At 42.3% G+C, this 72,089-nt stretch overlaps 2 protein-coding genes and 1 long non-coding RNA gene across 6 annotated transcripts; all 3 read right to left on the bottom strand.

The window, feature by feature from the left end:
- Positions 1-1,633: 1,633 nt before the first annotated feature.
- On the bottom strand, positions 1,634-3,244 carry LOC122083085. Its single transcript, XR_006141564.1, has 2 exons — positions 2,385-3,244; positions 1,634-2,026 (listed from the first exon to the last, which is right to left on the bottom strand). It is a non-coding gene; the product is annotated as an uncharacterized LOC122083085 (long non-coding RNA).
- Positions 3,245-15,927: 12,683 nt separating this feature from the next.
- Positions 15,928-49,677, bottom strand: LOC122084708 (callose synthase 7-like). 4 transcript variants are annotated; one of them, XM_042653149.1, is made up of 15 exons: positions 49,326-49,676; positions 48,945-49,054; positions 48,718-48,837; positions 48,569-48,637; positions 48,275-48,464; positions 48,067-48,178; positions 40,074-40,196; positions 39,668-39,786; positions 39,432-39,515; positions 19,499-19,611; positions 19,195-19,424; positions 17,292-18,089; positions 17,132-17,182; positions 16,699-16,884; positions 15,928-16,376 (listed from the first exon to the last, which is right to left on the bottom strand). In XM_042653149.1, the coding sequence occupies exons 3-15, from the start codon at positions 48,770-48,772 to the stop codon at positions 16,146-16,148; spliced, it is 2,361 nt and encodes a 786-aa protein (XP_042509083.1). In that variant the 5' UTR covers positions 48,773-48,837; positions 48,945-49,054; positions 49,326-49,676; the 3' UTR covers positions 15,928-16,145. The 4 variants fall into 4 exon arrangements, with proteins under 4 accessions (XP_042509083.1, XP_042509085.1, XP_042509082.1 ...); XM_042653151.1 differs by having other exon boundaries at positions 15,928-16,234; positions 48,945-49,677; XM_042653148.1 differs by having other exon boundaries at positions 48,945-49,676.
- Positions 49,678-59,509: 9,832 nt separating this feature from the next.
- Positions 59,510-65,059, bottom strand: LOC122083405 (probable anion transporter 6). Its single transcript, XM_042651204.1, has 2 exons — positions 64,770-65,059; positions 59,510-61,220 (listed from the first exon to the last, which is right to left on the bottom strand). The coding sequence occupies exon 2, from the start codon at positions 61,056-61,058 to the stop codon at positions 59,727-59,729; it is 1,332 nt and encodes a 443-aa protein (XP_042507138.1). The 5' UTR covers positions 61,059-61,220; positions 64,770-65,059; the 3' UTR covers positions 59,510-59,726.
- Between the last annotated feature and the right edge of the window lie 7,030 nt (positions 65,060-72,089).

The raw sequence follows: 72,089 nt of genomic DNA, 5'->3' as shown, positions 1-72,089 counted from the left end.
GTTTCTCCTACCAAAACCGTAGCCTTCTTTCACTCAAAACCCAATTTTCTTGCTTCCATGGTGTAGGGCTTAAAAAAACGAAGAAACTGCAACTTGGTTCACCCAAATCCGACTTAAAATGAGGGAGATATGACCTTTTGAAGTTGGAGCAATGAGATAGCCTGAAATGGAATCTTCGTAGGGGTGGCGTAGGCTACACCGGCGGTGCGCGCAACAGGGGCGAAATCTGACTGTAGATCTCTTGTAATATAAGCTGTCGGATTAAACCAACGGACAATAGATCCAAACCATTAAATTTGAATCTCGATGGCGTCATCATGACGTAGGCGCTGACATCGTCAGAAGTGTTGTCGATCTATGATTGGTTGCTTTCCCGGATTTTAAGGGAGCTTGTCTCCCACTCACAAAAGAGAAATGCATATCGACCGTTAGATCCGAATCCTCCATGATGCTTTAATCATATTTTATGAGATCATTAAGATCGGAATCTTTTTATACCTTCTATACATGCGCGAAACACCACAACATACCTTGATAATGTGTAACACCAGTGCATCAAGAATTATGCACCTAACCAATCAAATTCTACGCGCAAGCATCTATCTCGTCCATGTCAGCGCAAAATCTCAGCAGCCTTTGAATGGGCATCAAGCCTACGTGGTCGAATCTTGGCCATCCATTTCACTTCCCTTTACTCCTCTTTATTACAATCAAGCCCCTGCCTCCATATGTTTCAGTGCTTAAAGACCCCTTGCAACTCAGACCTTCAAAATATTTAAATTACACAAAAGCCCTTCGAATTTCAAAAATAAATTCCGAAAAATCCACCCAACACCGAGAGCAACTGATGGATTTTCGGTTTGGATTTTCGAACCAACTTTACGGAAACACTTATAACTTTTTAATATCCGATCGAGATGAAACGAAGTGCGTTGGAATCATAACTGGATGCTCTACGACTTTTCAGAAGACTCAATCATCTGAATCATCCATGTAAAAAGACCAAAATGCCCCTACACCTTTCCAATGACGTATCTTTCTCATAAGGAATCAGAACGTGATGAAATCAGAACCGTTGGAAAGATTGTATTTTTGTCGTATTGTTACATGTAGAACATTTCCTTTAAAAAATTCATCTTCAATGCCGAAACTGCCCTCGACTGCCACAAATGCCGTAACTTCTTCATACGGTATCGAAATGTGACGAAATCAAATGCACTGGACTAGGTAATTTACAATCTATTTTTTTCATGAAGAACCGATCTTCCAAAAATGTCATTTTCACTGTCGAAAATACCCTCAATCATAAATAGGCCAATTTTGCCAATTTTGACCTAAAAACCCGCACCACCTATTAATGATGTATTAACCACTCCATGCATACCAAGCTGCTCTGTTATCTCATCGGTGACATTGGACACTGCCATGTCATCATTTTCATATACGTCACCCAAACTGGCCACGTCATCACCGCCACGTGGCCGAGTTGCCAACAAGGACAATCATAAAACAACAAAAGGCTGGTTAGGGTGTTGATGCTTAAAAGGGTTCCAGCTCAGCCCATCTTAGAAATAACCAGGTCGGCCCAGCTGACTTGGTTTGGCCTGGTAATGAACCAAATCGAAATGGAGAGTTGGAAATATTTATTTAAGGCCCACTTCATCCATTGCTTCTTTTGGGGAAGAATGATCACAAAAGACTGCAGACATGGAATGTTGGAAACCTTCTGTTAAGCCCCACCTCATGTCTTACTATTCTAATGGGGAGAAATGCCTACTAGTTTCATGCACATGCATATTGTTTCTGCAACCTATTCATCAACTTGCATTTCATAATCTTCATAATAAATGCTCTCTGTCATCTGCCAGATCTGGAGGAAATTGTTCTCAGCCACACTTTAGATTGACCCATGGTTCATTTTCATTCCATGAAAAATCTGATTACCTTGGCAGTTTGGCCCCCATGAGAGAGGAGAAGTTCAGAAGGCACATCCTCTGCTGCTGCTTCCGTCTGCTCAGCAACAATCCTGTAAGGTACAACCCATCAAACAAGACTACTAATAGATTGAGAAGAAAAAATATGAAAACTAGAGAGAATTGGAAATGTTGTAATGTTTAGGGAAAATGAGGCTTCAAAAGCATATGCACGTAAGAAACCAGACTTGAAAGCAGGGATTTAGTTCACGATGACATCGATACTGATATAGATCAGACCGTTTTGGTCCTTGAAATACCTGAAACCATGCTTGAAAGAAAATGCTAATGTACCAGAGAAATGGTAAAAGTGAGGTTAATAAGAGAGAACCATTCAATGGAGCCGGCGGGACCCCAAAGATGATAAAAGTTTAGTTACATTTCTAACAGTTACTTGCTAGGGTGACATACCTGCCAAGGTCCCAGACCATTATCTTTCTGTCACTAGCATATGATACCAATACATTTTCATGGTTAGGGCTCCACTCTACTTGGAATACCTCCTCACCTTCTGCACAAAACACAGCATATTGAGAACTTAACTCCAAAAAGAGATGAGGAGAGCATCATTACTTGAACATCAGAAAAGGAAATAGTGAATTGAACAAAACAAAATTTAGGGAAAAAAAGAGGACTTTTTAACATATTTGAATGACCTAACCTTCCAATAGCTTAAACTGATTTTACCAATTTCCCAAACATTGACAGTCTCTGTTTAGTAGATTCTCTATCCAACAGTAGGAATAATGTTTAGGAAAGGTAGTTTGTTTCTACTCTAATTCCTCAACTACTGCAGAGTCACCATAGAACATACTTAATACAAAGATGACGCAAAATCAACCCAATAGGCCAACAAGGAAGGAATAGAAAACTGAAAAGAAAACCAAATCCAAATCCCAGTTGGAAACAGAAATGAGGCTAGAAACCAGTGATTTCTGAAGCTTGGTTGTTCCAGACAAACTATTGTGGAGAAGAGAGAGAGAGAGAGAGAGAGAGAGAGAGTACAGAGCCAAAAATGAAGACCTTGGGTTTGTCTTTCGCATTGGAGGCTTTCAAAAGGAGCTTTCCTTTGTTTAATATTGATGGAATTACAATGAAATGAAAGGGGAAGTAAAGGAAAACACATCCTAAGAAATTAACCTTCTATTCCATATAACTCAAGCATGAAAAGAAAGAAAGAAAAAGAAAAGTGGAAATAAATGTAGCAAATTCTGTAACGTTAAGTGAGATCTTCCCCCCTCTTTTTCCCTTCTCTTTAACAGATTGGTGTCAAAGATTAATAGCCCATGGCAAAGATGGGCTCCAGTTTCCACAATGTCAATTGCCTGGTGCCTTATGGTCGAAGCTGCTTCTTGAAAGGGAAGTTCTGTATTTCCCACCTGTTGCTGCCAAAAACCCCGCTAGTCCAACCTACACAAACACAGACGACGGAGGCCCGGAACTTTGTCCGGGGTTAGTCCTCCGACGCTCAAGTCAGGGTCGGCCGCACAGTTCAATAAGGGAGTAATGGTGAGGGTCTCAGAGCTTACCTTCCCCTTTCTTCCGTGCCTTCTTATATAGCTCTTTGGCCTTAGGGTTTTTCCCCCTTCGGCCTTCTTAGAGTCCTACTCGAATACGTCCAACCTTCTGGGGGGAATATTCCCCTCATGCAGACGACGTGATCCCGCATGATTCTGCGGGCGTGCCTCGGTGATTGCGCGTGCTCGAGTGTGAGTGGTCTCTTGGAACCTTCGTCTGGCGGTGGACACGTGTCTCAGAGGCGACACGTGTCATGGCCCCCACCGAGGGGTTATTTTGGCTATATCAGGAGCCCCCTTACTTCCACTAGGAGCTTCTTCCTGTGGGAGTAACCGTCTTCTTTGGTTGACTTGTTCCTTCGGCCTTGGCATTACCAGTGTCCAAGGTTTGGGGTCGATCGAGAGAGACCTTTGACCGCTTCGGATCGACTTTGCTGAGCCCCCTGCCGATCGGTCAGCACCATTCGGCTCTACCGAGCCCCCTGCCGAGGGAGGGACCTTTGGCCAGGTCCGTTCGGCTTTGGCCGAACTCCCAACCGAAGGAGGGACCCTCGGTCAGGTCCGTTCGGCTTTGGCCGAACTCCCAACCGAAGGAGGGACCCTCGGTCAGGTCCGTTCGGCTTTGGCCGAACTCCCTACCGAAGGAGGGACCTTCGGTCAGGTCCGTTCGGCTTTGGCTGAACTCCCTACCGAAGGAGGGACCCTCGGTCAGGTCCGTTCGGCTTTGGCCGAACTCCCAACCGAAGGAGGGACCCTCGGTCAGGTCCGTTCGGCTTTGGCCGAACTCCCAACCGAAGGAGAGACCCTCGGTCAGGTCTGTTCGGCTTTGGCCGAACACCCTACCGAAGGAGGGACCCTCGGTCAGGTCCGTTCGGCTTTGGCCGAACTCCCAACCGAAAGGGAGGACCCTCGGTCAGGTCCGTTCGGTTTTGGCCGAACTCCCAACCGAAGGAGGGACCCTCGGTCAGGTCCGTTCGGCTTTGGCCGAACTCCCAACCGAAGGTGAGATCGTCTGCTAGGCCTGCTAGGTCCGCTCGGGCGCAAACCTCGAGGCTTCGTACCCTGACGTGGCGGTGCCATTAATGCTCGGAAGTCGTACCGCCATTCTTCCATCTATATAATGTGGGGGGCCATTTGTGGGGCAACCTTTCTTTTTTCCCTTCGGAGAGCTCACCTTCGGCCTCGGATCCCCTTCTAGCCTCGTCCTCTTCTTCCTTAGCTTAGCAACAAGTAAGTGATGTCTTCCTCGTCGGGCTACAGCCCATCGTCCCGCGAGAGGTCAAGACCAAGACGTAGGTATAGGAGTCCTGGGGAAGTCCGAGGGATGTCCTCGGATTCCACCGACTCTCCCTCCTCCCGCGACTCATCGTCAGCGGCCACACCGTCGGGGTCCAAGGGTGGCTCCAACGGTGAGGAGTTTAGGGAGAGGGTGCTCGACGCCCGAGCCCAGACACAGGAGCCCTTAGAAGTTGAGGCCCTTAAGATCGTCTCCACGATGGACGAACCAGAACTGGAGGAGCTAAGGGCCTCCTTCGGCGTTTCGGATGCTTTCGAGCTCCGTCTGCCCAGACCCTCTGACCGAGCCAGCTATCGGAACCCCGAGGAGCTGTGCCTGTACAAGGAGGCCTTCAAGGCAGGCCTTCGGCTGCCCCTCCACCCCTTCTTCACCAAAGTGTTTCGGCACTATGGGGTAAGCCCGACCCAGCTAACGCCGAACGGGTGGCGACAAGCATTAAGCTTCGTCATCTTCTTCGTTCGGCACAAGAGGCCTCTCTCCCTTCGACTCTTCATAAACTGTTTTCTTCTTCAGGCCTGTAAGGGACTTACGGGCTGGTACTACTTTTGCCCCCGAAAGGACCTTCGGCTCTTGAAGGGTTACCCGAGTTCCATCCATGGGTGGAAGGATAAGTACTTCTTTGTGAAGTCGACCGAGGGGGTGCCCTTCGGCACGGTCTGGGACATCCCGGACCTTAGGGATGTGAACTCCGCCCCTACCCTATTCGGGGCAGATGCGGAGTCGTTGGCGATGGCGAGGCGGCAGGAAGGCTGTTCTCCAGTCGAGGCCGACTGCCTCAAGTCCGACGCCATCCTCTTCAAGTTCGGGCTTAGCCCGGGTGAGTTAGGCTAGACTCCGTCTTCTTCCTTCGAGTGTCGGTCTTTCGTACTGATACCTCTTGTTTCTTCTTGCAGTGCAAGTTACCAGAGCCGAGGCTAAGGCCGCCGCCGCCGCAAGACAGGCAAAGATAAAGGAAGCCAAGGCCCGCGACGCCACCCAGCAGCCAAAACCCAAGAGGAAGGAAAAGGCGGGTCCGTCTTCCGAGACCCCGAAGAAGAGGCCCAGGGTGGAGGGGTCGACTGCCGAGGCTGTCCAAGCCCTTGCTGCTCCCAGAGACGGTCTGGCTCAAGACCCTTCGTCCGCCACTGCCTCCCGAGGCCTGAAGGTCCCGTCGTCGAGGGCCGAGGTGGGGTTCATCCCACAATGGTCGGTGAAGGAAGACGACTCTCTGACCGTCGGACGGGTTGCCAGAGAGTTGGTGACGAAGGGGAGTCTCCCCCGAGACGCCACCGAAGCCCAGAAGCAAGGGACGGCGGCACTGCTCACCTCGGCGTGCATCTTCATGGCGGGGGTAAGCTTCGGTCCCCTTCTCCTTCGGCCTTCCTACCTCTTTCTTACTCGTACTATATATGTATATATATATATATATATATAATTTTTTTTTTCATTCTGACCTTCGGTGCTCTGCGCAGGCTCAGAACCAGATGGGTCAGCTGGTCCTCCGAGCCGAGGCCATGTGTCGGGAGCTTGAAGCCAGCGAGAGGGAGAAGGTCTCCCTAGACAACGAGCGCTCCCTCCTCCTCGAGAAGGTGGAGCACCTGGAGTGCGACCTAGCCCTCGAGCGCCGAGAGTGCGAACGGAAGCTCTCGGAATTGAAGTCGCAAGTGAGGGCCCGCCTTCTGGAAGCCGAAGCCCGAGGGGTCGAGAAGTATCGGTCCTCCGAGGCCTTCAAGGAGGAGATCAAGAACGCCATTGCCCCAGGGTACACGATGGGTGCTACCGAGGTCCGAGATTGGGTCCTCGGGCACTACCCTGGGGTTTCCTTTGCAGACAGCGGCCTCATCTTTGAGGACGATGATGTGGAGGCGGTGCCATCGGGCACCGAGGTTGCCGACGCCGACGGTGGAGGCGGCAGCGAGGAAGGCGAGATCCAGCTGCAAAGGGAAGTCCCTCCGACCCCTGGTCGTGGGGGTTCGGACCAGGAGGCACTCCCCGCCGAAGACGAGGCCGTGAACCCGACGGACGCTCCTTAAGGTCGCCTCGGCTCGCAGCGCAGGCTACCCCCCCGTCATGTAACTAGCCTTCGGGCTTTTTTTTGTAGTCTTTTGCCTTCGGGCTTCGTATGTAACTAGCCTTCGGGCCTTTTTGTAGTCTTTTGCCTTCGGGCTTCGTATGTAACTAGCCTTCGGGCCTTAGTGTAGTCTTTTGCCTTCGGGCTTCATATGAATGCAATCGTTCTTTTTCCAACTGTCGTTTAATGATCTTTGGTTCGTAAGTAGTTGCAGAGGGCCGAAACCCTAGCTGTCTTTAAGCTTATTTCCCCGAGACTTGGCCGAGGGTCGACCTGTTAGTATGTCCGACGAAGGCCGACCCTATTATCACTTGCAATATTTTACCAAGTGTTTTCCCTCTCGGCTCGAGCCGAAGGGTTCACCGAAGGTCGAGGGGTTCACCGAAGGTCGACCCTTCATTGGTCAATCTCCAAGCAATCCACCGTGTGTACCCTCGGCTCCAGCCGAAGGGTCTATTATGTTGCTAGGTCTTCACCGAGGGTCGACCCGTCGGTAAATCAGACGGAGGCCGCCCCTGTTATTACTAGCAATATTTTACCAAGTGTTTTCCCTCTCGGCTCGAGCCGAAGGGTTCACCGGAGGTCGACCGTCCGATAGTCCGAATCACCGAAAGTACCGTCGGCTTCAGCCGAAGGGTCTGTTCGATGCTACCCCTTCGGTCAGGTCTGTCGGCTATGGCCGAACTTCGAGCCGAAGGGGTGATTGAGCCTCCAAGGTGTGGACCTTCAGTTATCCGTTCCTCAGGGTTAGAGGTAATCATCCTGGAGGATCCTCAGTTGCCGTAAACCAGCTCTCATCTTATTCATGAATTAAATCTTGCGGGTTTCAAGATGAATTACAATTTAAAAGGTTCAGAAGACCAATAATTGCAAAGAACTACAGACGGAAAAAATTAACAGAGCCACTTTACTACTGGTGGAATTTTCTTAGATTATCTGAGTTCCACGATCGGGGTACCCTTACTCCCCCCGTAGTCTCTAGGTGGTAGGACCCTGGTCGTATTACCCTCGAGACTCTGTAGGGACCTTCCCAGCTTGGGTCTAGCTTCCCTTGATGCCTTGGGTCCGACACTTCCGCCCTTCTGAGGACAAGGTCGCCCTGCCTAAACTCGTTCTTCCGGACTTTGGTGTTGTAGTGCCTGGCGACCCTCCGTTGGTAGGCGGCTATCCTTTCCTGTGAAGCTTCTCTGGTTTCTGCCAAGAGGTCCAAATTTGCTCGGAGTCCTTCGTCATTTTCGTCTTCGTTGTAGTACCGAATCCGATGGGTAATAGCCCCTATCTCCACTGGGAGTACAGCTTCAGTGCCGTATGTTAACATGAAGGGTGTTTCTCCGGTAGCTAACCTCTCAGTGGTGCGGTAGGCCCAGAGAATGTGGTACAACTCGTCTGCCCATAGCCCTTTGGCATCATCTAGCCTCTTTTTTATCCCTTGGAGTAACGTCCTGTTGGTTACTTCTGTTTGCCTATTGGTCGAGGGATACCCGACGGAGGTTTTCCTGTGGTTGATGCCGAGGGCTTCACAGAACGCGTCGAAAGTTGGATTGGCGAACTGAGTGCCATTATCCGTAACCACGATCTGGGGGATTCCGAATCTGTATACCACCGCCCTCTGGAAGAAGTCCCTTATGTTCTTTTCTGTTATCGTTGCTAGGGCTTCGGCTTCCGCCCACTTCGTGAAATAGTCGACTGCCACCACCACAAACTTCCTTTGCCTCGTGGCCAAGGGGAACGGGCCTAAGATGTCCATCCCCCACATGGCGAACGGTACTGGGCTGGATAAGGACGACAGCTCGGTGGAATGTAGCCTAGGCACGGGGGCGAACATCTGGCACTTGACGCATTTCCTGACCAGTGCTTCCGCGTCCTTCCTCATTGTCGGCCAGTACAGGCCCTGCCTTAGTACTTTGTGAGCCAGGGCCCGGGCTCCAAGGTGCTGGCCACATATCCCTTCATGCACTTCTCGGAGCGCGTACTCGCCGTCGGACGAATCCAGGCACTTGAGGTACGGTGAGGTAAATCCTATCTTGTACAGCGTGTCATCCTTCAGGAAAAAGCGTGCTGACCTCATTCTTACTTTTCTTGCTTCGTCCTTGTTCTCTGGGAGCTTCCCCTCCTTGAGGTATTCTATTATGGCATCCATCCAGCCTCGGCCGTTTTCCCCTACGGGTAACACCTCGTGGGGTTTCTCGATGCTTGGCTGTGGTAGTACTTCGAAATACACCGCTCGTCCAAGTTCCGCGAAGTCGGAAGTGGCCAGCTGCGACAGTGCGTCTGCGCTAGCATTCTCTTCTCGTGACACCTGCTTTACCTCAAATTCCTTGAAAGCTGCTGACCTTTCTCGCACCGTGTTCAAGTATTCGGCCATCCTCTGCTCTTTGGCCTCGTACTCGCCATTCACTTGCCTTCACCATTAAAGCCCGAGCCAGATTAATTCCGGCTATTATCGCTTCGTACTCTGCTTCGTTGTTGGAGGCGTCGAAGTCGAATCGTAGGGCGCACTCTACTTTGAAGCCTTCGGGGCTTATCAACACAATTCCAGCGCCACTTCCATCGCTGTTGGAAGCCCCATCCACATACAGTGTCCAAGCCTCATCTGCTCGTCCCTCGACAGATTCCTGCGGGTCATCGGGGATCGTCGTCTCCGCTATGAAGTCTGCAAGGGCCTGTGCTTTAATTGCGGTTCTCGGCTTGTACTGGATGTCGAACTCTCCTAGCTCTATGGCCCAATTTACTAGACGACCGGACACATCTGGCCGTTGCAGTATTTTCTTCAGAGGCTGGTCGGTGAGTACGCATACCGTATGTGACTGAAAATATGGCCTCAGCTTTCTTGCCGCCGTCACGAGGGCGTACGCCACTTTCTCCGCCTTTCGGTATCTTGTCTCGGCATCTAAAAGGGTTCGGCTGACGTAGTATATTGGCCGTTGTTGCTTTCCTTCCTCCTTCGTCAGTACGGCGCTTACAGCCACCGCCGATACAGCAAGGTACAGCTGTAGGACATCTCCGGTGTTCGGCTTTGTCAGCAGTGGGGGTGCGGCCAAGTACTCCTTCAATTGCTCGAAAGATCTTTCGCACTCCTCCGTCCACTCGAACATTTTAGCCCCTTTCAGCGCCTTGAAGAAAGGAAGGCATCTATCGACAGACCGAGACATGAATCTTCCGAGGGCGGCTACCCGACCCGTCAGCTCCTGGACTTGCTTTACGTTCTGGGGCGACCTCATGTCCCGAATGGCTTGTATTTTGACTGGGTTGGCTTCGATTCCTCTTTGTGAAACGATGAAGCCGAGGAACTTCCCCGAGGCTACTCCGAAGGCACATTTTGCTGGGTTCAGCTTCATGCTGTACCGTCGTAGTACTTGGAACGCCTCCTCCAAGTCTTGGATGTGTCTTTCCGCCTTTAGGCTTTCCACGAGCATGTCGTCCACGTACACTTCCATGGTCTTGCCGATCAGCCCTTTGAAAACTTTATTTACCAACCTTTGATAGGTGGCCCCCGCGTTCTTTAGTCCGAAAGGCATGACCTCATAGCAGTACAACCCTCCTTCAGTTATGAAGGAGGTTTTCGGGACATCAGCCTCGGCCATTTTGATTTGGTTGTACCCCGAGTATGCATCCATGAAACTCAGCGCCTCGTATCCCGCCGTGGCGTCGATGAGCAGGTCTATCTTTGGCAGGGGGTATGCGTCCTTGGGGCAGGCCTTATTCAGGTCGGTGAAGTCGATGCAGATCCTCCACTTCCCGTTGGCCTTCGGGACCATCACCACGTTAGATATCCACTCCGGGTAATGAATCTCGCGGATGAACCGGGCCTTCAGTAACTTTTCTACTTCCTCATCTATCTTCTTCTGCCTTTCTGGGGCGAACGTTCTCTTCCTCTGCTGGACCGGCTTCTTCATTGGGCTAGCGTTCAGGTGATGTTCTATTACCTCTCGGTCGATCCCGGGCATGTCCGACGCCGACCAGGCGAATACGTCAGCGTTGCTCCGTAGGAATGAGATGAGTCTTTCTTGTTGCGGCCTTGGCATGGTAGCCCCAATCTGGAATTGCCGGGTGTCGTCTCCTTCTTCAGCTTCAACTTGCACCAAATCTTCGGCCGGCTCTCCCCGTTGATAACTGACATCATCACGTAGATCCTCTATTGGGAGCGTCTCACCCGCCTTTTCTTTTCCCCAGAGGGTAGTGGCGTAACATCTTCGGGACGTCTCCTGATCACCCCGACACTCCCCGACGCCATTCTTAGTTGGGAATTTCATTTTGAGATGGGGGGTGGAGACGACGGCCTTTAACAGATTCAACCCGACTCTTCCTAGTATGGCATTATACGCTGATGTAATGCTCACTACCAGGAAGTTGATCATCACCGTCGCCTGGCGATCTCCGGTGCCAGCTCGAACCGGCAGCTCTATCGACCCTTCCACCTTCACCGGGGTGCCAGAGAATCCTTGCAGCGGGTGTTCGACCTTTTTTAACTTTCCTTCGTCGAGGCCCATCTTCCGGAAAGCTTCGAGGAATAGGATATCAGCTGAGCTGCCGTTATCCACTAAGATCCTCTTTACTTTGCAATCTCCTATAGTCATGGCGATGACCAAGGCATCGTCATGCGGGGTCTGTACCCCTTCCAGATCATCGTCTGAGAAGGAGATGACCGTCCCCGTCTTTGCCTTCTTGTTCGACCATTCTGCCACATGTACGCTCCTCGCGTAGGCCTTCGCCTTCCTGGCAGAGACCGAACTCTCTCCTGCGGCCGGGCCTCCACAGATGGTTGCTATAACTCTTGTTGGGCTCTTGTTCTCCTCTTGAGGCCGGCGTCCATCTTCCTCTGGTGTCTGGTTCCTCCGCGGTTCTTGATTTCTTCTGCGGGCGAGCCCCCCTCTTTCATACCGACCTCCACCATCTCTCCGACGGTTATCTCTCCGGCCATTGCCTTCTGGAGCCAGCTCTTTCTCCCGGTCTACAAATCTGCCTAAGTATCCCCTTCTGATCATTCCTTCTATCTCCCCCTTGAGATGCCAACAGTCCTCGGTGTCATGGCCGTGGTCTCTGTGGAAGTGGCAGTATCTATCCGCATTGCGTCTTTCGGGATGTCGCCCCATCTTTCCTGGCCACTTCATGGCCCTGGCATCTGGAGAATCTTTTATCTGCATTAACACCTCTGTTCGTCTTCGGTTCAGGGGTGCATACCTCTCAAACTTCCTCGGTGGGCTGGGGGCCCGACTGCGCTCGGACTTTCGTCTTTTTCCTTCTTCGATGGGTTTATCATCAACCCTTAAGGGCCTCTTCTTCGCCGCCTTCCTTTCGACTTCTTCATCTGCCTGGAGGGTTTCCTCCATCTGGATATACTTATCGCATCGCGCCCTCAGCTCGGTCAGATCTCTAGGCGTATGCTTCGCCAGGGACCTCTTCAATTCCTTGTCCTTGACGCCACCTAGCAGGGCCGTGAACTCCTCCTTCGGGTCTAGGCCCCTGATCGTGATCTTTTCTTGTTGGAATCGCTTCATGTAATTCCGCAGCGATTCCCCTTCTTGCTGTTTGACGTTGGTTAGGTTCAACGTAGTCTTCTGGAGGGGCTGGCTACTAGAGAACCCCTTCACGAAGAAGTAACTCAGGTCGCTGAAGCTGTGGATCGACTTCGTCGGTAGTCGGTTATACCACAGCCTCGCCGCCCCCCTGAACGTCAATGGGAGGGCCCGACACATAATATTTTCCGAGACGCGATGGAATTGCATGGCAACCTTAAAGCCTTCCAAGTGATCGACGGGGTCCCCCGACCCGTCATAGGTGTCGTACTTGGGCAGGCGGAAACCGAGCGGGAGCGGGTCCCTCATGACCTCGTCAGCTAAGGCCGTATCATTGGTGAGGTCGGGCTCGCGGTTCCCTGTCTGGTTTTCTGCCACCTTTCTGATCTCGTCCTTCAGGTCTAAGATCATCCTCTTTAATCCCGAGTCCTCGGACCTCTGTTTGTCCCCTTGGTGCTGATCCCCATGCGGGTCTCTGGCGGCGCGTCGCGTCCTACTTCGGGGCGCGGGACTCTCCCTTGCTCGGCTTCGAGGATCACGGCCGGCCCTCGTCGATCCCGTACTGCTTCGGTCTTCTTCTCGAGCCCTCTCAAACTGGACGTGGGTATCTGGGGGTGCTCCCCCGGTCTTATGGGAGACAGCTTTGGAAACCTCCCTTATAGTCTCGGCCATTCGGTTATATTTGTTCTGGAGGTCTTCAAACTGCTGCCTCGTCACGTACTCCTGGGCCGCGGGAGGCTGATGGTCGCTGCCTTCCCGTACTGAATATCCAGCCGACCGCTGGTATCTGATGGACACTTCCCGGTCATCATGACCCCTTTCTCGTCCAGTCTCGGCCGAGGGAGGAAGCTCCCCTGAAGGTTCTTCCCCCATGTCTACGTTGGACGTCGCTCTCGTCCTTCTTCGGTTGTAGGTTCTCCCCACCATTACCGTCGTTCCCACGGACGGCGCCAATCTGTTGCTGCCAAAAACCCCGCTAGTCCAACCTACACAAACACAGACGACGGAGGCCCGGAACTCAGTCCGGGGTTAATCCTCCGACGCTCAAGTCAGGGTCGGCCGCACAGTTCAATAAGGGAGTAATGGTGAGGGTCTCAGAACTTACCTTCCCCTTTCTTCCGTGCCTTCTTATATAGCTCTTCGGCCTTAGGGTTTTTTCCCCCTTCTTCCCTCTTAGAGTCCTACTAGAATACGTCCAACCCTCTGGGGGAATATTCCCCTCATGCAGACGACGTGATCCCGCGTGATTCTGCGGGCGTGCCTCGGTGATTGAGCGTGCTCGAGTGTGAGTGGTTTCTTGGAACCTTCGTCTGGCGGAGGACACGTGTCCCCGCAGTGACACGTGTCATTGCCCCCACCGAGAGGTTATTTTGGCTGTATCACTTTCTATCTTTAAGTGCAGGTATTGGTTGATACATGAGGGTGCAAATCCTCTTCCGTTGGGGATTACTCTTGAGCAAATCCGCAGGTCGCCCAAGAGTGGTTCGATGAAATGCTGAAATGTGTTATAAAATCAAGAATGCACTAGCCAATATGTGTTCAAATAATGTTCTCATTCTTAGTCAAGAATGTATTCTGCAATCTAAGAATGAGAATGTGTGTTTCCATTCCAAGAATGCAAACCAAACACAGCCTAAGTTTAGGAGTTTTACTTCCAAACTTCTCTTGGGAGTATAAGATTTGGTTGAATTCTCCTATGATCAATACTGAGATGGATAAAGAACCAACAAAGCTAGATAGCTCATGCCAAAAAAAGTAATTTTCTTAGACAAAGGAGGCGCATAAATTTCAATAAGACACATAATTTATCAGATTGGGGATCAATAAAAAACACTGCAGAGAGCCATTATGTACAGATTTTACAATAAAATTTGAGCCGGCTAAGCACCAAATATCTCCACCGAAACCCATAAAGCTAATGCTTAGACTAATCAATTTTGAAATAATTATTTTGACAATGACATGTTTCTCTTATATATTCCAATATTTCATGGAAATGGTTTGTAACCCTGCCCATGATTACCCAATTATTAGTTGGACATGTTCTTCATAATGTCAATGGTTGGAAATATTTTTCAAGCATTTAGTGTCAGAATGAATTAAACTATTTTCCTGGTGTATGAATATCCACCCAATAGCAAGGACTATGATATCCTGTCACTTTTGTAGGAAATTGCATGCTTGAATGACAAACCCCCTTTTATTGAACCTGGCAATGGCTTGAGTTCGAATTAATTTACTAGTTATCTTATAAATGAATCAGTTTTACAGTTTTTTTTCCCATTAGCTCCTGTCCCTGGCTTAGAATCTCTTGGCAAGCCCTGCCCATCTATGGATTGGCTTGGAGTTGTTCAGGTCAAGGTTGGGTTTGCCAAAACCCAAACCATTTCCACCTTGTTTCCATCAGGATCATGATGCATTGCCTAAATCAATATGCGTCTTGAGTTCAACTTGTCTTACCCCTTGGAGCCAGCTCCATGATTTCTATGGTACATGTGTGTCCGGGGGATTAGTCAGGCTAAGGGTCTGAACACCCTTGTCAGAAAAAAAAAAAATGACACATTGCTTTACCACAGTATGCACTTATTAAAATATCGGTGTGTTACATTGCTTTATCTAAGATATCCCAAATCTCTACCACATCTTTCAGCGTATTGAGACAATCTACCTAATTGAGGTCACTTTTTTTTTTTTAATTGTTTTCCAAGTCCCGTATACCAATAACTCTAAACATGTTTTTTTTTTTTTTTTAATTCATTTTAATCTCTCAACTATTAAAATTGTGGACCATCTACTGATAATAACACCCTGTGCATTTGGTGTAGCATGAGAGATTCTTCCTACACCAGCAGCTTGGAAATCCTTCCCCATCCCACAAAAGGTCTCACTGTGGTGTGGGATCTTAGCCGTTGTAATACACAAATATTCAATTTTCCTTAGATATGCCATGCAGCGGTGTACTAAACTGTTGCCTGTTGGTATTGTGCCCCTGCACACTATTTTAATTAGTTATGTCATAGTTTGGAACAAAGTGGATATTAAAACTACTATGATAAACCAAGATGAATCCAAGCCTTGGAGAATGATATGGCATCTAGCCATTTTACCTTTTTGGGGAAGCAGGTGTGGTTTAGAATTGCCCGTCTTTTGTGTTGCAGGAAAGTGCAACCCCCTATCATTACAATTAATTTCCCAAAATGTCTTTTCCTAAAGGCCTCGTCTGGTTGCAAGGGAGATAAAAGGAAAGGAAGTGATTGAATCAAAATTAAAATGGAACTTTGGTTAACATGAGGTAGTGATTAAAAAAGTTTCCAATTTAAAAATTGGGTTGGGGATCATTACCTAGTTGTGTGGCCACTGCATCAGTGTGGGGACCAACTGGGGCCAGGGTGGTCTTTTTGCCACCCCTATGTCTGGGCGTATGGGCGCACAACCAGGTAGCGACTTTCCCTTAAAAATATTTTTCTTTTTAAAACTGATTCCACTTTCCTTCACTTCCCTTTACTTGCAACCTGACAGAGCCCAAAGAAATTCAAAATTTCATATTGGCATCCACAGGTATACAGCCTCCACATCCTGTATATAGCTGCACTTGCATTCATTTGTGAATCAATAATTATCAGAACAAAAAGGCTGAAAGATTCTCAGAAACAATAAATATATCAAGGCTTTTATAGTTCTGTTGTTCTGCAACAAGGACAGTTGCGATACTGAACCTACAAAAAAAAAAATTAATCACTCCAAGATGACAGATCAATGTGTGATGCCAGATTTGAAGTCTAAACTAGGTGATCATGGACCATCTCTTCTTCCTTCTAGAATCCTTGAGATCTGTAGACCTCTACTGAATGCTTGGTTGAAGAGCATCTGGGTCTGGAACTCTGAAACAAATGGGAAATAAGACAAAATGACAATGGGCATAAAAATTATCATTCCCATCACATACTCATATCCTCTTGCTAGCTTCTTTATGGTGTCCCAGAACCCTATACCCTTCATAATGGATCCGCAAGCTTGGCCAATCTTGATCATGGAAAAGATAAGATCATGTTAGAGGGTACTTTGATTTTAGGTACAACGTAAATAGTCATAGAAAAATATATTTTCTTAAAATTTTATCTCATAGCTCATGAGTTACCACATTAAATGGACATATTTAGTGAAAAAATATTTTCTGCCATCCAATACTTTTGCCGTGTCTAGAAAATCTTGTCATCCTTCTATCAACATGGTTCAGTGAGGCTTAACTAAACACTAGGAATCTGCAAGACCATTTTATGCGATAATTCCCGAGCCATTCGCGTTTTTCCTTCTAGAATAAATATAAGCTTGGAATGGTACTTACAAGAAGTAGTGCCCATCCAGTTGGCATGAAGCCAAGAGCACCAGCAAACAAGTCCCCAGTGGTCAGGCCACGGACTACAAATAAGACGGCCACGACAGACAAGAAGCCAAGGAACAGATGCAACTTGAGGATTCTGAACCAGAGCTGAAAGTTGGTGTCAAATTTCCTTCTCCTCATTGATATCATCTGGAAAAATTGAAACAGGGATACAACATCACACTAATATACGGACACTCGCACATGTGTGAGTGTGAGAGTGAGTGTGCATGCCCGGGTGTGCAAGCACTCGTGAGCCAGTTCATCGGTATGGGGTTAGAAGTATATCTTCCCAATCTTAGATTATTTCAAATGGATTCCTTCTGAACCAAGATAAACTGTGCAATCAAAGATTATTTCACATATTACTTCATATTTGTGAGTGCAATGTGCATACCTTTAAGAAAAACAGAACAGTAACCATGACCAACCATGAAAGCCCGTACACCTAAAAATAAAGAGAGAGAAAATGTGATAAAAGTTGTAATTGGTGATACATCAGTGTCTCACTGATAGGATTACGAGAGAACAAGCATTATGCTAAGGCAGAAATATACCCGTAAACTCTGCTTATGGTGTGCTATGTTTAGGTGGTAGACAATGCCATATTGGTAGATAAAGAAGCGACATGCCAGAATTATCTCCAGTACTTGACCCCGGATGTCTGTGTGCTTTAAATGCTCCAGTTCAGATTCCCACCAGGATTCCCAGCTTCTATCTTGTGGGATACCGATACCACCACGATTGCCCATCCACCTTTTCCAGTCTGTCCAGTCATCCACTGTCTTCTGCCACTCAAACCCAGAAGGATTGAACACAAAAGGAGCAAACAACCATGAGGCAACCAAGAACCACATGGAGGCTGTGATAAACCGATATATACTCGAACTACGGTATGACTTCCCATAGACTTCATACACAATTAACAACATCAACAGTTCCAAACCCTTCACAAAGTGACTTCGGGAATATAACCTGTAATTAGCAGCAAATTTTACATGAAACAAAACAAATCCTCGACCAGTAGCTCTGTATTTAGCACCACCATGCAATATTGTCCTCCCATAATAATGAGCTTTTGTTCCAAGCTGAAAGGTAAAGAATACAGAGGCCAGTTGCAGCTGCATGACAACGAAATCACCCAGTGCAGTGAGAAACCCTTTTTCAAGGCCAATTTCCATCACCATGGGCAGCACCATCAACAAGCCCAGCTGATAGACAGACTGGGTAGCCAGCGCCATTTCAAAAGACTTACTTTGCTGAACACTTGGATCCAAAAGAATAGACCTTTCCAAACCACTCAGCACCATATACAGCTGCCCATAAAGGAACACATACACAGTAATAACAGTTACCTGGAAACAGAACCATTTAACATCACAAGAAGCAGGTATATTCCAAAAAGCAAATTATGGTCTAGGCAAATGGAATGATTATGCACAGTTTTATTTCATTCATCTTATTGTGTTAGCTAGTATAAATCCCAAACGACATGTTGTGAGACATACAACCTCTATAAAGTTAATTTTGTGATTTCACATAAAGCTGAGGTGCATCCATGTTTAACCAGTTTAAAAACAAGAGTTGCAGAGGTCTTGGTTCATTTCTCCACTTCGAAACCAAACAAAAGGCGAGAACAAAGATAAAAGAACTGTTTTAACTTTAAAATCTTGATATATATATATATATATATATATACATATATACACTATAATCAAACAAATATTAGGTTTCAAAAGAAAATAACTCATATTAAATAAACAAGGTCTAGTTAATCAGCATCTATGACCAAAAGAAATCTTGATGAAGGATAATTAGATATCTGTGGGTATTTTGCCCAATTAGAACTGTTAACTGATTTCCAAGGAAACGAAGAAGTAAGAGAATTGCTTCATAACGGAGATTGCAGAAAATAAACTAAGGAGATGAAAGACTGTTCACCAAGAACAGCATCCAGCTTCCTACCAAAGAAAAAGTATAGCATCTAGGTTTCACATCTGACCTAGGAAGAGAATAGTTCCAGTGATCTATTGGCCAATTCCAAATCTAATTGAAATCCTATTCCTACGAGGAACACCTCTCTGGGTAAATAAAACGAAAGCAGACCTATTTAGACCTTAAACCAAAGCCTACTTGGACTCGGTAAATCAAATTTAGTGAGAAATGAAATCAAGCTCCAAACCAACTCAAATAAAAATCCTAATCTAACCAGGATTCAAAGTCTAATATTCAACTAAAATTAAGCACTGATATGATTCAAAACAGGAATTTGTAAAAAGAGCAAAAATCTTATATACTAAGTAGAAAATGGGTATACTAAATAATAGTAAAAGTCATAATCGATAAAATCCTAAAAAACAAATTGACATCTAAAAATGAGAGAACGTCCAAGATAGTGTCCTCTAATGTTCTAATTAGTCATAGTGATAAAACTACTGAGGCTTTATGAAATTAGCATACCATGCTGCTGAAGTAGAAACCAACAGTGGTAAAGTAGAATGACAGCATTCTATAGAAGTCAAAATGATGCCCCAGCCGATAAACATCACGGCTCAGTGTCTGCTCTCCATTTCCATTTGCTACCTTAGCCTCAAAAAGTACGATTTGATTCATTCCTACATCATATCCCTTTCCAACTTGGATATATTCATGATGAGTTACAGAGCCCCCACGTAGAGTTGAATTAAATCCTGCAGAAATTTACACATATTAATTATCTGATGACACCAGTATATCTGTACTCATTTAACATACAAATGTTTACCCGAAAATATATCTCCACTTAAGTTAATTGTTTTTGAAGCTTTGCTTATGCCACCCCTTGTCAAGTGAAAGATTCTGTCAAATATATCAGGATGACCATAATGGAACCGGACCCTGAATAGCAGGAAACAAAGATTAATCTGCAACTTCATAAGAAGATAAGAAGAATTCCAGGGGGGGGGGGAACCCAACAAAAGTTAAGCACAAATATTAGGTTTCAAGGCATGCATCAGAAATGTTTTATATGGTGTTCCAATTTTGGTTTCTTGGACAACCTCACTTCTCCAGCCCCTCCCTCATAATGAATTTTATTTCTACAGTATGAAACAATCAATGACATATAATTTCACTAAAACTTCATGGGACTAATAAGAAATTCATTCCCATTTATTTTAGTTTCAAGTTTTTAACCTTTTTGTAACCTATGTGATTGAGTAACAATGGTGCAACAATTAAGTAGACTACTCCACTTTTGTTATTTCATTTAGCAAACTGTTGTAATATGGGTATGAGGGTAAATCTGTCCATAGGGGCATAATAGTACTTGTACCAGTCCATCAGTCATTATAAATAAAGAGGGCCTCTGACATTGACAGGTCAAGCATTCCTCTTAAACAAACATGGTATCAGAGCAAAGATCCACCTTGGGATCCCAGCCCTAGCTGCGGCCTCCCTCTCGTTTCATCCTTCCGCCTCCATTAGTTCTTCTCTCTCTCGCCTCTTATTCTGATCTCGATGAGCTTCCTTAGGCCACCAAGGGCTCTGTCCCAGCTCTCTGGTCTCTAGTAAGATGATCTGAGAGACCCCTTTCTCTTTTTCTATTGATTTCTTGGAGTTTTCCCAAAATCGATTTTTGTCAAGGTTTTAGCCCCACAAATCGATTTCGTTGACAGAGTTTTGTGCCCCATCGATCCTCTTGTTAGTTTTTTTGGAAACCTATCAATCACTTCAAGGTTTCAATCCCTCCTTGGGCTTCATTGATTTCTACCTATGAGGGTTTGGAACCCATCAACTTCTACCTATCAGGGTTTTTGGAACCCCATCGATTTCTACCTTGGCCTATACAGATGGTTATGATTAAGATCACATGTGTTTTTTCATCAATCTATGGTATGTTTAAAGTTCCTGGTATCAACCGGAGTGATCTTCCCGAGTGGTAATGATGTCGGAGGGTTCTAGTACATCAACTGGAGCTAAAAGGGATGTGTCATACTCATAATGATTTTCCTTTATTCCCTGTTAGCTTTGTTCGACTGGATGGGAGCAATTGTCTAATGTGGTCACGTTCCTGTTACCTTTATTAATTCACGGGGTTATGCTGGTCCACCTTATAAGCGACAATGTGGAGCCTACCACTGGTGATGATTCACAAAAGAAGAAGTGGAGATTTGGTAACTCCTTGGTGATAGCCTTTCTCATCAACTCTATGCAACCCCAGATTGCTAAGGGTTTCCTTCTCTTGGATACTGCTACCAAGATTTGGAAAGCGGCCTAGGACACATACTCTTAGGCAAGGTTCGAAATCTCGTTTTGTTTCGGTGGGTTCATAAACTGAAGTTTCGTTTTGTTTCGACGAAATTTTGGCCAAAATGGTGTATTTTTTTTGTTTATTTCGGTGGTCAAACGGTCATATTTTGACCTAAAACTTAGTGGGTAACTTATTTTAAGGTTAATAAACATGCTTAAAACATAAAAATGCAAATATATTAGGACATGACATAATTTTAGAGTTGCACCTTTGTTTGGCAGCAACTGTCGAACTATTCTGAAAATTTTACTTGGTTTTGGAGAAAGAACTTTACCTTTCTTAAGTTTTGAATGTGTAAATCTTGTAGGAATCCAATAGAAGTCAAAATGTGTGATGATGTGGCTAATTAGAGGTTTGTTGGAGACTTTGAGTGTTTTTCCTTCAAAATATGCAAATGGAACAGAAACCACCAAGACAGGCGAGACAGAGTTGAAATTTCGACCAAAATACCAAAATTTTGACCGAGATATGGTATTTATAACACATGAAATATACCAAAATGACCAAGATACTGAAACGATACCGAAATTTTGTACAAATGTTATTTCGTATGTAATTTTGTTTTGGCAAAAAAAAAAAAAAAAACTGAGATTCTGAAAATTTCAGCGAGATTTCGAACCATGCTCTTAGGTTGGGAATGATGCCCAAGTTTATGTACTGCGTAAAAGGCTTCATATAACCAAGCAAAAGGACCTGACCCTATCGCAATATTATTCTGAGTTGCGCAACCTATGGCAAGAGCGTAACTTTTATGACACGTTTTAGGCCACCACATCTATTGTTGCTGCCAACTTCAAGAAGTGGGAAGATAAGTTTCGTGATTATGACTTCTTAGCAGGACTGCATGTGGAGTATAATCAGAGTCATGCTCAGGTCTGGAGTCGGGATCCTTTCCCTACCTTGGAGCAGGCTTATTACTTAATTTAGTTAGAGGATAGCCGTCATAATGCTATGCTACAATGAACTCAGCTTGCCATTTAGAAATTTTCAGCTTTACTCTTTGGGCCCAAAACTGAACCTAAAGGTAGTACCACTTGTTCTAGTCACCGTACCTCCTTTGATAGGTAACCAGTCAAATGTGACTATTGTGGTAAAGAATGTCATACCAGAGAATTTTGCTGGTAGCTACATGACCGCCAAACCAACTCCTCAAAGGGATGTGGTTGTGGTTGATCTTCTTAGGCTGCCAATCATATTGAAGCATCTGATTCTACTCCTAATAGTATCGGTTCCTCACTTTCCCAAGATGAGCTTGCTATGCTTTGGCGTTTGATGACAAAATTGGATTAGCATTCCATCGTACCTGCCTCTGCCTCTACTACTACATCACTTGGGTTTCCTTTGAATCCAATCTTGCTTACCCAGGTATTTCTTTTGATGGTCATTGTGTATCAATTGTCTCTCGTCCTTGGATCATTGACTCTGGTGCCACTAATCACATGATTGGCTCCCTTAGCCTATTTTTTCAATATTCCCTTTGTGAAAGTAGAGATAAGGTTTGCATAGCATATGGTTCCCTTGATTCTGAAAAAGGGTCTATCATTTGCTCTCCTACTTTATCATTAGCTTTAGTTCTTTATGTTCCTGATTTTTCTACTAACCTTCTTTTTATTAGCCGTCTTACTACAGACCTGAACAGTAAAATGAACTTTCCTTCTCATTGTGTGTTTTAGGATTTGGTAACAGATAAAATGATTGGCTATGGTAGGCTGGATGATGGTCTCTATTTGCTCGACGATGATGTCGCTTTAGTTGGTTAGGCACATTAGACCAGCTCTTCAACATCTTTCTTCGAGTTGTCTCTTTGGCGTAGGTGTTTAGACCACCCCCTGTTGGCACCTTAGTTAAAGTTTTTTCTAGTTTATTTCAGCATTGTATTTCGAGAGATTTTTTGGTGATGCTTGTGTTTTAGCTAAAAAAATTCATTCACTTTATTCTAGGACAAATAATAGATCTTTTCCATTTATGTTCGGGGCCCTACTTGTTGCACTTCTATTTTTGGTTATTGTTGGTTTGATACGTTTATTGCCTTTCACTCATGGGTTACTTGGGTTTATTTGATGCGTCATAAGAGTGAGGTGTTCCACTGTTCTCCACTTTTTTTCACTGTATGGTCCGCTCCTAGTTTAACTCCTGCATCAAATTCCTTCATTGTGATAATGATAAAGAAATTTGGAGGTCTTTGGTTGCATTTGCTTTGTCCACAATCATCATCTTAATGGCAAGTTGGACTCACATGGTATCACGTGCGTGTTCATCGGCTACTCTGCCACCTAAAAATGTTATCTTCCATAAGTCTATCACCTACTACTCTCTGGCACCTCTTCATTGGGGGGGGGGGAGTCCTCTTTTTGGTGAAGATGTGCCTTCTCTTGTTATAGTTCCTCCTCTTGTTGATACCGCCTCTCTCACTCCTTTATTTCAGGGGGCGAAAATAGTTTCTTCAGTATAAAGGGAGACACAAGTTCATCCTTCGAAAGTTTACGTTCGTCGTAATCATGAGAAGAAAATAGACACCACCACAACGGAGCATACTGCACCACTGCCATCTCTTGATCTAGATCCTACCTATTTTTGTTTGGTAAATATCATCCTGATCCTCTTGTTATTTCTGTTTTTGACCCATCTCTTGACTTTCCTATTGTTATTTGAAAGGGAACAAGATCTTGTACTCAACATCCCATTGCTCAGTTTGTTCTATACAATCTCTTTCCCCTTCATACCGTACATTTGTGTCTTCCTTGTCCTTTGTTTCTATTCCCCAGAATTGGCAGGAAGCAATCACAGAGCTGCGGAGGAAGGTAGCCATGGTCAAAGAAATAAAAGCTTTGAAAAAGAATAATACTTGGGACTTGGTACTCGTTCCTCCACAGAAAAAGATAGTGAGCTGCAAATATGTTTTAACTATGAAGCAAAAATATGGATGAGACTATTGACCGATACAAGGCTAGGACGGTTGCTGAAGGTTTTGCTCAAACCTGTGGCCTTGATTTCAAGAGACGTTCGCTCCCAAGGCAAATATAAACACCATCAGTGTAATACTCTCCTGTGCAGTGAATCTTGGATGGGAATTACAACAACTGGACATTAAGAATGCATTTTTTATGGTGAGCTGGTAGAAGTGTATATGGATATTCCACCTGGTTTCTTATGTCCTACAACGAAAGGAAAATTCTGCAATCTCAAGAGAGAATTATATGGGCTAAAACAATCTCCTCATACCAGGCTTGGGAGATTCCATAAAGCTATGGTGTCTGTAGGGTAAACTCAAAGCAATGCTGATCACACTCTCTCTGTTTATTAAACGATCTGATTCCAAGATAGCTGGTCCTCATTGTGTATGTTGATGACATTGTTGTAACTAAGAACAACATTGAGGAAATTTCTTGCCTAAAGACTTATCTGGAAAACCCTCAGGAGCCTAACAAGAAGACTGTCTGACCGTTCTTCCTGAGCTCTACCTGTTAACCTCCATGGCTGACCTCTAGGCCAAGGGCCCCTCCCCCTCCGAATCTCCCTAGATCCCCACCGACTGACGCTGTTGCTTCTCCTTCTCCTTTGTCTGCCGCAAATCAACCTGTTGGCATTCCTCGGAATTTACACTTCAAGCACTCCATCCCCCCTCTTACGGAGGGCCTCACCCTTCATTTTGTCCCTCCCCTTAAGCTAGGTGAATCTCTTATTGCCAATTGCCCTAAAGGTCTGCTGGACTCCGAGGTCTCCCGCTGGAATAACTCCCTTATTGGCCATTTTCTTGGCAAGAGACCACCTTTTCACCTCGTAAAACTCTCCCTCCTCAAATCTACAGTACTTGCTAGATCATGGGTTCTTCATGTTCCTCTTCTCTAAGGAAAGCGACAAGATCCGTAGCTTGGAAGGGGGTCCATGGCTTGTTGGAAGGTCGCCAATCTTTCTTCGACCTGGCACCGTCATTTGCTCCTTAATCTAGTAACCTTCTCAACCATCCCTCTTTGGATCACGCTACCTGGTCTTCTTCTCCACTCTTGGTGCTCAGAAGGTCTAGTGTTGTCGGCTCGGTCTTTGGCACCCTCTCTGCTCAGAACCAACTGCAAGGATCAACTTGCCTTTGCCAGGATTTGTGTAGAGGTCTCTTCCTCTGTCGCTCTCCCCTCCTCCATTTCGGTTGAAGATGACAAAGATTTCAGTTTCTAACAACCTGTCCATTATGGTTGGAAACCCCCTCAATGCCTTTCCTGTAATGTTTTTGGAAATGAATCTGGTCATTGCTCTTTGAAGACTGCTCTAGTCGCTTGCCAGGGGGACTTGCATGTCAACCCGATAGGCCCCATTCACCAAAGGGAGAGGTTGATCATAGCTGAGAATGACGACAGGCAATTTTTTCGTCCTCAGACGAGAGGCAGAGGGAGAACTAGTCGGAGACTTTTGCAGCGATCTCCACATGCAAATGCATCCTCAAACCCTGCGGTCCTTAGAAGCTCTTTATCTAATAGACATAACAAGTTTTCCATCTTGGAAAACTCTGTTGAAGGAATCAAAGAAATCCCACTGCCTGTCAGGTCTGGAGAAGGAGATGTTGATGTGCAAGGCTCTTCCTTTTTTGACCATCCATTAAAAGAGGTGGCATATTGCTCTGATTCTTCTTCCTCTTCTGGAGATGATTCCTCTTATTCCTCTACCTCTGCATCTGGAGATGCCTCTTCTGATATCTTTGCATCTACATTTGAAGACGATACCTCAAACTCTGATGACAATCATCCCCTCTCTGGGGCTAGATCCTTGTGATCTCTTTCTCCGCTAAAGTCACAAGCGTCAAACAGCCCCCTGGTTTCAAGTCTATGTCGGTTGATCCTTCTGGTCTTATCATTATCTCTCTTGTTGTCCCTCTCTAAACTGACGGTACTCCCACTTACCCTACTGAGCTGGATGACCTCTTTACTGGGCCAAACCACCCCATTTCCCCTAGCCTAAACCAGCCCATCTCTCCTTTGGCTACTACGGCCCAGTCCACCTTAGCTTCTCTTGCTAGGCCTACCAGTGCTTTAGAGGCCCATAACAATCTGTTATGTCTGGACCCATGCTCAACCCACCATTTGGATCTGGGCAAGGGCACAGACATGACCCTATTAGACCTCCCTTCTTCTCTGCTTGATATTGTTCCTTTGTCTGCAAAGGCCACGGGAGCTGCCACCAAAGCCAAGAAAGATCTAGCATGTTCTTCTCGCCCCTGACAGCCTGCCAACCAACGTGCCCAACCTCCATTATCTCCCAACCAACATTCATACCAGCGCAGAAGCAGGTCTCGGCATGCCACTAGAATTCTTGGCTCCCCCCTGTGGAGCAATTGTTGCCTTTTTCTTGCCTTACCTAATGTCTCAAGGCATAATCTGGAATACTAGGGGTCTTAACTTGCTCCAGAAGCATGCAGAAGTTTGCTAGCTCATCAAAGAGCTCTGGTCCTCTTTTTGCTGTCTCCTTGAAACCCATGTCAAAGAGTCCTCCATTTCCCAAGTTGCTTCCATTATTGCTCCTAGTTGGTCTTTTTTTTCCCCAACACTCCAATCACCAAAATGGCCGCATTTGCTTCCTATGGGGAAAATCTAAACTCAATGTTTCCCTCTTATCATCCTCCCCCAGTTTCTTTATCTCTCCATTTCTGATATTTCCTGTAGCTCCACCTTCTTCCTCACCTCTATTTATGCCTCCAATTGCTTGGCTGACATGGATGTCCTAAGGCATGATCTTAAACATATTGCAAACCAGATTTGCACTAACCCTTGGGGAATCTATAGGGGCTTTGATGTGGTCAAATTCAATCATGAGAAACAAGGGGGGGGGCACCCTCGACATGGTGAGTGTTGAGCCACTAAACACTTGTATTGATGATATTGCTATTGATGACCTGAGATGGTCCAGAATCAAATTCTCATGGAATAATAAATGACCAGGTGATGCTCGCATTGCCTGTAAGCTTAATAGAGTGTCATTGAATGGGGCTTGGCTCTCAACCTTCCTCCTCCTCCTATGCCTCCTTTGAAGCTCCTAACATCTCTGACCGTAGCCCTATCTCCCTTTTAGTCCATCCTTACACCTCTTTTGGCCCCAAACCCTTCAAAATTTTGATATGTGGTCCTTGCACCTTAACTACCCCTCTATTGTCAAGTAAGCTTGGCTTAAGCCAGTCTCTTAATAGCTTGGGTATTAAGAGACTTTTTCTTTTAGCATTACATTGCTTGATGGAGTGTCCAATTTGAAATAACCTAAAGGGGGGTGAATTGGTTATGCTAATGGAAATTTAAATCTTTTTCAAATGATATCCCAAGTGTGATTGCGAAACAAAATATGCCGAATAAAATAAAATTCACAACCACATAAGACTAAGATTTATAGTGGTTTGACTCAACCTGAGTCTAATCCACTCCTTACAAGATCCTCTTGTAAGGTATTCCACTAGCTTTCTCTTTTAATATAGTAAATAAGGAAGAAACATTTACACTCTTTTTATGAATAAGAGAATCCTTACAAAATCTCCTTTGCGGGTAGAGAGACACCTTTCTCTTTTAAGGATAAGAGGATCGTTACACAAATCCTAAGTATGGTCTAGGAAATAATGTAAAAATAGTAAAGAAGATTGTGGAATAAGAGGGTTACCTCTAGTGTGGTGCAAATGATGAATATAAGATTAAATGATGAACCTTATAAGTCTTCTCTGTAGCTTTGACTTGCACAGTGAGAATGTGGAAGACTTTGATGGATACTTGAGCTTTTCTATGTAGTGTGGAAGACCAAATCGCACAAGTAAAATATGATGACTTTTTTACTTTGAATGCTCACAATAATGCACTTAATGCTCAGACTTAATTGTTATTTAATTAAGAGCATATTAGGTATTTATAGGTGAGATTAGGAGAGCATTTTAGGCAGTAAATCAGGCTCTAACGGTCATATTCTGGGTCCACCGGTCGACCACCATTAGTAGCTGGTCGACCGGAAAGAGTCATCAGAGATCAAAACTAGCCGTTGGAGGTGTTCTAGGCATGTACCGGTCGATTGGGACTTTCAGCCGGTCAACTGGTTATGGCCTCGGATAGTTCCGGTTGACCGGGGCTTTCAGCCAGTCGACCGCCTACAGTTCTGTCCTAATTTTGACAGACAATTATCATACTGATCAGTCGCCAGTATTTTAGCCATAACTTTTCGATCTCACGTCAGATTGACCCAATTCAAGTTGTGTTGGAATCGTAACTCAATTTTCTACAACTTTCATGAAGGGTCCATTTCTTGATACTAATTCTAAGGTTGCCCAAAATGCCCTTGAGTCTGCTTAAAGTGTTTTTCACAGAATAACACATAGAACATATATTTCTAATTCTGTTCTACACCACCTATGGACTTCCATGCTTGGTCAAGGGATGTCCTAAAGTCATTCTAGTATGATGATATGCCATGCATGAAGTGCGTGCACACACACACACATATATATATATATATATATAGAAAGGGTACAGGATACAATATGAAGAGCAATTCTATCCTAGAAGTCTTCATCTTGTCTTGAAGCTTGGAATCATTACTTGATGCTTTGGAGTCTTCATCTTCACTTGGCACTCCATTCTCAGGATTCCATCTTTTTAAGCCTCATGGTAGTATCTCCATGTCTTGTTCCTTGAGTTCTTGACTTGAGGTCTCCAAGTATGCGTAGCTTGAGATATCTTCTTATGCTATTCAACAGTTATCAATTAAGTTAATGCTGCATGTTTGTTTCTTATTACCAAAACACATATAGGAGTGTGGGCATATTGCCAACAATCTCCCCCTTTTTGGTGATGACAAACAAACACTAGAAATGACAATAAAAATTTAAAATTTAAAAGCAGGCAGGCAATCATGTCATTTACAAAAAGTCAAGACAGATAAGTACCAATATTTCTCCCCCTTTTGTCAACAGCAAAAAGGAGATGCTTAAGCTAAAGCATGTGCAGTTATAATACGATAAGATACTCCCTGAACATGTGCCAGGGATAAAAGGAATAAAGTAGCATAAAGCAACAGACGAGAATATTAAAGTGAACATTAATAGCAGAAAGTCAGATCAAAGATAGGATTCCACACAGAATGACAACAATGAGTTCCAGCTCATCATAGAGAATTTAACACTCAAAACAGAAACTATATATAAAGACTAGGGGTTCGTCTACGCTTCTTCATCCTCATCTTCAGCTTCATCACCGCCCTCTTCTTGGAGCAACTTCAGAATGGCATCTTGCTTTTTCTCAAGCTTCTCCAGGTAGGTAAAGATCTGTGTTCCGAGCTTTTCAAGGTCAGCAACAGTTGCAAAGGCCTGCGAGGACTCACTTCCTTGCTCTTCTTTTGGGTGACGCTCAACTGCAGTGTTCCTTGATGCAGTGGTCTTTCTAGGCAGTGGTCTTTCTTGGGAAAGAGGCTCAAAAATTTCATCCGAGAGGTCCACATGAAAGTAATCCAGCACTGGACAGATCATCCTTCCCTAGGGAAGATTTCCCTTCTGAAGCTTGTCCCTATGGGCAATCATGGTCATGAGGAGGATGTAAGGAAGGTTGACACTCACAGACTCACATACACAGTAGGTGAGGTAGGCATGGAAAGATGAGACCTCATCTCTGTGACCACCCTTGGGTAGGATATTGTAGGAGAAGATGAGGTTTACGATTCTCCCCAAATCAGTAAGTTTTGTGGCTTTGATTTTGTGGGTGTTAGCATAATTCTTTATAATGCTTCAATATATCGTATCAATGTCCATGAACTTCTCATTGTAGGTCTTAGGATGGTAGAATCTAAGGTCACCTTCTACAAACACATCAAGGATTTCTCCCAACATTTGAATGTCTAGGTCAATATGAACTCCTTTCACATAGGAGTGAATCTGAAGATTTTCTTCTTCACCAGTCACAGTAAGGTTGCAGTAGAACATTTTGACTAAATGGGGGTAGCATTTGGTCTCTAGTTTGAGGATATTCCCCCCAACCCAAGGCATCAAAGTGATCTTTGATTACATACTTGATGACAGAATCAGTGTTGATGGTTCTACCTTGCTCCACCTGCCAAGGGATGAACATCTCCCAAGATTCACGAGCAATAGATGAAGAAAACCATTTGTCTCCACTTGTTCCCTTTCGTTTCCCTTTGTGTGCAACGTGCTTCCTTGCCTTGGTAGGGCTTTGAGACTCCATCAAGAGAAAGTGAGGAGAGGTCGAAGAAAACTAAGGATTTTGGGGAAGAAGGTGATAGATCTTGTAGATCTAGGTTTTGGGAAGGGTTTAGGCTAGGGTTTTGGGAGAGGAAGAGTCGAAATAGGGTTCAAGGGCTTTTGGGTTTCTTAAAATAAGGAAAGAGACTTAAAAAATCGAGTTTCAAAGAGCCCAAGACGTGATTTTCCAGCGGCGGCGGTCGACTGGTAGACCATTCGGTCAGTGGCTATCGACTAGTTAATTCTTGGCGGTTGACCGGCTAATTGTTCTGTGACTGGCGGTCGAATGGCGGTTCAGGGGTGATCGATCGGACTCTACAGGAACTGTTAGAAAACCCAGAAAATGTGATTTTTGAAGGGTTTTTAAGATCCGGTTACTCAGGGGTTTGATTATGAATGAGAATGGATTTCCTCTTCACCCAAATGGGTTGCAAATTCTAAGCTCTTCCTTAAGAAGAAAAACCTTTCTTCACTTAGAGGTTTAGTGAAGATGTCTGCAAGTTGTTTCTCTAGGGCAATGCACATATGCTGTATATGATGTCCGGTCTACTTGGTGTTAGATAGAGAAGGCTCCCAATCATATCTCTATATCTAGTAACATCCACAGAAATACCATCTTCATCCTTGGTGAACTTTAAGGATGAACTCATCGGAGTGTCAGAAGATTTTTTACTGTTAATGTCAAATTTCTTTAGAAGCTCCTTGATGTACTTACTTTGGTTTGTAAAAATACCATTATTAGTTTGTTTAATCGGAAGTCCTAATAAGAAATTCAGTTCTCCCATCATACTCATTTCAAATTCATAGCTCATCTTCTTACTAAAATCAGTACACATGTTCTCATTGGTTGAGCCAAAGATGATATCATCTATATAAATCTGAACAATGAGCATGTCTTCTTTCTTGTTCTTCACAGATAGGATAGCGTCAATCCTCCCCTTTGAGAACCCACTTTCAATTAAAAAAGTACTCAATCTTTCATACCAAGCTCTAGGAGCTTGTTTGAGTCCATAGAGGGCTTTCTCAAGTCTAAAGACATGGTTTGGAAACTTTGGGTTTTCAAAACTAGGGGGTTGAGCGACATACACCTGTGCACTTTTTACATCCATTTGATACAGTTTAAAATTTTTATGGCATGCAAAAACGAGTAGCATTCTTATAGATTAATTCTTGCTACTAGTGCATAGGTTTCATCATAATTTATTCCTTTTTACTGATTGTACCCCTTGTCTACTAATCTGGCTTTGTTCCTTACTATGTTCCCATCTTCATCCAGTTTATTACGAAAGACCCACTTGGCACCAATGATGGTGTGGTGGTTAGGTTTTGGGACAAATTCCCAAACCTTGCTTCTTTCGAACTGGTGAAGCTCTTCTTGCACAACAACAATCCAGTCACTGTCCTTCAGTTCTTAGGTTCAATCTTTGAGATAAATGCAGTATGGTTGCATATCTCACGAGATCTATATCTAGTTTGGATTTCTCCATCTAGATCTCTTATTATATTTTGTAAGGGATGAATCCTATGGGGAATTACTTCCTTAGGTAGTGTTTCTACTTTTTCAACAGTATTTTCTTTTGCTTCTTCCTTAGGTTCTTCAAGGGAGATATCATTCACTTTGCTCTTTATCACATCAATCATAGCATCATCGTCATCAACAAGAGAGTTTTTCAAGTCATTAGGCAATGATTCATCAAATCTAACATTCATGGATTCTTTAACTATTAATGACTTTTTATTAAAGACCCTATATGCTCTACTGTTGAGAGAATATTCCTTCATCAGATTTAGCATCAAACTTTTCAAGATGGTTTTTAATGTTTAGGATGAAACACTTACAACCAAATACCCTAAAGTAGTCCACCTTTTGGTAGTTTACCAAAGTACTGCTCATATTGGGTCTTGGAAAGCAAGGGTCGGAGGATAATTCTATTCACATAGCAAGCTATATTCACAACTTCAGCCTAAAAATATTTAGGCAAGGAATACTCATTGAGCATTGTCCTAGCTGTCTCTTGTAGTGACCTTTTATTCCTTTCAACAACCCCATTAGATTGAGGTTTTCTAAGAGTGGAGAAGTTATGGTCAATTCCATACTTGTTGTCAAATTCTCCTCTATGGTCACTCCTCATAGAGGTTACTGTATACCCTTTTTGGTTTTGAAATCTTTTCCACAAAGTTACAAACTCATCAAAGGCGTCATTTTTATTTTTAAGAAAGCCCGTCCAAGTGTATCTAGAGTAGTCATCCACAATTACAAATGTATAATATTTTCCATTCATACTAGATACATTGATAGTCCAAGTGTCGGAGTTCCAAAGGTCTTGATGAAGAAACAATGTTCTTCGACTTATGGGAAACCTTGGTTTGTTTGCCTTTTTGACAAGCATCACAAAAATTGTTTTTCTCATATTTGATCTTAGGAAGGTTCCTAACAAGATACTTGGATGCAATGGTTTGGATTAACTTGACATTTACATGTCCAAGCCTTCTATGCCATAATGAGGATTCACTATGGTTAGAAACCAAACACGCATTTAAAGAACTTGTTTCCTCAAGCATGCAAACATAAATATTATTCTTCTTAGAACCTTTTAAAATAAGATCATTATTTGCATTCTTAATGTAACAGTGAGAAACATCAAAATCTAGTTTATAACCTATTACACATAACTAACACACACTAGGCAGGTTTTAATTCAAATTTTTGACGTTATATACATTTGTAATAGAAATACCTAACTTTATCTTCCCAATTCCAGCAATCTTTCCTCTGCTATCATCTCCAAATGATACCCATCCTCCGTCGTAGTCCTGTAAGCTTGAGAACAAGTTCTTGTTGGATGTCATGTGCTTGGAACATCCACTATCTATCACCCATTCAGCTTCTATTTTGTTCTTCAAGCATACCTACAACAGAAGTTTAGTCGTACATTGGTCCCCATAATCTCATGGGTCCGTCACTGTTAGTGTTAAATGTCCCTATTAGGACCTAAGTGGGCTTGTACCCTTTAGGTCTTTGATTTTTTCTTTGGGATGACCTTGGGTTTCTTTGAGTCTTTTGAGGTTCATATGACCCGTGTGGTCTTTGAGGTGCATAGGACCTTTGAGATCTGTAGGGTTGAGATTGGTATTTCTCATGAGGTCTATAGGACTCTTGGGGGTAGTTCCTGTAGGCTTGGAAATGCATTTGGGTCCTTTCAATAGAGTATCCCCTTTGAGGTTGGGGTCTTCTATATCTAGGCATAGAGGTCTAGAGTCCTCTTGAGGACTATATTGCCTTCTTTGAGGTGTGTAAAAATAAGCATGGTCTACTTTAGTTCTTGGTCTCTCATTTGAGAGTTTGTTGTATTTCTTTTCTTGGCATTGCATTGGTTTATGGAATGCCCTATGTTCTTACAAAAACTACACTTGACATAAGATGTGGATGGTTGGTTACCTTGGTCACCACTTCTTGGATTCTCACTTTGCTTTTCTTTTCTCCTAGATGGGTTTTGCCCATTATAACCCAGTCCTTCTCTTTTATTAGGACCTTTCCTTTGAGATCCAAGGAGGTTATCAAGGTTTCTTTGCCCTTTGGTAAAGGTGCAAAGGGTGGTGTTCAACTTGGAGTCTTCCTCCTCAAGTTGACTCACCTTGGAGGTTAGAGCATCCACTCTTTTGTTAAGAATGTCAATTTCTTTTTCCAATATACTTTTATCTGTTTCCAGTTTTAGACTTTCTTCATAGAAGGCCTCGAAGGCTTTTTGAAGTTCTTCGTTTGAGTCATTTACAAGAGAATCAGTTTGGGTTTGCTGACTTACCTCTTGTTCTTCATCTCTAAGAGCCATCAAAGCAAGGCTGGTGACTTCTTCTTCAGAGTCTCTCTTTTCCTCTTCATCACTTGAATCCCATGTGATTGCATAAGCCTTCTTCTTTGGTTTGTGTGGGGGCAGTCAATTCTGAAGTGACTAGGTTTTCTACATTGAAAACACACATCTTTAGAAGAGATTCCCTTAGTTTTGAATTTAGACTTACCTTTATCTCCATAGGACTTGTCTCTGTAGGATTTGTTTTTGTGTTGCATTCTTCCTTTCTTTTGGAGGAATTTATTGAACTTCCTTGTGATGAGAGATATTTCTTTTTCTATGTCGAACTCTTCATCTTCATCGTCGTCACTTACTTATTCTATTGTTTGAGAAAACTTAAACGCTATGGTCCTTTTATTCTCAGGAGTTGGTTTATCAGCTTTCAACTCTACTTCATGAGTTTGTAAAGACCCTAACAAGTAATCCAGAGATATCTTCGTCAGATCTTTGACTTCTTCTATTGCTGGCTTCTTGGGTCTCCAAGCTATTGGTAATGGATTCGTTTACTTTCATAAAGAATGACTCGTACTGAGATGGGTTGATCTACCTTTCTTTTTTTTACCTCTTCCGTACCTTCATGTGTGACTAAGAGCATGTCCCAAATTTCCTTCGTTGTGTCACATGCTATAACCCGGTTGAATTCTTGCTCGTTGAGTGCACACTGAAGGAAGGTAATGGCCCTGAAGTTGTATTGAATAAGAACTATGTCGTCTACTGTCCACTCCTTCTCATCCTTTGGTACGCTCTTCCCTTCAACCACTTTGGTGATAGTGTAAGGTCCATTTTTTATAGCCTCCATACGAGGATGTTATGTCCACATAAGAAGTTCTTAAATCTGCACTTTCAGAAAGAAAAGTTCTCTCCATTAAAGTAAGGGGGTCTTAAGGCGTTCATGCCCTCTAGTGGTCCTTGGGAAGTGGCTATGGTCTTTGACTTAGTTTTAAGATAAAAATAGTCCTAAATAATTTGAGCTCCCGCTTTGATACCAATTGAAATAAAATCTTTTTCGAAATGATATCCCAAGTGTGATCGCGAAACAAAATATGCAGAATAAAATAAAATTCACAACCACACAAGACCAAGATTTATAGTGGTTCTACTCGACCTGAGTCTAGTCCACTCCCTACAAGATCTTTTTGTAAGGTATTCCACTAGCTTTCCTTTTCAATACAATAGGTAGGGAAGAAAACTTTACACTCTTTTTATAGATAAGAGAATCCTTACAAAATCTCCTTTGCAGGTAGAGAGAGACCTATTACAATCTCAATCAAGGTAGAGAGACACTTTTCTCTTTTTTTGACTTTCTCAGCGTTAGTATAGGTTTTACCTAAATTTTTAAGACTATTAACAATATCAATAAATCTAGTGAACATTTCTGAGATAGTTTCATTTTCTTTCATTATAAAAGATTCATAGATAGTTTCATTTTCTTTCATTATAAAAGATTCATAGTCTGAGACGAGTTAATCTACCTTCCTTTCTTTTACATCTGTGGTACCTTCATATGTTACTAACATCCACGGTTTTAAGTATCGGTACATATCGTACCGTATTGGCCTTTACTGATACTATAAACATCGATACGATACATGGAATTTTTAATATCCTTCCGTATCGATATGTAACCTATAATACATACCGATATGCATTGATACACCACTGATACGATATAATACGCACTGATATGTACCGATACTCTATGAAAAATATAAAATCGAGGTGAAATGTATGTTTCGGTGCGTATCATATTGTATCGACTGATACACACCTATACGGTACGAAACGTACCGATACAATGCGCTATGGTCATATAATGGCCAAGATGGGTTATTTTTCATAAAACATGATTTTTTGAGGGGTTTTTGTTCCAAAGTTGCCGTCAGTCATATTTCTCTCCAACTAAAGTGGAAATCAAGGTTTGGAACAAGGATTTTACATTTATAGGACAACTACAAACCTTGAATTCTTAGTGCGATACCCTCAATTTAGTGTTTATGCATAATACATGTTATCAATAGCTTTTTTTAACAATTTTTTTATACAAAAGTATATAAAAAAAGTATTTCCTATTCATTTATGTGCATATCTTTAGCATATCTTAGCGTATCTCTGACACGATACCCTCCAATATGTATCTTAATTTTGACCGACCGATACAGCGACTGATACCGATACTTTAATCTTTGCTAACAGCATGTCCCATATTTCCTTGGTTGTATCACTCAGTTGAATTATTTCTCGTTTAAGGCACACTATAGGAAGGTTGGCACTCTAAAGTTGTACTGAAGAAGAGTCAAGCCGTCCGTGGTCGATTCAGATTCGTCCTTTGGCACCGTCTTTTCATCTACTGTTTTGGTGATGACATATTGTCCTCTTTCTATGGCTCTCCAAACAACAATGTTATGTCCACACACAAAAATTTTAAATCTACACTTCTAGAAGGAGCCATTGAAGTATGGAGGCCTATATGTATTCATACCTTGAGGTGGTCCTTGGAATGTAGCCTTGGTTTTTGACACTAGTCTTATAAGATTGAGTTCCTACTCTGATACCAATTGAAATAGCCTAGAGAGGGGTGAATATGTTAAGCTAGTGGATTTTTAAAACTTTTGATTCAATGTTCCCAAAAGTGATTGTAAATTTAAAATGCGGAATAGAAAAAATTAAACACAATCACACAACACCAAGGTTTATAGTGGTTCAACTCAATCCGAGTTTAGTTCACTCTCTACACCAAGGTTTATAGTGGTTTGACTCAATTCGAGTTTAGTCCACTCCTTGTAAGTTCCACTTGTAAGGTATTCTACTAGCTCTTCCCTTTCAGTATAGTAGGTGGAAGAGAGGAAAACCTTTACAAAATCTTTTAAAGATAAGAGGATCCGTACAATCTCTTTCTAGGTAAAGAGGGACCATACTACTCTTTTAATAATAAGAGGATCCTACACAATACCTAATTACAATCTAGAGCATTGCGTACTTACAACCGTTCAACCTAGAGTTACCTAACTCTTGGACAAATAAGATGAAGTGGAATATAAATAGAGTTACCTTTGTGTAGTGCAAATAATATGCAATGATGAATAGAATGATGGACCTTTTATTTGGTCTTCAATGTCTATACACAAGAATTGATGATGATGAAGACCTTCAAGACAATCTTTGGGCTTTACTTGTGTAAAAAAAGTTTTCCAATAGCTCAAGGAGAGAGTGGATTGATTATCACCTCAAATGCTTTAGAACTCGGTCTTAGTTGCTTGGGAATAATTGATAATTAATAATAAACATTCGAGGTATTTATATGTGAGATTAGGGAACTAAATTACGTAAAAAATCTCACTCAAACGGTCATATTTTAGGTTACCAATTGACCTCCATGGGTGCCGATCAACCGCCACATATAGCCGTTACAAGAAAATAGTAGTTGGACTAGCCGTTGGAAGGCGATTCAAGCAAGGCTGTCACTAACTGGTCAACCGGTTGCATCGACTGGCAGCTGGTCTGATCGATCGGCTGGAGCCGGTAGCTATTGCCAGCTTTGGGCCAGAATCTTTTTGTAGCCTTTTTGGGTGGGTTTTGATCGAGCAGACTTCAAGTGACCATAACTTGGTCATACGGACTCCGATTGGGATGATTCCAAGTCCATTGTCTCCGTATTCGAAACCCTACAAATCTCTTAAAGAGACCATCTATTGATACCAATTATTTAAATGCCCAAAATTCCCTTGAACATAGTAAGTACTGTTTTCACAGTTAATGTAGAGGCTTCTTAAAGCCACTATGTTCCTTATAGCTACGGGTCTTGGTCCTTACTAAAGTGACATGACTTGGGATCATTCTAAGTAGGATGAATGCTTATATGGTGCATGATGGCTGTGTGTGAACAATTACAAGTAAATACAACTACGACTCAAGACATCTTGTATTTGGTTTTCATTATTCTTTATGGTCAACTCCCAAGCTATTACTAACTTCATTTCTTCGTCTTGACTTAAAGTCTTGAGCTTTGCTTCTTCATACTTCTTCATCATAGTTTATGGAGGTTGACTTTGACTTCTTCAGTTGATCTTTCCAACTCGACTTTAAACATGCTAAACATTACTCAAGAAATAACTTGTTAAATATCGTCCATTTGCTTGTTATCATCAAAACCACTTTAGGTAGATTAGGAGTGTGGGCATATTCCCCCACACTGACGTGGTGCCTAGTGTGAGAACCAAGGGTGGGCAAGGAAAAGAAATAAAGAATTCCCTATCACTAGTGGGTTACACTAAGGGTCAGCCCTAAGCTCTTATTTGCTTGCGCTTGTGATGAATGAGTTGAATGGGACCATTCAATGTGGGATTCAATGGTGTATGCTCTTTGTTGACGATATTGTTTTATCGAATGAGACGAACACAAGGCTGAATGTTAAATCGGAGCAATGGAGATCAACCTTGGAATCAGGAGGCTTTAAGATAAGTAGAACTAAGATGGAATATTTGAGGTGTAACTTTAGTCGATCTACAATGGATAACGATGTGGTGACTATTGAGGAGATAGAGAAACCCCAAAGTGACTCTTAGATATTTGGGATCAATCATTAATAAAGAAGGCAATATTGATGAGGATGTGTCATATAGAATTATTTGTGGGGTGGACGAAGTGGAGAGGTGCGTAAAAAATCCTGTGCAACTGACTGGTCCCTGCAACGCTCAAAGGAAAATTTTATAGAACAGTTGTACGTCCGGCTATGAATATGCAATAAAGACTCAGGCTTTGTACCCAAACAGATCATTTCCTCAGCAATTGGTGCTAGACTCGACAAGATCAACAATGATTGCAGTGAAAGGAGCACATCATTAAACTATTGAGTTGATCACATGACAAAACTATGCAACAACACAATTTGATAAGTAATGGATATAGCAGTTTAGCAACGAAAAACTCAGGCTTTGTACCCAAATAGATCATTTCCTCAGCAATCGACTCAAAAAAAAAAAAAACAATAACAGACTTTGGATGACAAATCATCCAGAGAATTCCGCTGAAAGAATCATCCAGAAAATTCTGCTGAAAATTTCCTAAATTCTCAAAGATCCCCTTGGAATTTTACAAGCGAACAGAATTTTTTGCATTTCGAAGTTTTTTTTTTTTTGAATCTCTACTTGAGTTTAAAACTTTATTGTAAAAAATTGATCAAAGAACTGAAAAAAAATACTTAATAATTGACTAAAGGGGTACCCAAATTTCAGGTAAGCAGGCCTTGTATAAATCAATTCATATTTCAAAACAGGGACTGGGAAACAAATATAATATTACAAGAAAGTTCCTTTCCCATTTTCTTCCATTCCGGCATAAAGAGTGATATGTTTACCTGAGAGGGTTTGCCAAAGTTCGCTGCCCAATTGTAACAAAACTAGTCTCCTGGTTGGACATGAAGCACGCAAGTGATGAAACACTGGAAAATGAATGGAAACAGCACAGATTAGGCCATATGTCCATAAAAAGAATACACAAATATTTCTCTTCATGGTACACTGTGCTAAAAAAAAAAAACTTATTAATATTAAAAAAATCAAATGGAATTATGAAAATATAAATAAAACTAGCCTTCCAGTAAAAATATGCTCCCGAAGACCCAATATTGTGGGCTTTTGTTGCCCATGACGATCCTTCAGAAACTCCTGCAAAACATTTCTCATTTTGAAAGCCTCCTCGATATAATTATCCTGAAAACAGGTTTAAATAGATACAAGTATGAGTGTCTTTATCAACCTCAAAGAGGAATAGTTATCTGGGTCAGACAGTATTGCCGTTGTTTTAAGAAGATGAAAGATATCAATTAAAAGACAAATTAATTAATCTACATTTCCTTAATAATACGGGAAAGAACAAATGCAGAATTTTCAGATACTCAATGAAGAAAACATAATTGGATAATTTGTTACTCAATTTCAGATATCAAGTACAGAATCGGACTGAAACTGATGCTTGACTGTTTACAAATAAATTTTACCTGATTCATGTGTATGGTCTGGAGAGCTTCCCCACGAGTGAAAATTATGGCATGATTTTGATTTTCAGGCTTCCCTTCACCAATAACGATTGGAAGACCAGGGAGTTTGATGCGGTAAATTTCCTAACAAGAAAGAAATAAATTCATATTAAGAAGAGCTAGAAGACATATATTGTTCTGCATCATAGAACCAAGGATAACAGCAGAATTGCAGTTGCGATAGGTTACTACAAACCAAGGATAAGAATTTCGATCTCAAGGCAGGTTTCGATTCAGATCAAAACTGAGATATGGGTCAAAACAGTCAAAACCTGGTCGAAACCAGGTACTTTTGGGGCGAAATTCGACATTTCATGGGCTGGTCAAAACTGGTAGAAACTACCAAAACTGGTCGAAACTAGTAAAACTGAGCTGGTTAATTGACTCAAAACTGGTCAAAATTGGTCGAAACTTGGTATTTTTCGGTCGAAACTGATAAAAAACTGCCGAAATGTGCGATACACATTGACTTTGACCCTTGGTTTCGTTTCGTCTCGGCCCAGCTTGAAACTGGGAAATCTCGTCATTTTGACCGAGATTTAGAGCTATGCTTTAAACTAACATTGCAAGGATAGATCAGAGAAGAGAGTAAGGGGAAGAAGAAAGGGGGGGGGGATATGACCAGGGCCTCTCACCTATGGCCTTGGTCAATCTCTCACTAACCTAGGTTTCTCACCTAAAGCTCATTGTTTCTCATAGTCATGGCACAAAACCAAATTCTTATTCATCTTCAAATCGTTTTGTATAGGCACAGTGGTCCTTACAAATTACAATATATAGGAGCTTGAAGGGCTAAAAGAAAATAGAAGTAAATAAAAGAGGCTGACATCTATAGTGGGAGCCTTGTAAAATAAGAAAGTTAATAAAAGGGAATATAGCCAAAGATTTAAGTGGTATACTTAAAAAATGAAAATAGAAACTATTACTATTTTTTTTTGGATAATTAAATAATTAATAACCAAAGGAGAGAGAATGTACGAGGGGAGAGGGGGGGAGGCTTAAGCCAACAAGGAAAAATCAAGCAAAACTAAAAAACACCCAAAGTAGCAAAGCGAATAGCCAGCTGCCAAACCTAAGATGAAAGGGATACATCAAAAGGGGGGGAGGGGAGGGGGAAAGCTTCAAGTAGGGGGGAAGGTGTTAATAGGTAGGTTCTAGGAGGCAATCATATGACTGTTCCTAAGGGAGCTGGGGACAAGCCTAAACTGGAAGGAGCAGATTTTGGAGGTAACATCAAAGAAGATGGCAGTCCAAATCTTGTCTGGAGAGCGGGAGTTGGATGATCTTCTACGGATGTTACGTTCCATCCAAATATGGTTAATGGATGCAGAGAAGGCAAGTTTGCCAATGGAATCACAAATGGTGGAGCCCCCAAAGGTCATATCAATCTAGATCGATTCCTTGACAAGAGGGAGAATGGGTCTACGAGAGGGCCAGCACCTAGAGAAGACTTTCTTCCAGACAGAGGAAGAGAAGGGACAGGAGAAGAAAAGGTGGGAAGAGTCCTCAAGATCATAAGGGCAGAGACAGTAGGAGGGAAAACTCAAAATTTTTATATAGGCTTTAAGTCCCTCCTATTTGGGCTTATAGAATTAGCTTGTTACAATAGAAAACTCAAAATTATTTAGTCCATGACCCATATAATTGTAACCCATTAGGAACTTAAATTTGAGCCTAACTTATTGAACTACGGGCTTAATTTGTCCTAATAAAACTGAACTAAACCCAAATCCAAAAACTACTCTTCTTTCTTTGATCTACATCACAAAATACCACTTTATTTTCTTTTCTTAGTCTGATAATTGAAACATATGTAAATTGTAACACCCAAGAATATGGCAAGTGTACCGGACCTGCCTAGGAGATTGATGAGGTGTCCCCACAAAGAGACGGAAAGTACAAGGGGGTTTGGGAGACTAGTGAAGGTGTGCAAACTTTAATCCCACACAATAATATAAGACTACAATCGCAAGTGATCCTAATCCCAGGCAGGATCTCAAAATCTAGCTGAATAGAGAGAAATTTGAGAACTTTCAAACTGTGGCTCAGATGGAGCTGAAACTTGAAGTAGATGAGGTCCTATATGGGTCAACAAACCTTTAAAAGATGAGACAATTCCGATGGTTGAATTGTGAGATATGTTGTCAACATGAATTAGGAAACTTTTGATCACTCTTTTGAAACTAGGGTTTCTAGCTTCGCATGATACTCAAATTGGAGTAAAGATCCCTCGTGTGATGCCCAATCCTTCAAAAGATGAGCCTCAACTGATTTCTCGTTGGGAAGTTATACTCGAGGAATGAAAAAGGAATCTTTATAGAGTTCTGCAGTACCAGCAGCTACAGGCGTTGATTGGCCTCCAAACCTTGGTCAAGCTCCCCTCTAGATGCACCTGAACAACCCTAAGAAAAGGGACAAAAACTGCTCCCCTGGATGGAAGATAGGAGGGCTCGAATGGTACATCAAAACCTTAACAGGTTTGGCTCGATTCTGTCTGCAAGGCTGCCTTTTGATCTTTAATCTTGTTGATGTGTTTGTAAGTCTAATAATGACCTTATAGGCTACAACACTAAAAAATAATGGAAAAAAAAAAAAGAAGAGGAATTTGATGGTGGGGTTGAGAAGGGGGGAGAAGACTTAGGTAATGGGCTTCTCACCACTCAGGTTTTGGGTATCTCACCCCTCAAGGTAATAGCTATCTCAGCCATAAGTAAACATTCAATTTTTATAAACTTCAATCTTTTTTCTTTTCATTATTGATCAATGGCTTTAAATATCCTTACATAACTTGGACATACAGAAATAACAAAAAAAGAAACTAATGGACTGAAATAGGGTTTTCTAATTTGTGTCTGACTTGCTAACCAAGCAAGAATAAATTAGAAACTTACACTTAAACACAAAAAGGTAACTAACCTAAGTTACAAAATAGAAACTTCTTTGACTAACAAAATACGAAACTAACTTGAATAACTCGCTCACTAAGAGAATATAAACTAACCAAAGTAAACTAAATAGGAAACAAAAATGTGAAATATGGACCCACTTTACTGTTCACGTGAACAGTGTTACAAGAACAGTAATTTCTGACACTTGCTTTTGTCTTCTTCAAGCTTTGATCTGCATCTACTTGCCCCCTTTTAGAAGAAATTCATCCTCGAATTTGGTAGAGTGTGAAGGTGATTGTAGCATGATGCACGCTCCTCTTCAAACCGTAGAAAAATTAAGGTAGCTTTTTTATCATATAGATGTAGTCGTATAGGTACGGTTGATGCTCTTCAAGGTACTTTAAAGGGATGACATACTCCACATGTTCCACTTTAATGTTTATGAATATATCCATGGGATCGTCTTCTACAGCGTCCTCTATGTGCTCTTCTTCAAGCTTTGGCTCTTCAAGTCACTCGTCCTTGTCGTTCACAATCTCTTCAATGATGTTGTCAACCATTACTTCAATCTCGTTCCTTTTAGGATCTTCCTCTTTGCTGTTCATAGGCAGCACAATTGTTGGAGCACCAATCTCCTTGGGTTCGATCTCCTTGTCTACTATTGTGGCCATGTCTCTTTCGAATTCATCCACATGAATCCCACTGATAGGGACATCAATGAGTAACTCTTTCTCAACAATAAGAATCTTGTCACCTATGGGTGGCTTTTGAAAATCAGTAGATGGTTTCAGATGGGACTTTGGTGGAGGGAAGTACATTCTTCGTTCACGTTGAGATAGGTAATTGCCCGACAACTCATACTACATCTCGTCCTAAGTTCTAGGCTCACATCCTTGAGCTTAAAATTTTTTTTCACGGATCTTCCATTCTTTGTGAACGGTAACATTCATCCGAGAACAAGCAAATCGAAGTTGCTGCGCCTTTGTCAAGACGTAGTAGTCAAAATAATCATTTAAAACACCGATCCAATCAAGGAACTTGTATGCAATTATCCCGCCACTAAATAACTAACCTTTGGCTCCATCTTAAGTTAGGCTTAGGCTCTGATACGAAATAATGTAAGACTAGAATCACAAGTGATCCTAATCCCATGCAGGATCTCAAATTTGGCTGAATAGGGAGAAATTTGAGAAGTACAAACTGTGGCTCAGATGAAGCTGAAACTTGGAGTGAAGGTCCTATATGGGTCAAAAAACCCTCAAAATATGAGACAATTCCGATGGTTGAATTGAGAGATATGTTGTCGACATGAATTATGAAACTTCAGACCAATATTCTGACACTAAGGTTCTTAGCTTAGGATGATCCTCAAAATTGGACTGAAAATCCCTCGTGTGATGCCCAACTATCCTTCAAAAGAGGAGCCTGAACTGATGGCTGGTTGGGAAGTTATGCTGAAGGAATGAAAAAAGAAACTTTATGGAGTTCTGCAGTACCAGTAGCTACATGCGTTGAATGGCCTTCATACTCTGGTCAAGTTCCCCTCTAAATGCACCTGAACAACCCTAAAAAAAGGACTAAAGCTGATCTCCTGGCTGGAAGATAGGAGGGCTCAAATGGTACATCAAAACCTTAACAGGTTTGGCTCAATTCTGGCTGCAAGGCTCCCTTCTGATCTTCAATCTTGCTGATGTTTTTGTAAGTTTAATAATGATCTTACAGAAAAAAAAAATATGAAGGAAAGAAGAAGAATAGGAATTTGATGGTAGGGTTGGGAACGGGGGAAAAGAGTTAGAGAATGGGCATCTCACCTCTCAGGTTTTGGGTATCTCATCCCTAAAGGTAATAGCTACTCAGCCATGAGTAAACACTCAATTTTCATAAACTTTAATCTTTTTTTTCATTATGATCAATGGCTTTAAATGGCCTTACATAACTCGGACATAAAGAAATAAAAAGAAAAGGAAACTAATGGGTTGAAAATAGGACTTTCTAAGTTGTGTCTAAATTGCTAACCAAGCAAAGAGTAAATTAGAAACTAACAAATAAACAAAAAGGAAAAATTAGAAACTAACAAATAAACAAAAAGGAAACTAACCTAATTTACATAATAGAAACTTCTTTGTCTAACAAAATCAGAAACTAACTTGCTCCCTAAGAAAATAGAAACTAACCAAAGAAAACTAAATAGGAAATAAAAATATAAAATATGGACCCACTTTATTGTTCATATGAACGAGTTACTATTCACATAAACAATAATTTTTTACTCTTGCTTATGTCTTCTTCTTCAAGCTTTTATCTACATCACATTGCCTAAGAGGAGGTTATTGGGTTAATTAATAACCTCTAGCCTCTTCAACATTGTACAACGTGTTTTAAAGCCTTGAGTCTCATGGGTCAAAAAGGATAATATTTTGCAAAGGTTAATGGGGCTAGAGCATTACGTTGATACCACCTATAATGCCCCGACCCCATTAACCTTTGCACAATATTGTCTTCTTTGGCCTATGTGCCTTAAAGCTTTGAAATATGCTATGCCATGTTAATGAGACTAGAGGTTATCAACTAGCCCAGCAACCTCCCCTAGACGATGTGGAACTAAAGTTTGCACACCCTCACTGATCTCCCAAACCCAGTGGTACTTCTTGTATTCTTGGTGGGAATACCTCACTAATCTCCCAGGCAGGGTCGGTACACTTGCCGTATTATTGGATATCATATTACACCTGTAATAGCCCGGCTCGATTAACCTTTGCACAATCTTGTCTCTTTGGCCATGGGCTTCAAGGCTTTAAAACTCATTGTGCCATTTTAAGGAGGCTAGAGATTATCAACTGGCCTAACAACCTCCCCTTAGGCGATATAAGAATAAAGTTTGCACACCCTTACCGATCTCCCAAACCCCCTAGTATTTGTTATATTCTTGGTGGGGACACCTCACTGATCACCTAGGCGGGTCCTTTACACTTGCCGTATTCTTGGGTGTCACATTCTCTCCCTATGGGAAAAACGTCCCTATCATGGCCCCACATGCTGTCGGGGTCCTCTCTAATACCACTTGTAACGCCCCTACCTAATTAACCTTGGTATGAGGGGTAGACTTATAATTTAGGCCCAGAAGTTTATGAGTCCGCCTTGACTGGGGCATTACAAGTGGTATCAGAGCAGACCCCAACAGTGTGTGGTACCATAGCGGAGACGCGTGCCTAAAGGGGAGAAGAATTTGACACCCAAAAATACAAAAAGTGTACTAGGCCCACTTGAGAGAGGTGAGGTGTCCCCACCAAAAGACGACAAGTAATAGGGGGTTTGGGAGGGTGTGCAAACTTTGGTCCCACATCGCCTAGGGGGAGTTTATTGGTCTAGTTGATAACCTCTAGCCTCTTTACTATGACACAACGTGTTTTAAAAGCCTTGAGGTCCATGGGCCAAAGAGGACAATATTGTGCAAAGATTAATGGGACCAGGGCATCACATAAACATGCTTAAATCGGCATGACAAAAATTTTCATTATTTGGCCACCAAAATGGACATTTCAATTTGACCTGCAAAATGGACCAAAATGTAAGCCATTTAGTAGATTTCAACGGTTTATTTCGGTTTCGAGCATGTTATAATCCAAAATTTGGAACCTTTCTGTAATGTCAGTAAACATAATACTAATGGAGGCCTTTGGGTCAACCCTGGCACAGCTGGTATAGGTGGTAATGTAATACCATCATCATGGCTAGACTGCACAGACCCCTCCAGCGCCCCCTTGCTAGATTACAGTTCCATCTTGCAAGGCCCCCTTGGCCTCATCCTTGATGGCACCCTCAGCCCAGGCCTTCCGCCTGGTTTTTTGGTCCACATTTAGACCTCCTCTGTCACCTTGGAAGGCACTTCATCGGCTCTCTGGTTTGCGCAGGCCCCTCCTGCGCCTATCTCGGCCCCCTCTGCTTGCAGCTCTTCACTGCAAGTCTCACCTATCCCTGCCTCCTTTTATGTTGCCCCTGAAGGAGTGCATTTTTTATCCTCCCTGCTGGGTATTGCCAAAGATATCGCTGCCCCAACTTCTAAGAAAAAGAAAAATTCTTATTCCCGGGCCAGATCCTCCACCAGAAGCCTAGATCCTCCACCAGAAGCAAGAATTCTGAGTCCTATATGGCGGCCAGCACTGTCGCTCAGTCTCCTCTTAAAGAATATCGTAGAGTAGTCCTTGCCCCAAGAGATACTCCTCTAGCTCCCATGAGCTTTCGTTGCCTCCCCCTACCTCCCAAATGACTTGAATCCCTATGTTTTAGTTTGTTGTATCAAAAAGAGTAAAAGAGAAAAGAACTGCAATGGGAGAAAAAAAAAAATCAAAAGACAAAATAGATCAGAGCTCATGTGGAATTTATAGGTCAACAGGTAATTTGAAGATATCTCAGACAATAAATATCAATAAAATATTGCTCTAAACTTGACAAAAATGTTTTAAGAAAATAAAAAAGGGGGTTACCAAAACTTGTACCGAGGAGAAAATGGAACATCAGGAACTCATGGGGAACACCAAACAGAATACAGAAGGCAAACTCATAGAGATATGTAAAATAGTGTAGGAAAGTCGAAAGAAATAGTTTTCCCCCTTATCGAACTCCTCTTGGTCCCTTGGAAAGATTTTTTCCTATGATGGTGATTCCTAATATGATCGAGACAAGGGGAACGACTATTGCTGGCGAAGCTATCAAACAATATATATGAAATGTCACATTGACAGCATTTGCATATTTTTCAGACTTTCACGTTTCTCTTTGCAACATGTATGGCAGTTTATCCAGCCAAAGATTTCCCATTTGGCTTTTGTAGTCCATCTTTACTTTCCTGCAGTTAATTAATATAGAAAAGTTGTCTAATTAATGAAAATCTAACTCTCTAACCCAGAAAAATAAAGCAAGAAACAGGATACAACTTAATATGGATCACAGCAATCAATAGAAGCAAGACCAAGTTGTCAGGAAAGTGGAAATGCTTTAGGGCCGTCAACTTTCTACTATTAATTAATCAAGGCCACACCGAGGGCACATCTCAGTTAGTTCCATACCTCATCCAATTTCTTCCCTCCCTTGAGAAGAACAGAGTAATAAACCTTTTCAGGTTTTCCATGAACAGTCTCCTCTCTCTCGTCAATGTAAGCAACACGTAGTGATGGATACCTACAAAGTTTTAGAGGATTGAGAGTGACGATTAATCAGTAGATTTTCATCCAGAGAAAGAACTTCTAGCATTCTATGAAAAACTTTATAGCTTACTGTAACATGAGATTTAAAATGTTCCGGTAACAACTGCGGTCACGAGGATCACTGGATTTTTTCTGTTGGCCATAGATCTGACAGGAAACAACATATGTGAACTTCATATCTGCAACAGCTTGTGAATTGAAAGCAAGAGCTGTTTGGTCCCTATAGTTTAAATCCAATCCCCTGAAACCACCAAAAATGTCTGCAGGAGCAAACATTGTAGCTCATGGTCATTCATTTTGGCCAATGGACATTAAGATGACTACAAAGGGATATCAAAATCATATAAGCCAGAAAACCACTTACCATGGTCCCCTGCCATATCCAGGAAACTTTGAAGCTCAAGTGCCTGCCTATAATACATCATCCCTCTCACTAGATAAAGATATAATGTGTTTAAGTCAAGGTAACAACATAGGGAAAGAAAGGCTGCAAGAGTTTTGTGGTGTCTTTACCTGTCCTAGAAAGTGTCTGACCTCTGTAAGATACCCACTGACGAGTTAACTCCATCACGTCTTTTGCAGCATCACCAGTCTTCGGATCTTTAAGACGTTCCTGGAAATTGCTCCATTCATCTAGTTTCCAGTCACCATGAACATATGATACAAATAAAAACTTGATTGTATCCATATTAATGCCTGACTAGGAAAATTACAACACATTAAACTGCAGCAAGAGTTACCAGGATATATTTTCTGTAGGTAAAACAAAATCGATATTCCATCCTCGTTCTCTTTCTCAAGTTCCTTCTCAGAAAAGAGGACATCCTCTCTGTAATATGGTGTCAAGACACTATACCATGGAGGAAGCAGTAAACATTAGAGCAAGAACACCATCCAGTAATCTCCCATCCACATTTCAGAGATCAACAAATCAAAAGTTCTTATTGGTGAGGAGCAAGGTATAAAGCCCTATCCCAAGTTAATGGGGTCAGCTACAGGGATCCAAGCAAGGACAAGGAAAAGGAAAAGGAAAAGGAAAAGGAAAAGGAAAAGTAAAAGCGAAAGGAAACAAATAAAAAAAATAGTAACAAAGTTGAACACAGCTAGATGGGGTCTGCTACCTGGGTCTTGGCCCTTCAATTCGCTCTATTCAATGCCATACTTGGAGCAAGACCTAATCTATGCATCTCTTACCTCACCACTTCTCCTATTGTCTTTTTTTGGCCTGCCCCTAACTCTTTTGCAGGTGCAAGGAATGCCATATAAAAACCTACCCAACCAAAGTATATCTCAAGCTATCACGCATGGTGAAGTATGCAATAAAGATGCAAAGACAATGCAAACTAAACGGGAAGATGAAACATTTACAAAAAAAGTGACCAGTGAAATATGTTAAAGTCTTTCTACCATTATTAGTAATAAAGAAATTATGTAAAACCTGCACTAGGAGGAGAGAGTCTCTCCAGCAAATACATAGCAAAGCTCAAAAAAAGAATTTTCATTCCAATTCCCCTCCCCCAACCCCCCCCCCAAAAAAAGAAGAAGAAAAAGATAGCTATTCAAAAAAAAGAAGAAAATTCATCTAATCTACTGCTCTGCTTGCCTTAAAAAAAATAAATAAATAAATAAAGCCCACACACAGGAACTCTTATCTCTTTTCTCTCTCGGTCCAAATTAATAGAGTTGTACTCTATTTTGACCAGAGCGTTCCTAGTGGGTTTTGATAAAACGCACAGGCAGGTTGATCGATCAATGTTCATTCATGTTCATAACTTTCCCATTTAGTTATGTTAGCATGACCAAGGTTTTAAGTATCCTTCCGTATCCTCCAATACTAACCGATATATATCGTACCTTTAAGGTACCAATATGATACCTAATACAAAATTGGTATTAGTACATGTAAGAACCTCATCCTTTATATATAATCAATTGAATGCACAAGTCTCGTCTTTTTTGCATGATATACATATTATTCATTTATAGCGTTTTATGCTTCAAATTTGTTTTTTGCATATCCTAAGCATTTCAATACGTTTCTTCACTATTCCATACATATCTTTACGCAGTTTGTGTCTTTGCAGTACGATACGATACATCTCATAAAATCGCCCTTTCGATACAATACCCGATACCATGGTTTAAAGTATCTTCGATACCGATACGATACCCTCCGATACGTATCTTAAATTTAGCCGACCGATATGATATATGAAAATTTTAAAATCCTTTCGTATCAATAATCCTACGATATATACCGACATGCATCAATACACCACCAATACATTTCGATACGATACGATACGATATGCACCGATATGACTATGAAAAATATAAAATCGAGGTGAAATGTACGTTTCGGTATGTATCGGTACATATCTGTGAGTATCGTTATGTATCGATCAGTACGTATCGGTGAGTATCGGTATGTATCGATAGGTATGTATCGGTGACTATCGATATGTATACAGTGCGCTATGGTTATATAATGGCCAAATGGGTAATTTTTTAGAAAAACACGATTTTTTGAGGGATTTTTGTTCCAAAGTTGCTACCAGGTATATTTCTCTCTAATCAAAGTGGAAATCAAGGTTGGGAACAAGGATTTTACTTTTATGGGACAACTACAAACCTTAAATTCTTAGTACGATACCTTCAATTTAGTCTTTATGCATAATATATGTTATCAATAGCTTTCTTTAACAAATTCTTTATACAAAAGTATTTAAAAAAAATGTTTTCTATCCATTTATGTGTGTATCTTTAGCGTATCTTAGCGTATCTCTGATACGATATGATACCTTCCGATACATATCTTAATTTTGGCCGACCGATACAACGATCGATACCGATACTTTAATCTTTACCCAATACTGATACTTTAAACCTTGAGCACGACTAATGGCTGGATGAAAATATCACCCTTCCCGTTCTTAAAAGCAACACATTGCATGGAAGGTCTGACAGTTATTGAAACTTTCAATTTTTTCATCAAAGCCTGAGCATCGAGGCACACTTTGGCATCATTTCATACATAGAAGAATGGAAATTTCATCGTCCTAGTCATGGTATATTTTTTTCCTTCGGTTTTTTGGCTCAATTTTGTATGTCCTTCCTACTTTGGCTTCCCCCACCCCGCACCCACTCCCCCTCCCCCTCCCCCTCCCAATGCTCTGGAAAGTGCATGGGAACAGAGGTTTTGATGGGGACATCAAAGTGTACAGGCGCAAGAAGAAGAAGAAGCAGCCATCTTTGTGGCTGGAAGAATAGAAAGAAGAAGATCTTGTGGGCCCCAAGCTCAATCCAGATTTTAGAAGATCTTAGAAGATTTCAGAAGATCTTGTGGGTCCCAAGATCGATCCAGATTTTTAGAAGATCTTGGAAGATTTTGTGGACCCCACCAAATCTTATTTGATTCTAGTACTTTGCTTTAAATCTAGTGATATTTGATTGTCTTACACAATTAGGAAACTAGGATTTCTTTATATTGATCTATTAGGTAGTTTTTATTTCATGCAATTGAGTTTCTAAGTATCTTTTTATTTTTGGAAGTTTATTCTCTTTAAGTGTAAGGCCATTGGCCATTGTTTATTTTCAATGAATGTTAATTGAAAAGAAAGCCAAGAGCAAATCCCCACCCCTCTCACAGTTCTCTCTCTCTCTCAATCTTGACTTTTCTCCCCTTCTCTCTCGGCTCTCTCTTCTCTTAATCTTCTTTTCTCGCCTCCCTCTCTTTCTTTTCAGTCTTATTGTTTTTTTTTTCTGTTGCTGCGTTATACTGCTGCACCTACTGCTGCACCTGCTACTGCGTTATACTGCTGCACCTGCTGCTGCGTTATTACTGCTGCACCTGCTGCTGTGTTATTACTGCTGCACCTGCTGCCTTACCCCACTGCTGCTGCAACATAATTCTGCCGGTCCAAAACTGCTCTGCTGCAACTGCTGCCTCTACCTCACTGCTGCTGCTACGTACTACTGCCGTTACAATACTGCTGCCGCTGCACACTGCTGCCGCTGCACACTGCTGCCTTTACATCACTGCTGCTACTCTCTCTACAATTGGTTGGGTGTATCTTCTTCAACAAAAAGTGGACTACAACCTCTTTATTTTGGAGAATCTGGATTTCTTCTTCTCTCCTCAGATCTGAATAGCAGTGTGGTAAAGTACTAAACTAAATCCTCCCCACCTCCCTAAATCCTTATTACATATATTGCAACCCATTGACGTTGAAGTCTGCCCTTGCCCTTTGTTTATGCCTATTTTATCGATTGTTGCATATCTAATTTGGGTGTCTAGATGGATTTGTGCTGAACCTAATATTCATGTCATTTGTTCCCTTCCCCATGTCCCCACTTGAAACTTGAGTAAGAATTTATGTGTTTTTCTGTCTAGATTAATATTGCTTTTGGCTACTTTGTTTATTATTTTCGCTTTATCTTGCATGCTTAATCGTGTTTGCTGAAATTCTTTGGTCTTATTTACCTACGCCCCTTGAGTTAACCTACCTAGTTAGTTAATCTTGTAGGAGACCTAGTCATCTAGGAACCCCTCCTACATCATCTTGGTATCAGAGCATGGTTTTGTCTAGGTTGAGGGTAATTAAGTACTGTTGTCCCTTGTTTACATGTCTTATCTTTTGAGGTCTAGTCTCCGTCACCATTTGTCCATGGTCGAATTTGAGCTAAGAGAGCGATACCATAGATTAGAGGACACCCTTTTCTTTCTTAAATTGGCGGGGCCAAATAGCATTGGACGTTATTCCCTCCAAAAGCATATACTCGAGAGGGAGATTTCTGACCTCAAGATTGAAAGGGCTAACTACTTATCTCAATTGGAGATCCTGAGTAGACCTTGAGTCTTTGGTGGCAACCGTACCTTTGGCTGCCCATCTCCTTATGTCCACTCGTAGTGGTAGAGCATACCAGGATATGTCTGACCCTCCTAGCACCGCCACTCAGTTGGAGCAATTGGATGAATTCATGAAAGCCGTTCAAACCATATATGAAACACAAGCTATCCATCTCCAAGCCCTTACCGATAAGTTGGCTGCCCTCGAGACAAGTGCCCAAAACCCTGATGGACGGCAAGGCCGTAACATAACTGGCACTGAACCTAGGGGCAGAGGCCCTAACCCTGAGGAAGTAAACGAAAATAACCAGACTGACGGTTATGACCAGATAGGGGATAACTTCCAAGGACTAAGGCGTGGTAGGGATCAGGGTAGGGGTCGAGGCCCACCGCCAAGACGCCAAACCCAATATGGAGATGATGAGGGCTATGAGCACCATGATAGGGGCTTTGATGTCAGACGGATGATTAAGGTAGATGCCCCTACCTACGATGGTCAGATTGGCGCTAGGATCCTTCTGGATTGGATCAAGCAGATGGATAGGTACTTCGATTTCTATGATATGCCAGAGGAAGTCCGCTACCGGTTTGCTAAGTTCAAGCTTATTGGAGCTGCCCAGGACTTCTGGACAGACCTAGAGTACCAGGAGGACCACCTAGGACTTGAGCCAATCACCACCTGGGTAGAGATGCAAGAGCGGCTCAAAAGGGAATTTTTGCCTATCACTTATAGGCTCCAGTTGTTGAATGAAATGAATACCCTGAAGCAAGGGAAGTTGACTGTGACCGAGTACATGAGCAAGTTCAATGAATTAAAAATTAGAAGCCTTATTCGGGAGGATGTTGAGCAGACACTATCCAGATTCCTTATCGGGCTCAACTCCGAAATTCAGTCTCGTATGGCACCCCACCTGGTGCGAGACGTTCCACAGGCCTTCAGGATAGCCCTTGAGGTGGAATCCTCCATGAGAACTTATTCTCAGAGGAAGAACTTCCAAGCTGGGGAGTCCCAATTTAGAAAACCACCCCAAGGCTCAACTGGATTCCCAAAAACCCCTGCTGCACCACAACGCCAATTTGACAACAAGGGTAAAGGAATTTTGGGAGAAGCGCCCAAGAGTAGTGGGCAACAACAGTGTTTCAAGTGTCGTGGGTTTGGTCACTTCTCCAGGGAGTGTCTCAATAGGAATCTTTACGTAGGAGAGCAGACCCCTGAGGAAAGTAACCAAGAGGGTTTTCAGGACCATGAGTATGAGGACCATAGGCCAGATGAGACCATATCTGATGAGGACACCGAGGAGGCCGGTGACCTCAAGCTTAGCATTGTGCGTTGCATGGTCTCACAACCTAAGAATAGCGACGATTGGTGACGAACTAATATTTTCATCACCTACACATGTCATCAGGGCAAGAACTGCCGCGTCGCCATAGACAGCGGGAGTTGCATGAATGTGGTCGCCAAGAGCGCTGTTGCTCGAATGGGCCTCAAACCTGAACCCCACCCCAAACCTTACAAGGTTGCCTGGGTTGATCAGTCCACCATTCCCATAAATCTGAGGTGTCTAGTCCCCCTACACTTTGCAGGATATGAGGATCGAGTGTGGTGTGATGTCCTAGAGATGGATGTTGCCCACATCATTCTAGGTAGGCCCTGGTTATATGACCGGGATGTCACCAATTACGGGAAGTCTAACACCTATGTCTTTGAGTTCAAAGGGAAGAAGATCAGACTGACACCCAGTCCCCCTAGGGAAGTTAAGGTTCCAGAACACAAGGGAAGTACATCCAAACATGCCCCCACCAAAACACTCAACATTTTAAATCAACAACAATTTGAAGGAGAGTGTCACGAGTCAGGGGTGATTTATGCTCTAGTTGCTGTACAGAGTAATACCGATAGGTCACACTTATTCACTGAGGCTCCTAGAGAAGTGCAACCCTTGTTGAGGAAATTCGAGAGGCTATTCCCTGAGGAACTACCTGATGAGTTACCGCCCATGCGTGACATCCAGCACGCTATTGACTTAGTTCCAGGATCCTCTCTCCCGAACTTACCCCATTACCGAATGAATCCCAAAGAACACGCCGAACTCAAACGGCAAGTGGATGAACTGTTGCAAAAGGGATTCATTAAGGAAAGCCTTAGCCCGTGTGCTGTGCCTGCCTTGCTCACGCCAAAGAAAGATGGCACTTGGCGTATGTGTGTTGATAGTAGGGCCATCAATAAGATTACCATCAAGTATAGGTTCCCTATCCCTAGGCTTGATGACATGTTGGATATGATGGTCAACTCTTCGATCTTTTCGAAGATTGATCTCAAGAGCGGGTACCACCAGATTAGGGTCAGGCCGGGAGATGAGTGGAAGACAGCCTTCAAGACGAAGGATGGCCTCTTTGAGTGGTTAGTCATGCCTTTTGGCTTGTCAAATGCACCTAGCACTTTCATGAGGGTAATGAATCAAGTGCTTCAACCATTCATTGGCAAGTTTCTTGTGGTTTACTTTGATGACATCCTCATCTATAGTAAGACCCCGTCTTCCCACTTGGATCACTTACAGAAGGTTTTTCATGTGCTCTCACAAGAGAAACTCTTTGTCAACCTCAAGAAGTGCACCTTCATGAGTGATCAAGTCATCTTCCTGGGATTTGTTGTGTCAGCTCAGGGAGTATCTGCTGACTCTGAGAAGGTGAGGGCGATTGTAGAGTGGCCTGAGCCAACTAACATTCATGAGGTACGAAGCTTCCATGGTTTAGCCACTTTCTACAGAAGGTTCATCTACCGGTTTAGTTCCATTATGTCTCCTATCACCGATTGCATGAAAAAGAAGGAGTTTCAATGGACTAAGAGTGCTACGAAGGCCTTTAATGAGATTAAAAAGCTTATGACTGAAGCTCCAGTCCTACGCCTCCCAGATTTCTCTAAGGTCTTCGAAGTTAACTGTGATGCATCTGGTATTGGGATAGGTGGTGTCCTAGGACAAGAGGGCCACCCTGTTGCCTATTTTAGTGAGAAGCTTAATGAAGCTAGGCAACGATATTCTACATACGACAAGGAATTCTATGCGGTTGTCCAATCATTGCGCTATTGGCGACATTACCTTTTACCGCAAGAATTCGTACTATTCTCTGACCACCAAGCTCTGAGGTACCTAAGTGCCCAAAAGAAACTCAATCAGAGGCATGCCAAGTGGGTTGAGTTCCTCCAAGAGTACACTTTTGTACTCAAGCACAGGCCTGGTGTCGAGAATACTGCTGCAGATGCACTGAGCCGGGTGAACATGTTCCTCAGTCGCACCAATGCTAGGAGTCGGGCTAGTGTGCTACTCCAAGCAATGAGTGTAGAGGTTGTAGGGTTCGAGCGAGTCAAGGACCAATACCCCACCTGTCCTGATTTTAATGAGCCGTTCACTTCCTTGAGTGAAGGCAACCCAGTCAACCGCTCGGACTATCTACTTAGGGAGGGCTTTCTTTTTAAAGGAAGCAAGTTGTGCATTCCCAGGACTTCACTCCGAGATTTCCTGATCTGGGAATTGCATGCTGGGGGAGTCGCTGGCCACTTCGGTCGTGATAAGACCATCACCCTCGTTGAGGACCGATTCTTTTGGCCAGGACTGAAGAGGGATGTTGCTAGAGTTGTGGGTCAGTGCAGGACATGCCAGACCGCCAAACAACAAAAGCAAAACACGGGTTTGTACACTCCCCTACCCGTTCCCCACTCCCCTTGGCAGGACCTTAGCATGGACTTTGTGCTTGGTCTACCAAGAACTTCGAGAGGCCACGATTCTGTTTATGTGGTTGTTGACCGCTTCTCGAAGATGGCCCATTTTATCCCATGCTCTAAGACCTCCGATGCATCCATAGTAGCCAAACTTTTCTTTAGTGAGGTTGTCAAGTACCATGGGTTACCCCTCACCATAGTGTCCGATAGGGATGTTAAGTTCACTAGTCATTTTTGGAGGACCCTATGGCGGATGATGGGAACAAAACTCCGTTTCTCCTCAGCTTTCCACCCTCAGACCGATGGCCAAACCGAGGTTGTCAATAGGAGCTTAGGGAATTTATTGTGTTGCCTCATAGGAGAACACCTTACCAGTTGGGATCGAGTCCTTAGCCAGGCCGAGTTTGCATATAACAGTTCTAAGAACCGTACCACTGGTCTGTCCCCCTTTGAGATATGTTCAGGATACCAACCTCGGGCACCCATAGACCTTATCCCAGTCGTGTCTAGTTCTAGGACCTCCCAGTTAGCCGAATCTTTTGCTCAGCATATACATGATTTGCATGCAGGTATAAAGAGACAGATAGCACTGAGCAATGAGCAATACAAATCGAAGGCAGATGTGCACAGAAGGCTACAAGAGTTTCAAGAGGGTGATATGGTGATGGTAAGAATCAAGCCACAACGTTTTGTTAGGGGAAAAGCGAGCAAGCTACATGCTCGTAGCACAGGTCCGTTCAAGGTACTCAAGAGGATAGGTGCCAATGCGTATGTCCTTGACCTCCCAGCCAGCATGGAGATCAGCAATATTTTCAATGTTGAAGACCTAGTCCCATACCATGGTACCTCTACCTTCACCTCTTTTTATCCTGATGACCTTGAAAACTTCCCTTTCAACATTGATGAGACTTCTGAGCCGAGCCAACCACTTCCCCCCACCTCATTACCACCTGTGCCTAAGGTCACGAGGAGAACTGAAGAAATTGAGGAAATCCTTGATGAGAGGATTGTGTCCACACACACTGGAGGTTCTAGAGAGTTCTTGGTCAAGTGGCATGGACGTCCGGAAATTGACAACACCTGGATCACAATGCAAGAAGTCCAACAACTCAACCCAGATCTATTTGAGTATTACATGAGCATTAATTCACCAGAGGTGAATTCTTCCAAACCGGGGAGAGTTGATGGGGACATCAAAGTGTACAGGCGCAAGAAGAAGAAGAAGCAGCCATCTTTGTGGCTGGAAGAATAGAAAGAAGAAGATCTTGTGGGCCCCAAGCTCGATCCAGATTTTAGAAGATCTTAGAAGATTTCAGAAGATCTTGTGGGTCCCAAGATCGATCCAGATTTTTAGAAGATCTTGGAAGATTTTGTGGACCCCTCCAAATCTTATTCGATTCTAGTACTTTGCTTTAAATCTAGTGATATTTGATTGTCTTACACAATTAGGAAACTAAGATTTCTTTATATTGATCTATTAGGTAGTTTTTATTTCATGCAAATTGAGTTTCTAAGTATCTTTTTATTTTTGGAAGTTTATTCTCTTTAAGTGTAAGGCCATTGGCCATTGTTTATTTTCAATGAATGTTAATTGAAAAGAAAGCCAAGAGCAAATCCCCACCCCTCTCACGGTTCTCTCTCTCTCTCAATCTCGACTTTTCTCCCCTTCTCTCTCGCCTCTTTCTTCCCTTACTCTCTCGGCTCTCTCTTCTCTTAATCTTCTTGTCTCGCCTCCTTCTCTTTCTCTTCAGTCTTATTGTTTTTTTTTCTGCTGCTGCGTTATACTGCTGCGCCTACTGTTGCGTTATACTGCTGCACCTGCTACTGCGTTATACTGCTGCACCTGCTGCTGCGTTATTACTGCTGCACCTGCTGCTGTGTTATTACTGCTGCACCTGCTGCCTTACCCCACTGCTACTGCAACATAATTCTGCCGGTACAAAACTGCTCTGCTGCAACTGCTGCCTCTACCTCACTGCTGCTGCTACGTACTACTGCCGTTACAATACTGCTGCCTTTACACCACTGCTGCCTTTACACCACTGCTGCTACTCTCTCTACAATTAGCTGGATGTACCTTCTTCAACAAAAGGTGGAATACAACCTCTTTATTTTGGAGAACCTGGATTTCTTCTTCTCTCCTCAGATCTGAATAACAGTGTGGTAAAGTACTAAACTAAATCCTCCCCACCTCCCTAAATCCCTATTACATATATTGCAACCCATTGACGTTGAAGTCTGCCCTTGCCCTTTGTTTATGCCTATTTTATCGTTTGTTGCATATCTAATTTGGGTGTCTAGATGGATTTGTGCTGAACCTAATATTCATATGTCGTTTGTTCCCTTCCCCATGTCCCCACTTGAAACTTGAGTAAGAATTTATGTGTTTTTCCGTCTAGATTAATATTGCTTTTTGGTTACTTTGTTTATTAGTCTCGCTTTGTCTTGCATGCTTAATCGTGTTTGCTGAGATTCTTTGGTCTTATTTACCTAAGCCCCTTGAGTTAACCTACCTAGTTAGTTAATCTTGTAGGAGACCTAGTCATCTAGGAACCCCTCCTACATCATCCTGTCCACTAATTCTGATTGTGTTTAGGTCATTGTGATTCTGGTTTTCTTTAGGTTTGATAGTGTTGACTTGTTTCAGCATACCATACCTCATCACAAGCAGATTACACATTACCGAATGAGCCCTGAAATTTAAACAATTCATGAAACAGAAAAAAATAATTGAATTCTATCAACAATGCAAAATTATATCCAACTTTTCATTTCACACCCTTTTTGTGGCTTTAAACTTTGGAATGAATGATTCTCATTGGAGGACAATGTGACAAAACAAACATCTGAGGGAATTACCGAGTGAATTGCTCCAAGGAATGAAAAGATATAAGACTCTCTACCAAGTTATAGAATCATCGAACCATTAATTCAACAAGTATAGGGTTAGCACTCTCAATCAAATATCTTCTCCCCAGTTGCGAATAGTAAAAAAGCAATTGAACTGAAAATGCAGAGATATCCTGGCATGAAGAATACTGATCTCCAGCTTTCTGGACTTGAAAGATCCAAATGTGCAGTTTTAGCAGCTTCAAGGAGCCGACCCGTTAGACCAACCCCAATGACGCCTGCCAAGGTCCCAGCAGTATTAGAGACTCCCATAACAATTCCTGCATACCTTGGAGCAACATCCATGTGATTTACAGCAAATCCAGCTCTACCCAGGGCAAGGAAACCAAGATTGACTGAAGAACAAAAGACAGCCCCACCGGAAGTTCTAAACATTGGGAGTGCCATCAATGCAAAAGAGGCCACCAAGAAACCAATAGTATTCAAAAACTTGCGGGTTCTGGTCACAGACAAGATCTTCCTGGTGATCAAGTGGTCTGCAACCACCCCACCAATATTGGAGAATATGAACATGTTGAGATAAGGAAGCATTTTAGAAGAACCCATATCCTGAAGACTAAGCTGAAGGCCTAGCTCAAAGTATGTGGGAAGCCAGCTCATCAGCACATATAAGGCATAATGGAAAGTGAAGTTATTCACCACAATTGCCCAGACTGGCAAGCTAAGGAATATTCGTTTCCATGGGATTTTAGCAGCCCGCACCAAACTTCCATCAGTATCCACCTTCATTTTCTGCAAACCCCCTTTAATTGGCAGTAGAGACTCCCCATACCCAGAAGGTGTCATCTTTGGGTAGTCAGAGCGAGATGGTTCACTTCCACATTTCAACCAAAGAATGGACCAGATAGCACCTAAAGCAGCCTCAGCTGAAAAGACAGATTGAGGTCCCCTGAATTTCACCAGGCTGGGCAGAAAAAGCATGCCAGCTGCTGCTCCAAGATACATTCCAGAAGTTGTGAGAGAAACTGATCGTGACCGTTCATGAGGTGGGACCCACTGACCAAGTATAGCGTGGATGGATGGGAATATGAAACCTTGTGCAACTCCAACAAGCAAGCGGGCCATCACCAAGGTCTTGACTTGGTTTGGATCTAGCGTTACCAAAGCACAGGTTAGAGACCATAACACAAATGAGAGGAGGAGAACACGCCTTCCCCCAATCCTCTGGGCTGCCCATCCTCCAGGCACCTGTGAACAAGCATACCCATAGTAGAATGTGGAAAGTATGGTGCCTTTACTTGACTGGTTCACCCCAGCAGCATCAGCAGCTGCTGTGTAAGCAATTGAGAAGCCGACACGTTCTACATAGCAAACAAATGTGCAGATGAAGGTTAAAATGACAATTGTATATCGCTTTGGAAATTTCATCCTTGCCATACTGTAGTAGAAGTTTCTCACACAAAGAACCACATACACCTGCTCTAGTTCATTTCATTCTTCACTCTTTCCACCCCCATCTCCCAAGGGATTAAAAAGGAATTACAGACCAAAAGATAGCACTTTCATGTCTCTAACAATTCATAGAAGAATTAGTGAAACCTGAAAAGAGCGGGTGAAGAAAATGTCAGGAAAAAAAAAAAAAAACTGTTCAAGCTATTTCAGATTTGATTTGGTCTGAAATGCTGACAATTACAACAGGAACAATGATGTCAATAATAAATTTACAGCCCATGTTCTCTACATAGGAGAAGAAAATGAGAAATATATATATATATATATATGGACTAGTGTTTTCTGTTCGGATGAGGCCCCTGCACCCGGATACAGGGCAGGGGGCATCCCCCCAGGTGAGACACAATGATCATTTTGCGCCCCTTGTGTCTGTGGCACAGAGGCCGCTCCTGGACAGAAAACTTTGTCCCTATATATATATATATATATATCAAATTGTTACAAGTGGCACATATTGAGTAAAACCAATTCACCAGAATATATTGGTGTCATGAGGCACACATATGCAGGGCCTGAAATCCACCATTGATGCATACCAAAAAGTATCCACATTGAAAGTTAACTCAATCAAATGATTGTAAAAATCCATCATTGCTGTTCTTTTGGATGATCATTAAGAGTTGGGAAAAGTTCAAACAAATGGGGGTTAGAGCCATACAGTAGTTTCCGCTCCTAATTATGAACTCTTTCATAACATCAGGTTTGGGAATGTAACATATTGGGTGTGGCATGTTATCTTGAGAGTGAAGTGTCCAGCACAGTTGGGCTCTTGTTTTTAAGTATCCAGGTATCGAAGATCTAATATGCCCTCCATTTAACTTAGGGTGCATATCTTCCCAACTTTCTGATCACTGATAATCATAAGATCAGTAACATTTCAATTTTTAACCACAAATTTGTTTGAGTATAGCAGAAAAATCTATTTGATGCAGATAAAACACAGAATTGGGCTTATTTTAGTGGAAACAATCCTTGAGTTGGGTTATATCAGTGTTGGGCCTTTAGTTCAACGTGTTTTCTTTGTCATAGGCCACTTTAACGGGCCTGAAATATGGGTAGAAGGTAAGAATACAGGATTCACTTTCTTAGTTTAGTTTGGATTCTTTTATATCATTATTTTATTATTTATCTCTATACTTGTAAAAGTTTGATAGTCTTATCTGATTAGAACTCCTGGTCCTCCATTGGATAGTGTTAAGATATATGTATCACAAGGGTATTTCTGGAATTACATTTGTTCCTTGGGGACTTATGTGTAAGTTCACATAAGTAAAAGGGTATACTTGTAATTATTCAGATATACCATGCACGGTTATAAATATATGTTACTGCTACCAATTGGACTATCTATTCTCTCCAATCAGTAACTATCTTTCTCTCTGTTACTTCTTCTTCTTGTTAATATTGCTGGTTGTTCTAGGTTTGGAACTATCACATGGTGTCAGATCATTGAATAGCCTGTATCAGCAATACTTTTTCTTGTCTGAGAGTCCAACTAAATTTTCCTCTATTGCAGTGTGCAGCAACCAAACTGTTTTTGGAGCACTGTTGAGATACCCTGCTGTACATGTAGATTTCTCCCCTGCTGATGCTGTTCATATCATACCTTGCGGCACCCCTTTTTTGGGTTATATTTCTCCAATTAAATAGTATTTTTCTCCAAATATAAACAATAGTTCCTTGAAATATTTTAGGGTTCATATATATTGATAACACATAGCCATCAACTCAGATTTGGTCCTCATCAGACCATTGAATTGGTATATCTTGATAGTTGCCAAATTCTGAAATTTTCATGTCACTACTTCCAGGTAACCATTATAACAGCCTCTCCAACCATTGGATCGTCATCAAATTTTGAGTGTTTTAACCCCCAATCTAGCCCTATACTCAAAAAGAGTTTGTCCCTAGTCTGTACTGTCGATTGGATAATCTGAAAGAAAGTCTTTCCCATTGTATGATCTCAATGAAAAACTATTCTCTTTTAAGCAAGGTGATAAGTTTGTGAGTGAGTACTACAGTACCCTGAAGGGAATATTGGAAGAATTTAATGTCTTCACCACTAACTTGGATTTGTTGAAGAGCCAACGGCAAAGTTTCAATTGGAAAAATTATTATCTAGTTTGAATTCTGATATGCAGCCTATCAAAATTGAAATTCTTTCTGGTGAAGGAGCTCTTTCCATGAATGAAGGCTTTTTTGTATTCAATGCATAGTATCCCCCTCTCTCACTAAGTCCGATTCATCTTCCTCTTCTAACGACAACTCTGTCTTTGTTGCTGATAGCGGTGGTCAAGGTCATGGTCATGGTTCATAGGGAGGTAGAGAACGTGGTACTGGTGGAGGTAGAGATCAACAAACCAACCAATACTTGTATCAGTGGTCACAATGTGCCAAGGTCAATCATATTGTTGATAACTGTTGGATTAAGTATGGAAAATCTCAGTGAGCACAACAATTTTCCAATACTTCACTATAAATCAGACCTTGACCAAGGTTTCCCTTCAATCCGAGTTGTTGATCATCAAATATTTAATTTCTCTTGAATTTGGTCTTTTTTCTCTTCACTGCGGTCTGGTTTTCAACTGAGTTTTCAAACCTAATCCCTTAGGATTCTAGAAACTCATCACTTATAGATGGAAAGAAAAAGATATTGTATCTGCCCATCATTAAATGAGCATCTATACAAATACAGGGGGAAAAGTGTACTTCAGGCACGCTAACTACCTACAGAGATGCTTCCATGACTCCAACATGCAAAGGTTCAAGTCATCACAAAGTCCAGGCAACTAACATACTACCAGATGCCAAGATCAACCCGGTTTGCACTTATAACACTACAAAAATTAAATGTAGAAGTTCCATCACACTTTATCGCCTTAGTCCTGTCAATTCTTAAATCTTATGTTTAGTATTCATGTGCAATCGAGAAACTACAGATTTAATTATTAACTAAATCTTAAACATATTTTTTATCTTTAGCCCTTTCCAATTCAACTATTATTCTCAGCATTATTCCATATCTGAACTATCACATTTTGGAAAACATTGAAGGAACAATGATACTCTAAAAGCAAACACTTAACAGTAAAAATTTCTTTGGCATTGCTAATCCATCAACCTTCCAAAGATCAGCAGCAAGAGAAAGCAAAATGCAAGAAGAATAAACACATAATTGAGTAAGCCCAGTCTTTAATCATTACAAAATTAACCTATCCATATGCATTTTATCAAATTCTAGAAGTTCAAGAAGGGGGAGCGACCCACCAAAGAAAACATCTGGAACTGCTAATCAAGAAAAAATCCAATACAAAGGAGAAAATAAATCCATGGATGTCCAAGGTTTCTAACACATTACAAAATTAACCTATCCATCTGCATTTAATCAAAATCTAAAAGTTCAAGAACGGGGAAAGACCCACCAAAGAAAATAACTGGAATTGCTAATCAAGCAAAAACCCAATACAAAGGAGAACCTAAAGCCATGGATGTCCAGCGTTTCTAACACATCCATCTCCAAGAATTGCAGAGAGTAACAGCAAAAAGCCACCACACATGCGCAATATCTCAAAGATCCTGATGATAAATTGAAGAAAAAAGACTGACAAGGGTAATGAGAACTGGAAACAAACAGACCTGAAGATGAATGTACGTCATGAAACCAAGAACCAATCTCCATCCAAGCAATAACCCTCAAGAATAACAGAAGCCCTTCGGACCAACACGACAGGAGATGAATTGCAACTCAAATCAGTTACTGGATCAATGTGTTAGGAAGGCAACGCTATTTTATTACGCAGCGAATGAATGATTCTCCGTCTCAAGACGACGATTTCCACTGTTCCGGTACTCCTGAGGCTTGACACAAGAATCCAGAGTAAATGCAGTAGTTGTTGAAGAAACTTGCGATGACGATATCCGATTCAGCCCTTCAACGAGGCCGAGTTGAGCTACTTTGGGCTCGTTCGACTCAGGCTCGTTCAGTACGTAAGTTTGGCCTGGCCGCCTGGGTTAGATGGTCAGGCTGGTCCGACCAAAGATCAAGGTGGCTGCTTATACATCTAGTTAGATACATTCCAATATTGAAATCATGTCAAAGGTTTTCCTGACTTTATCTGTAATACCCTATTTTCTAAACCCGGTCTGATTTTGCGGTTGAATCGGTTTAACCCTGCAGGAACCGAGCCAGAAGAAATTAGAGCGGGTTCCTTATGGGCTATGATGGCTCGGGTGACCTTAAACACCGGCTGGCCCGACAAGTCCGAGCCAGTGCCAGAAGAGATAGGAGTGCCCAAGCCGTGTACATGCACCTACCATAAGGCCATGTACGGATAAAACAGGTATTATATCCGTATTTTAAGGTATATACGTATGCTACATCATATGCCAGGGGTGGGGTTCGCGCCGAGGCCTGAACCCGGTCAAAATCCCAAGTTTTGGCCCTCAGGTGGGTAGGACAGGTGGGTACACCCACCCACCTGAGTGACCCATCCAAGTGCACTATTCACTTAATTAGGAATTATATATAAAGCTTTATGATTTTCTTTTCCTTCCATTTATTACCCCGTACGTTGGTGAGAAGAGTAAAGAGGAGAGAGAAAAGAAAGGGAAGAAGAAAGGAAGAGAAGGAAGAGGAAGAAAAAATGGATTTCAGCGGTGCCGAAGCTCGATCTTCCCATTCCGGTGCCGGGAGAGTGATCTTCAACTCTAGATCTACAGTTAGAGGTAAGCAAAGTTGGGTTTTGAGAACGTTCCCCACACCCAAGCTTTAAACCCTTGATTCGAGCATGGTTTCTTGAGATCTTGTAGATTCCCTTTGAAATGATGAATCTAAGGTTTAATAGATGATTTATGTGTTGATCTTGAAGGATTTGAAGAAATATTGACAAGGTAGAAGAAGCATTGTGGGTTTGAAGTGATTTGGAGGGTTTGAAGTCGTTCTTGAGCAAAGAAGGTAAGATGGTTTTCCATCACTTGAATCTAACCTAGATCTAGGTTAGAACCATCCTATAGGACCTTGAAGGTGTGAAGAATGGGTGGGTAAAAGCCCCATTTGAATCCCCAAAGAATGGAGAAAGTTGGGAAGAAATAGGGTGTTTCCTGCCAAGACCGGTGGGTACAACCGGTGGGCCCCTACCCGCCTGTGGGTACCCACCTGAGAGTGCAGGGGGCCTTCGGGCCCAACCGGCGGGCCCCTACCCGCCGGTCCTAGCAGGGGCCCCTGGCCCAACCGGCGGGTACAATCGGCGGGCCATACCGACGGGCCCCTACCCGCCGGTCCCAACCGGTGGGTATACCGGTGGGCCAGACAGCCCACCTGTCTGACCCACCCGTGTGGCCCCGAAGGTGATCTTCATGTCCGATCAAACCCAAATCGGACGTGTAACCTTCTTTTGACGTTCTAAACCCGATTTTGACATCGGATTTCATTAATTTTGATCCTAAAATGGTGAAGTACTAACCTCGTTCAATTATGTTAGGTTCACCAAATCCTACCCGATTCGCACCGGATCTCACCCGTGCCGAACGGGAATCCTCGTACGCTACAGGTAAGTGGGGAGAGGACGTTTGGCCTTGTTTCAAGGCATTGTTTGGCATTCATTTAAATATATCTAGTCTAGTCATGCCATCATGAATATGCTATGTAGTCTAGTCATTCCACATATTGATGTTCATATGTGCTATGTTTATTTTTCAATTACCAATTGAATGAGATGTTTATATGTTGATTGTGGACATCATTGTGCATGATGCATTGATAGACTAGATGCCGTAGACGGCTTGGAAACGAATGCATTGGCGGCCCGTGGAATGGGACACGGAGGCACTATGCAGTCGTACTATTGTCATATAGGAGCATGCGGTATTAGGATTCTCACCATCCCGTGCTACGACCCTTCCCAACAGGGGTTAAGGTGTTGGGTTATCATTTGGGGGGAAGCAGTGGTCGCGGTCGTCGGGTCACTGTGGCGGTTAGACATAACGCCCGACTAGTCATGTAGGACAGTCGGCAACCCCGGTGGTACATTCAAGAGGGCCAATCGTACTGCTTTTAAATTGCTAGAGTCAGCACCTTTATTTCAGTCATTTATATTTTTGTTGAGAGCCAGTGGACGGCATTGTCTTTACTTTTCCGAGTACTCACGGTGGGCCTTCTCCGACAACCCTATGGGCGTATCGCGGGAGGGAGTTCGCGGCTCGTACCCGGAGTATACGTGCACTGTGGTTGTAGTAGCACTAAAACCAAGGACTTAGTAATGTTGCTTAGGTGGATGTGATTTAAAATGTATAGCATGGCATGTAGGGCATATGATGTGTTGTGATGTGTGGACTGCTGTGTGGTCCATCTTTCTACTTACTGAGCTAGTGAGCTCATCCCACGTATACACCCCTTTTTAGATGATTTTGCAGGTCATACTTCTGAGGAGCATGGGGTGGGTCCCACAGTCGAGTTTCCTGAAGAGGACTGGTGGACCCCCGAGGAGTTAGAGCACGGCGCTGACTGCTCGTGCGAGAGCTGTGCTGCGGGACAGCAGTGCTGAGGCGAGCTGAGCTCGACTGAGGCCGAGCTGAGCTCTTCTATGTGATGCCGAGCTGGGCTCAACCCTTGACGCCGAGCTGAGCTCCAGCCTTGAAACCGAGCCGAGCTGTGCACTCTGATTGTTTTGATGATTTCCTGTATATACTTGATATATGAATTGTACTTTTATTGTGTAATTATCATGCCTTCGGGCCCACATGTATATAATTATTATATCACAATTCGGGTATCAAGTATATGGGATTTATTCACAGGTAAAACTTAATCTTCCGCTGATCTGATGAACTTATGTTAGTGTGCGTATGTTGTGGTGGAATACAGTATCTGATGATCCTGGCAGGTTTGGGTTAACTGGTGTTAACTCGGTCACTGCTCCGGTTCAATGTGAACGGGGTGTGACAGATCTTGTCATGGAAAGATTGGATAGAGCTTTTAGCAATTGTTACTAGAGAATATTGTTTGATAAAGCTGCAATATTTAATCTACCTATGTGGATATCAGATCATTTACCAATTTTGCTTGACACTCACCCAAAAATAACAAAAGGCAGACGATCATTCCGATTTGAACAAATTTCGATCAGAAACCCCACTTGTCAGGAAGCTGATCAAAAAGCATGAAGTTTGGATATATAGGGATTTGCAATGTTCAAGTTAAGCAAGAAAATTAGAGAATGTCAATTTATTATAAAGCAATGGAGCCGAACTCAATTCAGTAATGTTCAAGATACAAAAAGGAAACTTCTTCAAGAACTTGAGGAGATTCAAAAAGGAAGAACATCATCAACTAATCATGCAAAAGAAGAAGAAATTAGGAAAAACTTAGATGAAATGCTTCAAGGGGAGGAACTTCTATGGCATCAAAAATCTAGAATTAATTGGCTAACGACTAGAGATCGAAATACTACCTTCTTCCATGCAACAACAATTCAAAGAAGGACAAATAATTGTATCTGGAGACTAAAGGTGGATGGTCAAAGGACAGAAGAATCTAAAGAAATTAAAATGGAAATTATTAAGTATTTCAATGATTTATATCAAGCTGAATCGTCTCAAGATATGAATGATGTCCTAGATCTAATTCAGCCAAAAATAGATGATGCTACTAATGCAAGGATATGTGAGATCCCATCATCTGAGGAGATCCAGAAAACAGTTTTCTCAATCAATCCAAACAAATCTCTAGGTTCAAATGGGCTTTCAGGTATGTTTTACCGCCACTTTTGGAACATTATTGAAAATGACTTAATTAAGGTAGTTCAATCTTTTTTCATATGTAGATTTCTCTTGAAACATTTGAATCAGACTTACATTACTCTAATCCCAAAGGGAAAATCTCCTGAAACCATCAGTGAGTATTGACCAATTGCCTTAACTAATGTGGCGTATAAGGTGATATCCAAAATCCTCACTAATCGCTTGAAGCCTCTTCTAAATGACATTATAGACCACACCCAAAGTGCTTTTATTAAGGGAAGATCAATCACTGATAATATCTTGATCGCCCATGAAGTTTTTCATTTTCTTCGGCAAAAAAAGAAAGGAAAAAGTTATTTGCATCTCTTAAAATAGATATGTGAAAAGCTTTTGATCGAGTGCATTGGTCTTTTCTCCAAGGTGTTTTGAAGAAGCTGGGTTTTTTTGAGAGATGAATCATCTTATCATAAAATGTGTAACAACTGTGGGATATTCAATCTTGATAAATGGTGTCCCAAAAGGAAGTATTATTCCTTCTCGGGGAATTAGGCAAGGTGATACTATTTCCCCTTTTCTTTTCCTCATTTATGAGAATACGCTTGCTCTTATGATATTTAAGGCCATTGATGAAGGAGCTATAGAAGGAATTCAAATGAAAAACAATTGTCTAATGATTTTAAGGCTATTCTTTGCTGATGATAGTCTCCTCTTCATGAGAATTCAAGGAAATCAACTCCATAATTGGAAGCATATAATTGAAAAATATTACAAAGCTTTAGGGCTAGCAGTCAATTTGCATAAATCTTGTTTCACTTTCAACTGGAATACCCCACCTTTGGTGAAAGAGGAGATTATGCAAATCTCTCCTTGTAGTGAAGCTAAAGGGAAGAATAAGTATTTGGATCTTCCTAATGATTTTGCCAAATCTAAATCTAATATTTTTGCAGATATTAAGGACAAGGTTCTCAACAAGTTGAATGGATGGAAGTAAAAACTTCTATCACCTATCGGTAAGGAAATTTTAATTAAATCAGTAATTATAGTCATTCCCAGCTATGCCATGAGCTCCTTCAAGCTTCCAAAATCTATTCTTCACCAAATTTCAAGTGCAACCTCAAAATTTTGGTGGGGAAAGAATGGAGTTAAGAAGACGCATTGGATTAGTGGCAAAAGCTTACTAGAAGCAAGGATGATGGTGGGCTTGGCTTCAAAGACTTGGTAGCTCAAAACATGGCATATTTAGCCAAGTTGGGATGGAGGTTGATTACTAATGAAAACTCCCTTTGGACCCAAGTTATGAAGAGTCTTTACTTTCCTAACACAAATTTTTTTTCAAGCATCCATTAGTAATTATCCATCCTGAGCATGGAGAGGCATAATATGTGGACATTCCCTTCTTTCTTGGGGAGTTTCTTAGTCAATTGATAATGGTCTAAGTATCAATATATGGGGAGATAGATGGGTTTCTGGACTTCCTAATGGGATAATTCAAAGTCCCAAGCCTCCTTTTTGCTCCTTACAAAAGGTTGCTGATCTTATTGATGGTCAAAACTGTACGTGGAATTTTGATACTATCAATCAAAATTTTCTTCCTCATGAAGCTCATCAGATTTTGCAAATTCCTCCTCCAATGCAAGTTAGAGAGGATAAGTTGATTTGGGCCCCTAATAAGCATGGTTTCTTCACTATTAAATCAACTTATCATCTCTTTAAATCACATGATGACAAGTCGCTACAAGGTGCATCTACTAATGATAGTGGAAAACCAAAGGAGTTTTGGAAAAGATTGTGGAGAATTAATGCCCCTCCAAAGCTTCGCAACTTTCTTTGGAGATGTTGCCATAATGCCATTGCATGTAAAAGCAACCTCAAGAGGCGTCTACAGAATATGGAGGTTGATTGTCCAAGATGTCAACAAGAAGAAGAGACCACCATGCATCTTATTCTTCAATGTCCATTTGCAAAAGCTGCATGGTCTGCTTCCCCACTTTCACTCCATTATGATGTTATGATCCATGGAAGCTTCATTAATTGGCTTACGCAATGGTTTCTTAAGTCCAAACAAGTGAATGATTTTGACAAAATTGATTCTATTGTGGCCTTTATCAGTTACGAGTTATGGAAATCAAGGAACTCTTTCATCTTCAAAGGCAACAAAGAATCTCCTCAACAAGTGGTTGAGCGTGCCCTTTATCATCTCCAAAAATTTCAAGAAGCCTTGGCAACTTCTTCGTTTCAGAATTGCAGATCACTCAAACAATGCTCAACAAGTCCAACTAAATGGGAAAAATCACATCATGGTACTTTCAAACTTAACACTGATGCTGCTTTTAGTGTAAGAAAGAATCGAAGTTCTATCGCTACTGTCATTAGAGATGATGCCGACAACTCTATTGTAGGTTCTATCTATTCTGATAATTTAGCCAACATCTTGCAGCTTGAAGCAAGAGCAATTAAAAATGGTATGCTTCTTGCTATTAAAACAGGAATTGATCGTCTTGTTATCGAATCGCACAACTTAGAGGTGATTAAGGGGATCGAGGAGAGAAGCCCAATAGTTGAAGTCATTCCTCTTATTGAGGATATATTACACTTAAATTCCTCCTTTTCTTTTGTTTCTTTCAGACATATTTATAGTTCAGCCAATACAGTAGCTCATTCTATGGCCAATTTTGGGCTAAAAATCATTGTTGACTCATGTTTTCTTTCTTGCCCAAATTGGCTTGTTAACGTTATATATTCTGATCTCCTTTAGCCTTTTAATGCAATCATCTTACCAAAAAAAAGAAATGGGTGAAGAGATTTCCTTCACCCATCTCTTCACCCTTCTTTCTTATAACTCTCTTTCTCCAGTTTGGACTGAAGAAGAGAGGGCAAGGGGCTTGGATTTCTAATTACAAAGCAACTGACTACTTTACCCCTCCGTATTGAGCCTTTAAGCACATGTTCATTAAAGTCCAGCGAAATAACTAAAAATCATTTTGGCCAAAACACATAAATGACTCTTGATCTCTTTTTGGTTATTGTGTTTTACCAATTTTTGTTTAAATAGAAACAAGATCCATAAATGATACCAAATGCAGCCAAAACCATTTTTGTGAACAAAAATAAAAAAGAAAAATAATACCAAAGAGGGCCCAAGTAGTTTATTTTTGCGCAAGTTTCTTCAACTTGAGCTGCTTCTGGCAAATCAACAAATGAGTCGACCCCATCGCACCA

This window comes from Macadamia integrifolia, chromosome 7, assembly GCF_013358625.1.
Source record: "Macadamia integrifolia cultivar HAES 741 chromosome 7, SCU_Mint_v3, whole genome shotgun sequence".
In the NCBI taxonomy this organism is placed as follows: Eukaryota; Viridiplantae; Streptophyta; class Magnoliopsida; order Proteales; family Proteaceae; genus Macadamia; species Macadamia integrifolia.
Note: the sequence above shows the minus strand (reverse complement) of the source record. Positions and strands in the feature narration are given on the sequence as shown.

Bases quoted from the DNA above. Each gene is read 5' to 3' on its own strand.
- LOC122083405 (XM_042651204.1), bottom strand. From the start codon at position 61,058: ATGGCAAGGATGAAATTTCCAAAGCGATATACAATTGTCATTTTAACC.
- LOC122084708 (XM_042653148.1), bottom strand. From the start codon at position 48,772: ATGGAGTTAACTCGTCAGTGGGTATCTTACAGAGGTCAGACACTTTCT. The intron at 48,465-48,568 runs GTAAGTGGTTTT...TTGCTCCTGCAG, and splicing joins GGATATGGCAGGGGACCATG to ACATTTTTGGTGGTTTCAGG. The intron at 19,612-39,431 runs GTAAACATATCA...CCTGCTATTCAG, and splicing joins ACTTTGGCAAACCCTCTCAG to GGTCCGGTTCCATTATGGTC.